The sequence below is a fragment of the Sinohyriopsis cumingii genome, chromosome 14, assembly GCF_028554795.1.
Source record: "Sinohyriopsis cumingii isolate HCF-2022 chromosome 14, ASM2855479v2, whole genome shotgun sequence".
NCBI classification, from domain to species: domain Eukaryota; kingdom Metazoa; phylum Mollusca; class Bivalvia; order Unionida; family Unionidae; genus Sinohyriopsis; species Sinohyriopsis cumingii.
Genome location: NC_142974.1, coordinates 23013744 through 23074691, shown reverse-complemented (window position 1 = coordinate 23074691; position 60948 = coordinate 23013744). Strand labels below are relative to the sequence as shown.

Below are 60948 nucleotides of genomic sequence, written 5' to 3'. Positions count from 1 at the left end.
GAGAATTCTTAATTTCCCCAACTTCTACGTGTTTTTTTTGCAACTGATGTGCTTCCTCACATCCTCTCTGCCACCATGCCCGATACTAAAATTTGTGGCACACTGTGTGGAAAAAGCATGATGTATATCAATGTTTAATAGTAGAATGCACTGCCAATTTTTTTTTTTTTACTTTTTGAGCAATACATTTCCCTTTCCTTGGTGGTCAAGCCATTTTCAAGATCATACATGCGATGCTGAATGGTAATTCAAGTCTACCAGGACAACTGTACCAATTGACTGTAGTTCTACTAATATCGTGGCCAGCAGTACCGGACCATTTTGGCAACTGCCAATATCACGACTAGCGCTTAACAGGAAATCGGTTATTTTATTAAAGATTAAAAATAATTGAGAATTGGAGAATTTGTATGGGTTGGCAGCTATGAAAGTTGTCTGTTTGTATGACGATTCAACAGGTCTTGGTAATTTAACAGAAACTTCTTGTCAAAATTACATACTACCAGTACATTTGTATTATTACAATCAAATTATTACCAGGTCAATAATGAATCAACAAAAACAATGTGGAAAATGTTAGAACTATGTATTATTTTTCAACATTACTTTTATCAGTACATATTTTGTAATTGTGAGTGTCACTAGTACAGTTCATATCTGATGATGACAGCTGAAGAAGACTTTTAATTGATATACTTTGCAAAACTGTTACACCCAGATTCCTACAAAAGTCTGTAGGTAATGAAGTATAAATCCATGAATTCCAGTCCTGGACAGCAACAATATAAAATTACTGTCATCACCTAAAACACCTTTTACGCATTCCAAATGTGATTTTCTCTGAAAGCTTTGCTGTACAAGGCAAAGAAATGAGAAAATATTTGCAATGTCAAAACATTATTCACGAACATCTTGAAGTTGTCACTTGAATTCAATTTTAAGGTTTTTGATCCAAATTCTGTTGGGCAGCAAATTTTTGCAACTGGTCATCTGCCTTAAAAAATCTTGTGAAAAAGGGCAAAGCTGCAGGCACTTGTAGGAATCATCTTGCATCAAACACAATCACTGGAAACAACAGTTAAAGAAAATAGTTTTTGATTATGACATAATTTAATATTGATGCCAAATATGTGTACAAAATTCTGTATAACCAAAGAAAAAGAAAATCCGTCCTGAGAATTCCTTGTCAGATCTGACAAAACAATTTAAGAATTGAATTTAATGAGGATTCATACTCACTGCAGATGTTCATATCACCGCTTACATGAGCTAATCCTAGAGCAATCTTATCTTTCAAAAGCAGAAAAGATAAAATAGTGTTAATTCTTTTTTTCTAAGATTTAGCACAAGCAGTTTAAAAAAAATAAACCCTTCAAAATCATTAAATTGATCAAACCTGACATCTCTAACATATCCATGACTCATTCCATCTATTGAAACTATAAACTGAGATAGCATCTAAACAGACTATGTTTCCAACTGCATTTCTGCACTATTTAAAGAGTAACATTCTGTGCATAGCAAGAAAAATACTTTAATTATCCTCCTAAGCAAGAATTATGGACGTACTCAGACTTGATGGAAAAGATAATTTTAAATTCAAGCTGAAGAAATTATATAAAAAAACACACAAAATGACATGTTCTGATCTAAGAACTTGCTTTTTCTGCACATTTTGAAAAAATGCTGACACAACTGATGCAAAATAACAAGAATCTTTTAAAAACCTAAATTTGTGTAAAGATGCACACTATAGGGCCAAGCACATCTTAGCCAGTAGTCCATGTCTAAGCATTTTTGAATTTGAACAAGTAAAAATTCTGAATGTCACAAGTTTGGGACAATTACTTTATCCTATTTTTTCATGGAAATTTTGCTGTTGCTTGCCTTGTAGTAAACAAGGAAATGCGATGTTAACTGGGAGTTGTTCTTCTCCTAGATCAAATACAATGTACATATTTCATATATTTCATAAACAGTGTATGCAATTGTTCATCCACCAGACATAGATCCTTATTTTTCTAACAGCTAACAAGTTTTGAAAATGTGCTATAAAAGTGCAAATAACCTATACATCATAGCTCATTATAAAACATGGAACCTTTCATAAATTTGGGAGATTTTGGATTTTTAATGAAGCTTTACCAATTGTAGTCATACTGCTATGATGCCTGCAGTGTGGCAGTGTATAGTGAAATCTAGCACAAAGGCTTCATGCCACATACATGTAGCATCATGTCCCACCCAGTCACATTATCCTGACACCAGGTTGACTAGTCCTAACACTAACCTCTTAATGTTGAGCACCAAGCGAGGCAAATGTTAGTACTATTTTTGTAAGTCTTGGGATTGAATCAATGGTGTTCAAACCTGTGACATCCCAAATCCAAGGAAGATTCTCTAACCACCAGGCATCATATGTGAAAAAAGTGCAAGCACTCAATGCCACAATCCTCTCTGCCATATTTTGAGACGTTTTAAAAAAAGTCACTCAAATAAAAAAAAAAATACTTTAAGCAATGACAGCTTTTTCTCATAGTGAATTCACATCATTTGTACAAACTGGAAGCTCTCAATGCCAAGGTGGTTTGTGTCAAATTTGTTAAAATTATGTTGAGTGGAGTTAGAGAAGATGTTTCAATGTTTTTATTTTCTTTCTGATTACAGCCATATTGGAAAGCAATTAAACATCCAATTAATATATCAGAAAGGCAATGACATCAGTCTTCTTCCTCCACCATTAATACTGGCCGCCATGTATAGCCTATCTTGTGCTGAAAAAATGGTGTTAAACCCCACAACAACATCAGACTGCTCCCTTTAAAGTCCTGTCCACATTGATCAAGTGGTTGGGTTTAAGAAGGAAAAACATGCATAATCACTGCATACTGATTTATGTTCTTTATTCATAGCATTTGTTATACATGCATTTACACATTTTTTTTAATAAAAAGACCATCATATGGCACTAAATGTTCAGCGATTGTAAATATTGTTCTTTTTAAGTAAATGTATATGTCTATTGGTATTATAGCATACGAAATACAACAAAGCATACACTTATCTTGTCCATAAACTGCAACGTTAGTTATGACACATGATAAATTTATTTACAGCCAAAATTCAAAATCTATGTCAAAATGATTGTTTTAAATAGTACAATCTATCCATACAAAATGATTGATTGTAAATGACAGCTGGTCATTAAAAGCAGCAGTAGCTCAAGCCAGGTTTTACTGTATTAAGTTAAAAGTAGATTTGGATTCCATTATTAAATACTTTAAAAATTCATTTGAGCGTTTGTTAATGGCAATTTAAGAAAGAGATAACACTATTTCAATGTTATCTTTTTAAACTAAAAGATTTAGTATGTTGTCATTACAAGTCTTAAAAACAAAGCTTTCGAAAATTCCTTTGTACTTTTAATGGGATTTAACCCTTCATGTAATAAACCTGAAGGGGAGATAATCTCAAGGAACAGCTTACTCAGATGTAAAGTGACTACCCTGTTTTATACTTTAAATATAGTGCTGAAATCATGCGATGGGTATATTATCTTGCCTGAGCTACTGAAAGATATTACAAAATCATTATGGAAACAGCCTGGAAACTAAATAAGCATCACAGTGGATGCATCCCTTGTCAGAATCTCATTATCTATTGTCGAAGACACCTTTACGATGCTGCAAAAAACCATGAATTATCACATATATGAACTTAAGGAGTGACCATTAAGTTTGGGATGGAACAGCTGTGATTTTAACTCCGATCAGGATATTTTATTTATTTTATCAAAAGATAATTTCTTTTTCATTTCAACTAACATGATGAATATAATTAGTTCTTTTTCTGCAAATTGAGGCACAAAAGTATTTTTTTTCATAATTGGGGGGGGGGGGGGAGGCAGAACATTTTTTAAATAAAAAGTAGTCACCACCCCAGTAACAAAATGGTTGCTTCGTAGCCTTATATTTCATGAAAAAGGTCAGCTGCATTAGAATAAAAGATATGTATGATTAATTTGCACCATAAAGTAATAAACAAATGGATGAGAAAAAATACATCTGTGGAGCTTAGCATAAAGCAAACTCATCTAATCATCTAAGTCTTAGAGTTCATGTTTTCTTTACATTGCTTTGTGTAAGAAAAGTATTGTTTCCCCTCAACTGTTTTTTCTGTCTCCATGTTAACCACAAACTAGATTCTATTATCCTCCATTATCAAACACAAGAACACCCTACAGAATATCTGACACCTTGAAAACTCTTAAAATAAATTGTGAAAACTTTTACATCATCAATTTTGAACAGAACATTTCAAAGGATACATCTTTTGGTCCTCTTCTTGTACATAATGCGGTATCCGCATTCCCTGCATCGAATTGGATCTCTTGCTTTGATCTCATTTTCCTGGTGGCACTCTGCCAAAATAAAAAGAGAAAAATATTATGTCATCTGACATTATTAAACATTTGCTAATTATACTGACCCTTGTTTGTTGACAATCACATTTACTTAAACAATATTATTGGAAACATGCATCCAAAAGCATCTGCAGATAGGGGCAGCTGCACCCCCCCATGTCATAAAATGAGTCGGCTGCAAGTACTGTTTATATAAGTCTTTGTTATGCAACATCCGCCTCCACTGTGTACACTCTAAGCACTTAAGCCACCAGAGTATTTGGCTATAACTCTTCTGTTGTGGAATTCTGCAAATCCAATAAACTCCATGCCTCATAAATATAATGGTGTATGTCAAAGTTGGTTGAAATCGAACAATTCCTGGAAACATAATTCCACATAAGCCAAATATAAGAGAATAGTCACACAGCGAGCCATAATTACTGTAACTGATATCATAGAAATTGATATAAAATTGCATGCTAAGTTTGGCTGAAATCATTTAGGAATGTTAATATAGCAAAATAAAAATGGATAAGTGGGCCATTTACTCCTGTAAATGACATAGTAGAAGGCTGGAAATTGATGGTCTTCAAGGTTCCATCAAAACAAAGCCAAATATAAAGTTTGTCTGAAACCCAAAATTCCTAGGATACAGAAACCAAAGTCAATGTTACAATTAATATGTTTAAATCCTGTAAATCATGCCATGGAATTAAGTCAAGGTCATAACAGTACCAAACTGCATAAAATTTGGTTGAAATCCAGCAACTGCTGGCAAAGTCATGCTTTAGAAACCAGCAAAGGGAAGGTCATGGGAATAATTTCAGCCAATGAAGTCTTGAAATAACAGTATTTAAGTCTAGTCTGAGACAATACCCTTCTTTTCAAAAAAGAGGACCAGTTGTATATCATCACATAATATGAGACTCAAGTGGAGTCAGGCTTACTTTTAACTTAAGCTGACCATTTCACTAAGCAAACATTTATATCATTGTAAGAATGCAACAAGTGAAAAACTGACTAAAACATGTCAATTTGACCTATTTTACTAAATACTAATAAAAACTGGAAAAACTGCACATAATCTTGCTGATATAACCATTTCACAACTTCAGAGAAAATGGAAAGATGATGCATTTTACATCAAAGCGACATTATTTATTGAAAACTGGCATTATGTTGTGGTTGAAGTCATTTTAATTGTTCATATTTCCTAAACCCTCGATGGATTTTCTTGATACAGTATATAATCAATAGTTATGAAGCAAAGATAATTCATTCTGCACTCCACTTGCTCAACATTTTGGCCCTTTAGTGGAGTACCCCTGCTATGCAACCATAAAGCCTGCAAAGATTTAGGACAATCATGCAGGTAGACTTTGATCTTTCCCTGCTTTAATTATAAAGTTACTGTCACCTAATTCAAAGCCGTATTACTCAAATGATAACCATCCTTAGCGCTTCTTCAATTCTGACAAATAAAATCACTTAGCCATTATCTTTTGTTCCTGGCATTCACAACCTTTGTTCCATGTTTGATCTTTTGACTAACACAGCCACATGATCAGCAAGCAAAGCTGAAATCTATAGGTAGTACGTGTTTGTTGTCCAAAACAACTACCAAGCACCCACATAGCTAACAAGATTGTCACAGTAAAGCAGCAGACTTTTTTCCTATAATTCTGACCGGTTTTCAGTGAAGTGCAACAAAATATGCTGATATTGCCAGGTCAGAAAATGTGTATTTAACCCTTTACCTCATAGAGCATAGTGACAAAGTGCAGCATGCTATAAATAGAACACATGTTACCTAGCCGACCGCATACGCATAAGCATGCCTGTGAACTGTTAAGCAAAGTAGTGTATGTTACATTTAACAACAATTTTAACCATTTTACATTTTTGGTACACATCTATTATATGTGGGAAAATGTAAGAGTATAAAGTCCGATTGTTATAGCTGTGTAATTATTTTTCTCGGAAGAATTTTTTATGTGCTTTAAATCTTGAGATAACTCGTTCACCATCATATCAGTGACAAACCGTAACTGACACTTTTCACACTCGAAATTTACATGTTTTTGGTCTGCGTTTACATCACTATATCATCTGAATTTGTTAATTTATAAAAACTAATTGCTGCCTACATCAATATCAGAGCCTTAACCTAAGTTATTGAATCTTTCATAGATGTGATTCTAATCCTGAAAACTTAATAAGTACTGAATGAAATCTGCGAATGCCATTTTGGAGAGTGGAAATTACGACCCAGTTACTTTAAATAGCAGATATCGACCAGTGCTAAAACAGTGACCACATGATCTGACGTAATTGTCATTCGCAGAAATGAATGTAGTTTCTAATATGGGGTTTTCCCCCAAATGTGGCACTACAAAAACCAGCTCAAAATGGCTGATGTTTACAGCAGCCGTCCAAAGGCGCTTCCATGCAAATGGAGTAGAGGCGCCCAAAGACGCTTGCATGAGGTAAAGGGTTAAAAAGTTATGCATTTCAAAATGATGCATTGACGGTAAACACGATGGTCCTCTAAAAAGTTTGCAAAGTACACATAGGCATTATTTATCTCTAGTACACTGTACAAATGTCACTTATGCAGCTCAATGGCTTGTTGCTATCTCTCAACTTTATGTAATTCTTGGAATTTTTCTTCTTCATTTAACATGACGGCAATCGCGTTTCCTCTACATTGTGACAAATTGACACATGGTGTTCAATATATGTAATTGTGTCACTTCCTGCTTTTACTCTGAACTATCTGAATATTCCCTTTTTTTGCACATGTAGCTGGGCGCCATTTAAAAACATTATTCTATAATCAACAATACGAATGTCCTAATGCTTTGCAGGGAATAAATATGTGCAGTTGAAAGCATCTGATATACTACTATAAAGATACTCTTGTTCTCTGACTAATTTCGCTAATGCTAATGTGAAACCTGGATCCAATCAAACATGGATGAGCCAATTATCCAGATTTTACCGCAACAATCATGTTTCCCTAGTTTTTCTATTTATCCCTTTGGTCCAAATGGAAGACTTGATATAATTGGCTGGAAATTGCTGAATCCTATGATAACTTTCCCATATTGATACATTTGGTTCAGATCTACATAGTTAAGAAAAGGTGAGATGGGAGTGGTGCAATTTCTTGGGCAATATTGCATTACATATAATAGCAGTAATTGTAGGTGTGATTTTTGTCATTTATATTGATTTTCAAAAATGGATGAGAAATGAAAGCTGTTCTTATTATATGTGAATATTTGAAGGAAGAGAAAAAACAAATGTTTTGATGTGTAAACCTTAAGAGGGTAATGACCTATTCGTTTCTCATTTCTCTCTACTCCAGAAAGAAAAGATTCAGTTTTATCTTCTATTTTACCAGTTTCGAAAACATGTAAATAAGATTATTCCTTCATTTATATTTGAAACATTTCTCCAGCAATAAACAACTAGTTTGCATTACATTATGTATGATGAATATAATCGTGTGTGTGTTATGGAACAGTTGGCACAGAATGACCTTGTCTGAAAAACTTTAATTTTTAATACGGAAATAAAATATATGGGGAAATGAAGAAATGAAGGATATCATTCACATTCAAAAGACAAATGAGTTCAACTTTAAATCAAGAATACTGCATAAATATATGAATTTCTTTTATATTTCATTAATACTGTTTCATTGTTATGATGATAATATGCATTTTTAAAAACATTTTGCAATAAAAAACTGTGCTCTTGCTTCCCCCCGATGCCACGAACAAAATCTTTGGGAGATCACTGATTTGTGATAACTCCAACCCTGACTTTCAGGACAATGGATTACCAAAATCATCCATGTCTTTCATTGAAAATATTTATAATCAATATTTCAAACTAAAAAATGTCACTGACGAAATGTTATGTATCTAAAACAAAACACGACCAGCATTCAAATTCAAAATTAGCAGGCATAAAATTTGATGACCAAAATTTCGCTTTGCTAATTCACAGTCTGATCCAGATTGGAGCAGACAAATGCAGAATATAAGATTGTTTGTTTGAAAAACAGACTACAAATTTTCAACAGTATTTTTGAAATTTTTGGATCTCATCTTTTTGAATGGATACTCATTACTCGGAGATACCATACAAATTATTATTACGTGATTTAGGTTCTTCTTACAAGAATATAAGGGAGAAAAAACAATGAAACTTACCACCACATATATAAACCATCATATGCTGCTTTGGTACAGCCTCCTTGTCTTTTGATTGCTCCATGACTCTGGAAAGGAGGAGATTAACATTCAGATTCGCTAACTGACATAACAGTAATTCCTTTACAAAGTAAAACGAAGTAAATGTAACCATAAAAACACAAGAACAGTGCTAACATAGTCATTTAAGCTATGGTTCTACTACAATCAATCTGACTTGCAGGAGTGAAACAATTCATCAATAGGGTTGCAGTACCAGTACAGACAATCATACCTGGGGTGGAGAACAGACACAAAATGATACTTACTGCATGCAAGTTATCTTAATCTGTTGCAGTCAGTGATAATTATTTTTCATTTGCCTTGTTATTCTTTTAACTGAGAATTCATCTGAGACAGCTGTTGCAAGCACTGGCGCTCATTTTTATAAGTAGAAAATCCAAAAGACAACTGAGAACACCCAATGACTTTCTACAAATTAAGTCACATGTCGTTCACCAATAAGAAAAAAAAATCGCAATTTGCGACATTGGAGAAGCCCAGACGATCCCTGTTATCCCAACACAACAGCATGTTCAGGATAAAGGAGACATTCCAGATGTGTTCCACATGTATATCATATAATAACCAATATGACACAAACAATTTATGAATTCACTCACTTTAGAGAGCAATGAAGTGCAAGAACTTCTGCACCTTACATGAACGTTGCACATATGAAAATGTACTTGGTACTGTATAACTTTATTGCAACAAAAGTACTCAGAGGTATCATTTTGCTTGTCATAATATGTTTTTCGAGTAGTCATGGCAGTACAGGCACTTGATTGGGGTGTGTGTTAAAGTTTACAAGTTAAGTGAATCTGTGATCACAAGTTATTTGTTAAGCTTGTTTCAAGTAAGCAAGAAAGGACATAGTGTCCTTTTTTTAATCCACTAAATGAGAATAAGCTAATAGTTTTCAAGCATCCTGCACCCATTTATAGACTAAGATGTCCTCTCCCTAATAAAGACCTGGCTTCAGCGGAAATCAAGGCAGTAACCATTGCAAAACCATGCTATACAATGTTAGCAGCAGAAGATGTCAGTTTCTGCTTGGGAAAAGTGTGTTTCTATAACACTAAAGACTTGGCATGTTGAACGTGATACATGTAGTCCTACAACGTAAGACACATCACCAAATAATATTGTTCTGGGGGTTCGAGTCCCGACCAAGAATCCAAGATGGAAGGCGATAATGTATGCTGTATTCCATAGAGTATGGTTGTCTAAAACACAATAAATAATCCTCCAGTTTTGGAAATCCAAATAACAGTTTATAAGAAATGTCTTTGTTCATGAATTTTGTATGACCACACATATTTCCTGGTGAGTGTACACATTAGTTTCCACAGAATCAAGTGCCTGTGCCAACGTGTTTACTAGCCGCTAGAAGATATATTCTCAACAAATTCCCCGGCGTATATATAGTCTCTTTCTAAATTCTGTAGTAATTTTCCCCCATCAAAAAACGTAAACACATTACATTTTATTCACTGTTGTTTCTCTTCCATGTAATAGCTTATTTTTTATAAAATGTTGAACTTTACTAACTTTTTCTTTTACAAGATCGGTTTAGTTTGCTAAATATCTCTTGCCATTTATTGGCATGTTTACGTTGAATTTTGAAAAACTAGCATTAAACATGACCTAATTACTCGACTGAACTGCTAACAGAAACAGACCAAAGTAATATATTTCATTTCTATATGAAGATGGATAAACATTACATATCTTCAAAGCTATGCGCAGAATAGACCGACATATCTTGAGTCAGGAAAACAGGGTGGTGGTATCCCACGTTTCCAAAATTAATATTATTCTGAACAGAATATTCTGGTGACAATTGCATCTTTTCAAATGGTAAGCACTGCTGTATAATATTTTTTGTCAATCGCTCGAATTCGGTATGCGTTTTGCTTTAATATGGCCCTTATGGGAAACGAAAACCTTAGGTGCGCAGAAATGCCCGTTAGCAGTGTACTAGTGATGAATAAAAAATACCACAAACCTTGATATCGTAGCTAGATAAGGGTCAGAAACTGGCAGTCTTCTTTAGAAGTTGGATTTAATTACAAAGCTGTGTTTATGTTTCTGTTTTTATCAAAAACTAACTTTTAAAATATTCAGAACTACAAGCCACGCTTATTTCAGCAAGAAGCCATAATTGAAATATAGTCAAAATGAACAGAAGCTCCTCGAATGCTTCATCTCGTGAGATGTCACGAACCGCAATCTGATTGGATAGTTCTGTCAGGGCGAAATATTTAAACCAGAGAACGCGTGTTATTGTTTTTTTTGACAGAACGTTGACATTTTTTTTCTCGGAAGAACAAAATCTCTCTGTACTATAAGAGGAAAATGTTGCGAAATATGTCATGCTCTAGCTAAATAATTTATTCTAAGTCAGGATTTCTCAGGTAAATGCAAATTATAACTAATTTTAACATTTTTTTAATATGAACACCCACCCATCATTCCAACGCCATTTACCCGTTCGTCTTGTGCACTGCTAAGCAAGAGAAACATTTAATGTTGAGTTTAACAAGAGCTAACTATATGTAATGAAGTAATCTTGCTTAACATGTTGGTTCATGACTTAACATTCTATATAGACAAGTTACAAATTTCCATGCAGCTACTAGAGTATTGTTGACAAACAGTAACGCATAATTTAAAAAAGATAAGAAAAAAATACGCATATACAGAATAATAGACATAATTCATTTTGTTTTTTTATGGGGAGAGGAGGCAACACATGACAGATTTAAACATACTATACATAAATATAGATACATTAAGTAAACAGACAGTATAAATTTTCATAATTCTGTGGATGTATGACATGTATTTATACAAACATATATTGCAGAAAATACAGCCTTCTCATTACCTTTTGAAGTAGTTTAATAAATCAGTATCCAGATGGATACTAATGGATGGTTGTAAGGGACTTTAAAAGAGCTGGAAATTATCAAAAATAGCTAAACTAATATATATAGCTAAACTATGTATGCATGCATAAGAAGAGCACAGATTGTTCAGCCAGTTGTATGAAGCATGCACAAGAGTTAGGACTTGTGTAGAAGATAATTTGAACTTAATGCCATTCTAGTGTTAGACAAATTTTTGAAAATCATGAGAAAAGGAGTCTTATTTAGAAATGAGTTTCATAAAAATGACTGCAACATTAACCTAGTGGTTAGAGCATCTGCCTCGGATGTGGGAGGTTGTGGGTTCAAACCCCGGCCGAGTCTTACCAAAGACTTATCAAAATGGTACTAACAGCAATCTCGCTTGGCACTCAGCATTACGAGGTTAGTGTTAGGACTGGTCGGCCTGGTGTCGGGATAATGTGACTGGGTGGGACATAATCCTACATGTCTGCGGCATGATACCCCAGTGCTAGACATCACTATAAACTGCCACACTGCATGCATCACAGCAATATGACTGGATAATTTTTAAAGCTACGTTTAAAATCCAAATCACACATAAAACTGATGCACCTGAAGTGAAAGGTGATTTTTGTATATGCCATTTTCAGACAGGACATATAATAGGTAGAATTGTTCATTTTACGTGTAAAAGGTCAAATTTGGAAATGTATATATAAAAGAAATGGTAATTGTTAATTTACCACACACCCAAAGAAAAATCACAAAAGTTAAGATTCTTGAATATTTAAATAATTCAATAGTGTAGGTTACTTTAGATTCCTTGCTTGACCTATTATATTAATGTCAAGGCAAATTTGTATTTTAACTTTTGATGTTATGTTAGGGATTGTATTACAATCATTTGGACTGCTTTGGTGGCCTAGTGTTTAGAGCACCTGCCTCATGTGTGGGAGGTCGCAGGTTTGAACCTCGATGAGTCGTACCAAAGACATATAAAAATGTTACTTACTAACAGCTGCCTTGCTAGTCGCTCAGCATTAAGAGGTTAGTGTTAGGACTAGTCTGCCTGGTGTCAGGATAAGTGGACTAGGTGGAACATCATGTTACATGTCTGCGACATAAAACCCCAGCTCTAGACATCACTATAAACAGGCACACTGTTGACATTGTAGCGATATGACTGAAAAATTGTTACATTAAAAATCCAAATCACACAGTCATATTGGGGAAAAACACTGCTGCATTTCTCAGTTAGTGTGTTGTGAGAAAAAAACAAAGATTTCCAAAATAAATACTTTATAATATGAAATAAGTACTCAATGATTATGAATTCTAATACCAGTATGGGAAGCTCACAGCTTGAGAAGCTGATGATGATTACAGGCATTCTGATCATGGATTTATTAATTTCTAGAATAAATATTTAGTTTTCTAGTATATTATACTTTCAGTCACACTAAAGCACAGTTATTCTTGAGTTACACTAAAGCACAATTTCCTGGTCACCTACAATAGCTACAAACTGAATAGCGGACATGGTTACTTTGTGGATAAAGCTGTTGCAGTCGACTGTGTTGTAGTCTGACTCAACAGGTAAAGCTGTACCAATGTTACTTTTTGCAGATTATGCCAATACCATGTATAGCCGATTGTTACAATTGCTGATACTGATTGTGAGACCGATTATTTCAAGAAACCTCCTGTTCTACAGTTTGTGAAAGCACTAGAATTTGATTGACAAGTAAACCATGCCCTATTTTTTGTTATAACTATTAATGTCTAAAAATGGGCATGGATTTAAATGTTCAAATGTGGTCTCAGGCTACCATACATGTGATAACTATTTCCCACATTTTATATCTCACCTTATTTCTTAATGTTAATTCGTATATGCAGATAAAACTCTTTACTAAATAACATATTTATTCCGAATTATTTGGGGAAGGGTACATATGTTCTCTGTTATGTTTCTTCATTCTTTCTTTTGATTTAATGATATTAATCAATGCTTATATATATGGTACAATAATGCCAGGTCATGTTGACTTGTGTAAAAGTTTCTTTGGTGGAAATGGAGATCATAATTTGCTTCTTCAGAAAATATCTACTGTAACAGCAGCCAGTGATCAATCCTCAGATTTAGGAGTAAAGCATGTAAAGCATGGCAAAAATAAATTTCTGAACTCCTGGTTTACGGAGATGCACTTTGTGAAGCTAGCGGGGGGGGGGGGGCATATTTAATTCCTGAATGCGTGAAATTGACAGTTGCATTATGCATTATACGTCACTTATCTTCCATTGCAAAGTACGATCATAGGGTTTTAATATTAAAATGTCATTATCTAAATAAAGTTTCTTACAACACTATTTTGGAAAATAATATACATAATATAGATTTACTTAATACCTGATGTTTCTATTAAAAAATAAGAGACTGTATGAAAGTAGTTATTTTGCATTTGATAGTGCATTTATTTCAGGTGACAACAGTTAGACCTATGCACTAATGGTGATGTGCAATGCAAAGACCATGGAAGTAGCACAACACAGTCATGTAATGATTTATTTTGCAATATTATGGCTGTATTGCTTGTTGTCAATAAAGTAATAACTATCCCATCTTTTTAAATTTTCATTGACTAGTCTTGGAAAAATATTCACTACTTATTCTGGTGATATTTTTTGAAAATTGGCAACAAAATATTGAGATTGGCGATTTTATTTGGCAACAACTTCTTAAAAGCCAGGACCAACCCTATAATGTGTTTGCTGGAAGTTCAACAGCCATACGAGGCTGCTGTGATTGGGATGAGTGCATGCATGGTATTGATAATTTTGTTGTGTGCAGACAATCAGCGGTAGTTTACAGCAAGCATTTTAAAAAGTATTTACTTTGAAGAATAAACTCTTTCAATTAACCCCCAAATCAAATGTGTATTCCTTAATTTCCACTTTTTAATTCTGATTTAAAATTCAAGCCATGTCAAAATGAATGTTATGATACCGATTATACCAACTGTTCCAATACTCTGCCCAGTTATGAGTATGGCCGATGATTCGGTAAATCTTTTTCAACAGTTGACTCAGCTTATTATGCCAGAGAAGGGAATATTTAGTGCAGAAATGTATAAATCCATGACCTGAGTTCTGGTGATATATATTTGAATATCTTAAATATTCAATAAACAAGTAAGAGTACTTGCAATCCCTGTTTATTTCTAAATAACCCCTCATTTTGAGCCCCATATCTTTCTAGAATGAACACTGATAGGCTGATACCATTCTGTACATTCAGTTTCAAGGTTTGATCCATAAATTTAAAGATTCTTATACAGGATGAGTAAGTTAATTACATGCACAATATTATAGAATGGGATTTGTTTGGTGTGATAAAATGTTATGTTAAAAAATACGTTTAATATTTTGGGCCTAGTACACAATCCTGTGGTACACCTTAATGTTATTTAAGTATTTAGTGTTGAAGCTACTAAACACATTGTTCACTATTACTCAGATGACCGATAAGTAAACCAATAGCCCTATCATCCAATCAATGGATTATCAGTGATTATAAAATAAGGTGGTGAGTCAGGCAGTCAAAAGTCATTGGATTGGTCCCATTTTGACCAATTGCTGCTATTGCCCATGAGATTGCAGTAATCAATATATTTTACCAACTTAACATAATTAGTCAAAATTTCACCAAAGATGTAAAATTAGTCACAGCTGCACACAATACTTGTAACTTAGTCAGAAGTGTCAAAAGTTTGTACACATATTTGATCTTTTTGAGATATAAAAAAAAATAGGACCCTTTCCCTCTTTTGTGATAGTGTCTTTTTCATCAGTTTCTAACAGTTGGCCAACCTTGACCAGAAACATGTTCATGTTTATCCAGGATTCCCAGTTTATTTTGTTACAGTTCATATTATCATTAATCCTACATGATTGATCTTGTCAATTGCAATGTATGGCCCATAGGTGTTTTATCTGCTTATTTACATCATAGTTGTGGCTTTAAAAAAAAAAACATTTTTTGGTCCACACCCTGGAAGTTACTTGTGCCTAATTTAAACTGTCAGGAGCTACTATACCTTTCCTTGTGTGATTTTGTTAAGACATTACCTAAAAGCCTGTATAGTATATAGTATGCAGCAACAATTATTACTGGTTTAATTTTTTAAACTTTGCCATATTCCTTTAGCAACTTTCACGTACTCTACAGAGTGCAGTTACTTCAAAAGAGCAGAGAAAGCGTAAAACATATCAAGGGTCTTAAACACTTGGCCTGCGGGCCGCACGTGGCCCACAAGATGATTGGATTCACAAAGTTTTATGAGAGATAACAAAGGTGGTATGACGCTTGCGCCATCAAAAATGGGGCAATTTGATTATAAGATATGTTGCACTGAGAAATGTATGAAATGAAATATAATGATAATTTGTTTGCATAATATGTATTGATTGACTATCTTGGCTTTTGCATTAAGAAAAATGGTCTCCTTGCAATATTTGGATATCCCAGGTTCACAGGGAATGGATTTGTGTACTCCTGAATGTATCTTTACCAATAATTCTGTTATTAAGATTTGTTTGGATACATAGTGCATTTGGTAAACCACGGCCATTGGTCTAATTTCTAACATACTTAGTAATACTGATCAAAAAATAATCATTAAAGATGCTACATATTTCCTGATTGGATTTCATTTTTACTTTTCTCCAAATAATAATATGTTCATTACTTGTACCATTATTTGTCAAAAATTGCAATTTTTTAAACAGAAATCACGATTTTGTTCCAACTGAACACATTTTTGTAGTTGTTTAATTTTGTGCCATCTTTTCTTTGACTTCGGATAATCATGTTTCCTGATAATTTAGTTCATTGAAGAGAATTGCTTTATGCACAAATGATTTTGATTTCCAGTTATGTCAAGAAATATATATGTGAGTATAGTCCTTTAGTATTGCATTAAAGTTATGTGTATTTTTCAGGATTCATCATCTTTAATAGATGGAGATGGAAGAAGGTGGGAGTGACTTTGTTGAAGTCATGGAATTGCCTCCTGAGGTTTCCAACACGAGATTCACTGGACCATCAGGCCACACTGTAATCACCAGCACACCACATTGTTCAGAGCAATTCAAACAGACCGTTTATGAAAGGATGTGTTTAACCAATGACAGTGGTTTTGGAGATACAAGCAGTTTATCCCATAGCCCATTTCCCATTACAACGAATTTTCAAATTCGTCGCAGACTACAGGAGAGTTGCACAAGTGACTGGGATTCAAGTCAGATTGATAGCCCATTCTTTGGTTCTCCTGATGTAAACACTTTAAGCCTGCATGTAGATATGGACATAGAGTCTGAGAATGGAAGACGTCAAGAAAAATGTATCAAGGAAAGACTTGAAGAAAGTCCAGACAGTATCATCATGAAAGAATTTACTGAAAATTTTAATATTGTCATGAAGAGTGTATCACCAATAGAAACAAACATTGAATTTGACAGAGTGATAGGACGAAAAATGGGACTTGAAAGACTTGACATTATGACAGAATTACACATTAGAAACGTGCAACCTGTGTCTGATGTTCTCTTGCATCTGCATCCTGAAGATTTATGTCGGTGGGTATCAGTATAATTAATATTTATTAGATAATTTGTTAGTAGTATTGTTGTCCACATTTGTTTCCTCTATTTTTATAGTAAAATAACAGTTACTTTGTGCCTCTGTATATCCATGTCTGTGCTACAATCCTCTTTTACATAACAAGTATTAAGATCATACTCGTGTCATCTACATTATATATGTAGGTGTGTTTCAAGAATATATTAGGTTGTTAAGACCTGTTTTGTGGGGTTATACAAAACTTTAGTGAGAAATTTTGTGACACTATCATTCTGTCCATAACTCACCTGCTGCACATGGTAGAAGTGACACCAAGCATTGTACATACGGATCTGTTGCCTAAGTAATACACATCTGTGACATGGTAAGAGTTAGACATTGAAGAGCAAGATGAAAAGAGGTAAATGGGTTAATGTGGGTTATTTCATTTTGATAATTGTTGGTAGCAAACATTTGGTACTGTGCATTTTAAACGTTTTGAGAGAATGGTATTGGTGTTGTGCTCGCTGTGTTCAGGTTCAGATGTCAAATATATATAAATTTCAGATTACAGTAACATGTTGATTGTTTATTTACACTGTAACACAGGGACACAAAATATACCTAAAAGGGTTTGAAATTAGGAGTAGTCTGCTAGCCTGTCAAGTTGGATTTCATAATTTGTATAGTTCATTGGTTTGTGTATAGTTTAAGTTTTTGCCAGTTAGTTTTTATCAGAAGGAATAGTGAAGACTTAATGGGACTGGTAGATTTTTCTGTCTGCTAGTCATCTAGAAGTATGTGCTGAATGTTATGCCCTTTTTAACAATATGCTGTTCTGCCAATCCTGTGAGACAAATACTGTCACATTTGCTCAGCCCCAGTTCGCAAGTTGTGTATAAACTACGGTATAATTATTATAAGCCATGGTTTGGTGTCTAAACATTGCCACAGGATTGAGTTAATCTCTTACACAAGGTTACCGTGACTAGAGAGAAGACCCAGCATCTTGGATCTGCCCAGGCAATAGATCAAGCGACTTCCCACCTGTGTTACAGCTTAGTCCTAAGATCAGAGGAACCGTGAGGGGAACAGGGCATGTTCTAAATCCGTCCCCACATGGACAGACAGTGAGAAGGACATTTGTCCACTAAGTTTGATTGGATTGGGTCAAAGCAACACCGAATCGGAATTGAGATAGAGGGTGTGATGATAACTTTGATCCAAATAACTAGCAAGCAAAATTTCAGTCTCGCCTAGGAAGATTGACAAGCATTATAGGGTTATTCCAAGGAAGCGCTTCGTACAAGAAGCTTTTTGGGGGAGAGAACTTCGGGTTCAGTTAAGTCCTGAGTCTTTAAGAGGGAAGCCAGAAGTGAGACTATCAGAGCAATTTAGAAAATTATATTGTAAATAATGAAATGATACTGGGCCCACAACTCTGTTGTAGTGTATATGCTGTTATTATAACAAAAAGTTACATGTATCATGAGTGTCCGTGCTTGGGTTATTCATGGGTAATTAGTGATCTGTGTCACTATTGTATATAACTCCTTTTCTTTGGAGGAGGTGAAACTGTTTGTGACATATTTGTGTTTTCCTTAATATTGATTGTAACATTACCCCTGTGTATAAAAGATCCAAATATGGACCCTGGCAGATAATCATGTGCAAAACTTTCAAGTTACGGATTCTTTGAAATTTATTATTCTGTCTCGGAAATATGTCAAGTGCTACTGTGAAATTTGCTTATGGATTAATGTTTTGATGGATAAATGATTCCTTCTGGATGGTAAGTGCAATATTTGTATATTATAGGTATATTTTTAATTTAACTGGGGCACATAGGAGATACTTAATAAAATTAGAATTAATCATGTTTGACATAAGACATTTTCTGGCTGTTAGTAATTTTTCTGTATTTGTTAAGAGAGTTGGGAGGCTATGAAATGTATAGGTCTATAGTCTATGTGCATGGATCAGTGTTTTCTGTCATAGTTCATTTCACACAGCATTGAGAATTTTATCCTATCTGTATAGAAGTCATTTTTCAGGTCAGCATCATTAAATGTAGCTAACATTATATATAATTAGTTTCATGCAAAGTATTCAAAACTAGTTACGTAGCTTTAGCTACATTTAATGATGCTGACCTGAACATGTATTGAACTAGGCCTGCATATAGGATAAAATTGACCATGCTGTGTGGAACGAACCAGCATAATGCCAAAAACCTAGACATCGTTTGCGTGTGTCTTTGTCTCTCTCGAAATGTTTTTGTATAGTGTGTTATCAAAGATGAATTTACCTTAAGTTACTATGCTTTTGTTATATATTTGCTGTTGTTTGATTTTATAACAACTATGTCAGTCACAGCAGAAGACAACAAGGGTTTCTTTATTTAAAAGTTGAACTGAGCATGTTGACACTTTATCTGAGATGACTAGACTGAGATAAGAAAAGTAAGGTTAGCAAAACAGCTATATTTCTGTCACATTGGTGAGGAAAAACAAACACAGCTTTTAGTATGTGCCCATTACATGTAGCATGTATAATAGGTAAACAGTCCTAATTGGAGCTGACGTAAAACTATCCCTTGGAAAGTTTAAATATTGGCAATTTAAGGCAAAGAGGGCAGAATTGCTAGCGAGATCTTTGAAGGCTGCAGGTGGTGAGCCCTTTGTGCTAATTTGCTATGGTAGGATCAGGAAGCGGAACAACCCATTATAGGTAAATCAAAGAAATGCTGTATGCGTGTACAAGGCCTAAAGTTATTACATACTATTGCCTTGAATTAGAATGTTTAAGCCATATGTATTATATTTTTTACATGGGCTATTAGAGGCTGTAGCTAAGTCCTGAAGACACGTCTGCGGTGAAGCCAATGTCAGTGGAGATCATCTTCATCCAAAGAGACACCACATTTGATGCTTCTACTATAGCACAGCAATAATGTTCTTAGGGCTGCACACATGGAATCTGCACATTATTTGGGGATCTCATTCCTACAAGCAAATTATTGAACTTAAAGGTAAAACAGTATAGGTCTCGTGCATTAGTTACTGTCCCCATAAAACCAACCAATCATTGAACATAGCCTGTTCACACCATGGCTCATCCAAAATTTCAGGAGAAGGTTATTTAGCATAATAAAGTAGCTTGCCCTTCCATAAGTTCCACTTTTTGACTAACAAGACATAGATAATGAACGGTCAAACGCAAGGCGAGGAAATTTGTTGACTCACAAAAGGGGATGGGAGAGGAGGACATCCATTTGGGTACCTAATCACTCCTGCAGTGCATACATCTTCCTTTAGCATTAGTAGGGGCTCAGCTGGTACTTCACAGAACTCCCTCCTCTCAAAAACGTGCCATATTCTTCCTTCAGTCCAATGACGAAACATTAGGGAAGCAGTACACACCCTTCTATTCTGAGCCTTCACCACTATTATGGGAGTAATAGCTGCACACTTGAGACATCTGGTGATTCTGTTAATGAAGTTCTTTGATGCCTGGCTGCTACATTACTGCAACAGTCATTATTATTGGTCCATATAGATTCAGTTAGGACTTATTCCCAACCTAGAGAAATCAGATATGGTTCTCTCAGGATTTCATTTACATAGTAAGGAATCTCTATCTGGATCAGGTTTGTGTTCATCTAGAATGGATAAAGAAAATCCTGAAACTCTTAAAGACCCTACAGACCAAGATGTAATTGATTCTCTGTAACCCTCTGTCTTCTGCAAACACTGAATTCTGAAGCAGATCATGTCCCCCTTCAGTTTGTCTTGGTGGTCTGAAAACAACACAAGGATTCACTGGCAGATACAATTTCTTTAGGTTCAACTTTTCAATACTACCTGGTGTTACAGAAAAAAACAGGTTTCTGATTGGAGGTCCTTTGCATACATTTACATGTATATTTGTCACATGAAGAAAGGCTCCTACAGCTCAACAACTTAGAAATAAGAGACATTTTCTTCTCCCTAAATAGGGTGCGTATATCATGTAAAAGGGTATTTACATCATGGTTTCCTCAGACAACTTATCAGTAGTTGTGTACCTCAGATGTTAAGGAGGTGCACATGCTCCTTCTCTGCATGGAAGCCTGGAAGATTCTATACTGTGTAAAATCAAAAGGGACTACACTCAGCACATTTCTGTAAAGAAAAACATCCTTGTGGACAATCTGCAATGTCTAGAACTGATAAGGTAGTCCTAATAGAATAGCTTCTGCATCAAGCAACGGCACAGTCTTTGTTCACTGCATGTGAGAAACCTCTAGTTGATTTGTTTGTGTTAAAGCTCAACAAAGAGATTCCATTTTATGTTTCTCCAGTCTCCATCCAAAGAGCATAAGCAGTGGATGTCTTCAATCTGAAGTGTGACCAGTTAGCATCTTACAAATCCGTATTCTTCAGTTTGATTCCACATTCAAGGACTTCACTAGGTCAGGACATCTACAACTCACATTATCCTGTTTGTACTCTTTTTGCCTCAAAGGTATTCATCCAACAACATCCTTGACCTATTGATTGACCAACCCAGGTTGTACCCTCAGTAGAAGAATGTACTGTCGGAGATAGTCCATTTCGCAAAAATCCTCAGTTTTTCCTTCAGCTTGGCTTATCTCTATCCATTTTTTTTCTTTCTTTCTAGACCCACAGATCTAAGATCTACTGTGCAAAGTGGAAAATTTTGTGTAATTGTTGCACTAGGATATGTGTTTATCCTAGCTGCCACTCTACTGCTGCCATGGCATATTTTTTACTCTTTCTTTCTATGGAGAGACCTTGTTCAGTCTTCACAATAAAATGTTAAAGAGCTACCCTTTCAAGCTCTGTTCTAGCGTTGACACCAAGATGGAATCCTTCGTGTGTCTTTTTGGCTCCATCTGCCACCCTCTTTACTGACAAATTCAGCTTAATAGTGGCAGATGTGCTATTGTGCATGGGCCAATGACGTAATTCTGATGAGTCAGTGCATATTAGGAGTATGGTATATGTAGCATAGATGAGGCTCATCCATTATGGAAAAGTAAAGTTAACAATAGTGACAGGCTAGTGTTGGATAAAATCATGTTAAAATTGTTTTACTTAACCAAAAAAGTACATTTTTGCATGCATATGTCTAGAGGTATCATGGATGGACAGGTGGATGCCACCTTTAATTGTCCCAGCAATAGACATGTCAAACATTTGAAGTTTTTGTGCTTTGGGAAGGTAGATGGAATATAATAAAGTAAGAAAGATTATAAATACAAGCAGGTTGTGGAAAACTGTTGGAAACCAGTATCATGTATTCTTTGAAATGAAAAGGGAATCTTTTATAGGCTTCTTTTGCTGAATTTGATTAGCTAGAACCTGATGATGTACCAGGTACACTATTTTGTCACAAATGTCAACTGGTATCACACTAAAATTTATCATAAAAGATGTGGGTTTAAGGGATACATTTAAATTTCATAATACAAGTTGGATCCACACATGTTGGTTGAGAATGAAAGGTAGTATAAATGCTTCAGTATGCACATCTTGCCAGATCATTACAAATAAAAGATTGTAAGTGAGTTTATGCTTTAAGTCATCAAATTTATACATATATATAGAACAAGTAACATTTATGCAGGATCAAACAATTTCTAAGTTACTTGCACTGCATGACAGGCAGCTAATTTAAAATGTTTTGAGCTCTTTCATTATCATATATTGGCGATGATTCAGTAGTCAATGTCCTCTCATATCGGCTAGTAGATCATGAATATTCCCTTATTAAACAGAAAATATTTCATCCTATTTACATGTAATTACAGGATGTGCCAGGTTAACCGAACTTGGAAAGCAATCTGTGAAGCAGATGTGTCTGCCAGTGAAAGACGGTTAAAATTCCTGAGAAAAAGAAAACCTCCAAGTCCAACTGGATCAGAGAAGGTACATTATCACAAAAGTGCAGATTGTTGCCAGGAATAATCTTACATAAGTGTATCCAATGATAAAAAGATTTTGACAGATATTTACTGCTGGTATCTCCATTTGATTATCCCCTACTTTTGATTAACATAAAAAGGGATATTTAACTGATCAGACTGGAAATTGATGATTTGATTTAGAAATTATTTGACTTCAGGAAAAATAATTCCAATTCAGTTAAATTATTTTACAATTACAGTTGCACAAAAATTTGATGTTTTTTGTATATTTTTGTCGTCAAAATGTTTTTTGATTAACTGAATATAGGCAGATGCTGGCAACAAAGTTATCAGGGTAAATCTCCAGACCCCAGCACCTAATGATACCAATGACAATTATACAAAGTTGAATGTTTCAAGAATTTCATTAGCTAACCATCAGTTAACGAATCATACCCATTAAAAAAGGCATACTAATGTTACTTTCTTCCAGTTGTTCATCATAAATTGGAAGATTGGGCTTAATGTTTCCTGAAGTCATAATCACCAGTTGACTTAGGATTGTTTGTAATCAAGTTCCTTTAATTAAAATAATGGCAAGAAATATAAATGAGAGTTATCAAGTATGCTAGATATGACATAGAGGTTTGTCTTGTACAGATGGTGGAAATAATAGATTTTAATTTAGTATGATTGCTCTGGTTAACTAAGCATATGGATTTTAAATAGTCAGTTTATGTCATCTTTCAGGAAAATTGCAAAAACAAGAGGCTGTTTGAACAGCGTGGTATAACCGATACAGGTAGGAAACTGGGAGAGGTCCAGCCCATTGGAGTTTTGACTTTTGACCCAGCACCGCCCAGTCCGAAGAAGGATAAATTAAGAGACAGGTTTCAAGAGGTGTGAATTAGTGTGAAGTGTGTATAAAACAAGGTTACCTAGATCCGGGTGTCAACATACTGAAAGTGGGCCAGATATGACCCGCCAGACTCATTTGTCCAACACACAGACCATGTCTCTTTATTCATGTTACATATGGCCTGAATGATGTACATTTATATCGAATTGGGCCCAACATAGGAGATGAGTTTGACATAACTGCCCTGGATGTTATCTGCCTAATAGAGCAGTTGGCCAGGGCATAATGAGGTTCATGCAGCAGTGAAAATTTCTTGGAAGTTTTCAGGTTGCCTTGAAAAGTCATTTAACTTTGTTGAAAAAATTCTTATTTGATTGGAAGGAATTCAAAAGGTGAATTAGTTAAAGGATCTTACATGAGAAGTTATTTCAATTTAAACATTTCAGTGTCTTGCAATGAATTTCTTTAATTCATTTGAAATAAGCACAAATGTAAGTTTCTATTTATTGCACAATAAAAGATACAGATTTTGTTTGATGAATCCACAGGAAAGTGTATTGAAATGACTTGATCATTACTGCCTTTCCTTTGTATAATGTTATTGCATAATTTTGTGATAACAAATCATGGATCATTCAGATTAATACTTTTTCATGAATATTCAAGTAGAAAATAATTATTTGCTTATTCGTTTGTTTCTCTAGTGATTAGTGACACCTAAAATCAAACTCAAAAGTCAACCATTCAACCATGCTCACCATGGATTGAAAGAGCACTTTATCACGGCATTTTGTAAAACAAGCAAATCATAAAAAATTTATACTATCAATAATGATTTATTTTAAAAGGGAACCGTTTCAGATGTTCTGAATCACATTAAGTTCAAATGCACACAAGACAACCAGTGCCAATAATCATTACTTCTATTCATTCTTATTCAAGTGCTCTTGAAAAAACACATAATATGGAAAGTTTATAAAGAAACTGCCAAAAAAGCAAAAACCAGTCATTGATACATGTGTCCCAATTTCATTCTGGCATATTCTTTGCTCAGGATTACTGTAAATAAAACGATTGCATGATTTTGAAAACCAATTAATAAAGCCAATAAAATCAACTGTGAGCATGAATGGTCCTCACATCTTCAAACTCCTGTCCATTCATATCAAAGGTAGATTTATGAAATTTTTGGAAATAGTTCACTGCGAAAAGAATCTGCTGAGATTGTCCACACATTATATTGAACAAATAAATGAGAATTACTCCTCTTTATCTTAAGCCCATCTTCAACACTAATTTTGAAAATGACAAGTACTTTACCCTGTTTGAGCTCTAGAGCACGGTTTATAAACAAGCACTTGGAAGAAATTGCGATACTGGTGTTACTTACAATTAACAGCATGTGCGTAAGATCACAGATGTGAATTCCTGGAACCATTTAGGTTGCATGGGACTGTGGTGGTAATCTAACCATTGCACCAATTCACCTTGGTAAATGCATTGGACTTAATGCTAAACTGGTTCATCCCAGTCATTGACTGTTATTTCCAGTGACAGCAATTTATTACTTGCATCCAAAAATGATATTAATGAGCACAATATGTAAATTTTAAATTAAAAAAATTTAAATTGCCAAAGTTCTACTTGTATTTGGGCCAAAGTATTCTTAACATTTTGTTTTTAGATTTGTCTGCACTTTTCTCATTTTCAGTTTTATGGGCAGTGTGAAGTTCTATGTGACCCACTGTTATGCGTTGGGGTGGGATGCTCCCAATATTTTATTGAATTACTGTGGAATTCCCACCCTGGCTCGTTTTGTAGGAAGTGAAATTAGTGATAGAGAGAGGTAAAGCTCCGAGCCCCCAGTCAGCAATACCGACAATTAAATTATTAAGAACACAAAGGTGAAAATTCAAAAGAACACCAATTTAATACAAATTAAACGATATTAATTTCTCAACCAATCTTCTTCCTCTCGACCATGTAACAACCTATTTCATCACGTGATTATAGTGTGAGATGGCTTTCCCATGTACTTGGTTTCTACTCATCTGTACTCTACTCTGCTAATTCCTTTTCTCCTTCCGGCGTTTTCCGTACTGTGATTCTTCCTATCTTCTTCCCCTTTGTCTCCTTTTCTCATCCTCCTTCTCTCTCTTTCTCCAGCAACTAGGCTTGTTCTCGCCTACTGCCTTGTTCTATCCTGTCTCTCTGAGACTCGGGACTTGACTGCCTGGTAGTTCTGTCCCCAAAATCTTCCTACGAAAAACACAAGGACATTAGCATTTGTGTTAGCCATCTCGCCTCACACTACATCAACAATCAATCAATCATCAGATTAAGGCTATCTACTTCTTTGGTCACGCATTTGTGCGCGTCGAAAAACCCACACGTTCTTATAGGAACAATGTTGCAACATAGCTGCCAACCCTCACGAATTTGGTGTGAATTTCACGACTTTTTCAGCAATTCACGGATTCATGCCGTAAGACAAAAATTGACGAATTTTCCGATCCTCAATTATTTTAAATCTTTAATGAAATAACTGATTTCCCGTTAAGCGCTAGTCATGATATTCGCAGTTGCCAAAACGGTCCGGTACTGCTGGTCACGATATTAGAGATCTACAGCCGATTAGTACAGTTGGCCCGGTCGCAAGCATTTTAGCCTATTTTAATCTATATGTATAAAAGTAGTTTTACAAATGCTTTTGAGAGAAACTGGGGCCTAACCAGAAATTTGCTCCGCGCATGCGTCAAAACGCTGATTCAAGTTACCGTTCAGCATCGCATGTAAGATTTTGAAAATGTCTTCACCACCAAGGAAAAAGAAATGTATTACTCAAAAAGTGAAGTTTAATTTGGCATATATCAAAAATTGGCCGTGCATTCTGCCATTAAACATTGATATTCATTCATGCGTTTTGTACTCAGTGTGCTATCGCAGAGACGATGTGAGGAAGAATGTCGGTTGCAAAAAAACACTTAGAAGTTGGGAAAATTAAGAATTCACAGATTTCAGCTCTGGAATATTTTAAACCATTGGCGGAAGACCCGCAGGCTACCAACGCTGAACCATTATTTGTGAGTTTTCTTGTGTCGAACACAATCTACCTTTATCAGCTGGAGACCATGCTAAACATTTGTTCTGACATATGTTCCCGGACTCGAAAGTCGCTTCCAGATTTTCCTGTGGAAGAACCAAAAATGCTGCAGCTCCTGTGCATTCCTCACAGCAACAGTGACACCGAAAGAGTATTTTCTTTAGTGAGGAAAAATAAGACAGACTTTAGGGCCTCCTTAGCATCAGAAAATTTCTCAGCAATTTTAGTCCCCAAGATCAACCAGCAGGCAAGAAGTCGGAACTGTTTAGAAAACAAATTTACGATCAAGCAGTTGAGGAAGTTCAAGTCTGCCACAGTATCATGTCTTGATAAATAAATATTTCTGCATATATGTAGTGTTTTATTTTTATTTTACGAACTTGATATAGTGTAGTATTGACGGTCGGAGTAGTCAGAGTGGATGGAGTTATTGTCATGATATTTTTCACGAATTCATGTCCAAATTCACGACTTTTTTTCCTATTTTCACTAATTGTGAGCCTGGAAGGTTGGCAGCTATGTTGCAATAAGAACGGTATCCTACTTATCATAAAGAAATCACTAAAATGCGTCACATACATACATATATATATATATATATATATATATATATATTCTTAATCTCATTATTCTCAACAATATCACAACAATCTGACGCATTTCTGTACATTACACTCCCACAAGTGTACACAAATATTCAAATATCCATATTATTTAAATTTACACACTGCAACCATTTCCAAAGTTACAATTTAAATCAACAATTGCAAAATCTAGAATATCACATAAATAAATACACTAGTTTACCACAAAGTAACTAAATAGCGAATTACAATATTAATTCAGACAAGCGAGCAATCTACATAATCATAGCTCATTTCTCAAGTACGCATGTAAATTAAACAATACGAAGGTAATTAATCGTACTAACGATTCTAGTAAGTAAATATACATACTGCACATAATTACAATTACAATGCCGTAACATTCTGCAACAATCGAGCAAATAACTTACTGACCTTTACGAAGCTTTCTATCCTTGAATGTACGAGTGGCTTCTGGAGTTATTGCTACAACTTGCCAGCACGATGCTTCACAATGACTAATTCGATCCCAGCCCAAATGACTTCAATTCTTGTTCGAATTGATGGCCCCACCCTTTCTCAGTTCTGATTGGATATCAATTCTACCCCAGTCTGTCCAGCTTAACAAACGAGCCTCAGGCCATCTGTCAACGCGGGGAGATTTACAACAGCAATAGGGGTTCTGTTCTTGCACAAAGAGTCCAATGTCTACATGTCAGTTTTAACACCTAACAGAGTGGCTCTTGTACAAACACGAATCGCCACAACAGTGCAGGGTCAACATACTCATGGCGCTAACCCATTCCTTTGTTCCTGACTTACGTAATCGCGGGCATGCAAACGTGACAGGCAGTAATTGTGAATCAAATGGACCACTTAGGAATGTTCTCATGTTCTGATGCATATACTCAGTATTTAATTGCATTTTATATATTTTAGTTTGACTATAGCAAGACTTTGAATTACTTTTATGAAAACTGAATGACATATCTTCAAAGGGAAACATGCAGCTTTTATAAATATGTTAAAATGCAGTGGTATTGTCACAATGTTTAAATTTTTGAAGTCTGAATAGAAAAAGTTATAGAAACATGCCATTAAGTAAAATGTAATTGTTACAAAATGTTTCAAAATCTGGTCTCTACTAAACTAGTTTTAATGTTGTGTACTTCCAGGTAGCCAGTGGTCTCAAGAATGATGAGAAGCTCCAACACTGTCCAAGGTGTGGACATCCAGCCAAGATTCTTCCTGTTCAGGATCGTGGACAATGTCAGAGTGAGGTTTGCTCCTTTGACTACTGCACAAAATGTTTGGCAGACTTTCATGGTTCAAAGCAATGCAAATCATTGACTGGGAAAAAAAATCGAACAGATGCAACTATAGGTAGTAAAAAAAGCAAGAAGAACTTGAAGAGGTTGTAATTAAAATATGCTAATATTTCTGAAAATCTGTGCCAAATGAAGGAAAATTTTCCAGTTTTCATCTTTCGAGAGCAGTTGATGGTATAGTCTTGCTAAATGCCATAGAGGCATCAGAGTCTGGCTCAGCGAAAGTCTATGCCACCATGTGCATTTTGGTTATCTTGTAACTCAAGGTGATACAAGTTACAATAGTGCAACAAAAGTCAGTATGCAATTTGTCCCCAGGGACTTGACCAGAATCCAACCAAGCCCAGAATAGGGATTGTCAAAAGAAAATGGTTTCTACTCAGATTGTTCAAATTCTTCTCATTGCATTAATATCACTTGTATCTAAATGCAGAGAGACTGGTATTTCCCCTAATGTTCATATTCCATTCTGAAACAATGAAGGCCCACGGGTGGCAGGGACATTATTAACATGGACCCTGTTTGAGTAAAATTGTGCAGGGGAAATGGGAGTTTTAACCAGTGAACAAGACTTGCTCATGATCAAGAGAAAAAAGAGTAATGTTCAAAAAAATTTCCTGGTGTTGAACTACAGATGTATTGAGTGCCAAGTTCTTCATACACCCAACATAATTTTGTCTGGTGTTTATTTGGTGAACCTTTTTTCTTATAAAATTTTGTAAATGTAGTGTTTCAGCTAGTATGTGCCCTTGCATGAATTTTTTTCAGTACAACAGGTAAAAAAGAATGTTTAATACACACAAAGTGACTCCAAACAATGAACAGGGTGTGCTTTTTACCTTTTATCTTTTAGAAATGTGCTAAACAGTCATTTAATGACCAACTTGCTATCGTTTTTTGACACTGAACAAAATCCATCAATCTTTTCCAATTGCAGTAGTTGCTCTGCTTAGACTGTACTTCTCCCCCTCGTCTTAAACCATATATGGCAAAACTGGGAATCATCCATAAATAACTGTGTACCCATTTAAGTTCTTTGTTGAGCAGTTAAAAAAAACAATGTGCTGCCTAGTCATTATAGTCTCTATGAAAACAAGAATTAAATTCATATAACTTAATCAGGTAGCTTCCACTCTTGTTTCATTTACATTTGTGATGGAAAGAAAAACTTGTAGCTTCGGTAACTCTCATTAGCACAAACTTCCATTCACATGCTGTGTAGTAGATGTGGAACAATGTATGACTCAAAATGCAGAGACCCAGGCTTGCCAGTGTATGTTAAGATGTCAGTTCTGGATCAGTTTGCATTTGGTCTCTATGGTGCATGTTATAGTTAGATACCAAGGTTTGTGTCTGGGTGATGTACTAATTCTTGTGACTGCAAAAATGAAGTAGAAAAATTATGCTTTAGCTTCACTTTATGCTGTTTTGTGCTGTATAAAATCTTATCTTCCTGATAAAATCAGGTTAGATTTATTTCAGTTTCATTTTCTGCTCATTATCATTATAATAAATACATTGACAAAGATTTTGGAAATAAATATAATACTGATGGAATAAAAATATGCATGCTATTAGAAATGTTATACCAACTTTTTATTATTCTACTTGAAGAATTGTAGATATACATAAAATATATTTGCTTGAATTGAGCAAATAATGGATTTTTTTTTCATCAAGAAGGTGAAAGCGTGAGTTTTTCACCCAGTAGATGAAATTTACTTTATTCACTGAGAACAGCAAAGTTTGGTGGGTTTTATGCTGAGATATGTTGGCTAGCAATGTGTGTAACAGATTTAAGGAGCTAATTTATTACAATATCCTGTGTGATAATGTCTGCTGTTTACCATACCATTTCTGTTGTCTAGTGTATATTCACACAGAAAATATCAGCAGTAACATAATTCTATTTCCTAATTTAAGGCAAAAATGGTACATAAAATATTGAATAAACAAAAATAAGCATGTGATGAGATTTGAAACAGGTACTACTACATGACAGGTGGTCATGCTTACCAATAGAACAAGGAAGTGACAATTGTGTAAAGCAAGAAAGCTCTGTTTGCGTTTCCTCTTGAGATATTACAAGACTTTTAGCTAGTCCATGTATCAAATCAAAAACAGTATTTGGGAAATGTATTATTTAATAATGATTTTCCCTGGAAGAATCTTGTGTTCAACATATACATTGTTGATCTTCTCTTTGAATTTAACGAGTAGAAGTGTAAGATGTGTTCCAATTCTGTCTTTGTCACACGTGTAACAACGTAAATAAGCTATTTCTTATCAATGTGACTATTTGTTACTGTTTTCTTCTCAAGAAAATTTCCTATTTTTTAATAAAACAATATTTCAGTATGATCATAGACTTGTTTATACCTTCACATATGTTAACAAGTATATTTCATGTTGTACACCAGTAAAACTGGCCTTGTTATATGCCCACCACATGGGCGAGCATTTCCTTTTATGACGTCTTTCCAGACATCTATTTCACAATTTGTGGTGATCAGACTTTCTTATAAGGCTGCTTTGGCACAAGGAAGAAGCCAGTTGATTTGGGGATCCAAATGACTTTTCACAGCATACATGTAAGACTTATTTTTTCTTCACTGTTATTACAAAGTGTTTGCTTTGAAAATATGTAAAAATTGCATTGATAGCTTCTACTTTAGCTTTGAAAGCCATCACCAATGATGCTTGTGATTTAAATAAAGATATTTTAAGCAAGGGTTATACCAGTTCTTTAAAGTGAAGAATTATCAATCAGGGATCAATATTACGACTTGATTAATATAACATTCTGAATGACCTGATAAATGCGTCTTGATATATAAATTTGGCTGTTTAGCAGCTACAGGTCCTCAATATCCATTTCATCAAGAGAGAATATCAGTCTTGAAATTTAAGAGAAAGTAGAATGACTGCTGTGACATCTTTATCACATGCTAACTTTAACTTGTGTCCTAGGAGAAGTGGAGACAATACAGATCTGTCGATTCACATCTATTATGAATGCAGTGACATCTGGAACATGTGCTTAATAAATGAGACTTTTTCTGACACATCCCTTCTATTAGTGGCACAAATGCTGGTAAACGATGGTCTTTTAGTGGAAGAAACCAAAATACCTGAGGAAATAAGTGGTTTTCATCAGAGATCAGATAACTTGGGATAGCAGTGTTGTAAAAAAATGTTTCTTACAAATGAACTAACTAGGTTCCAGTCATATTTTACTGAGCATGGACCCTCGAATCTTGTCTACAAAGACTGGGCTGCTCTGATTATATAGGGAACAAATTAAGAAGAACAACGCTAATAATCTCAAAGCACAACTGCATCTCTAGATAAGCAGCATATTTGCTTTATTTAATTCAAATGTTTAAATGCATTCAAATTATGCAAAACAATTTACTTTCATGCATTCAGACTAAAGTTGTCAATGTATTCAATATATCCCCTAGGGGTTCAAGATTGAAAGGCCAAAATCTCCTTGGTATCAGAACTGGGAGTCAGCTTAAACAGTTGGAGGTCTCCAAAGGACAAATCTAGCTAAAGTGAAACACTGGTATTGCAGCTGTGATAAATGCAGTCCATGTTTACGTTAGTGCATTTAATCAAAATAACTGCTAAGAAGAAATGTTCAATCTGTTAAGTGGATGTTTAAACTAATTTTTCTTGAATACTGTGAGGTCAACTACTCACAGAACCATAAACATATTATGTATTCAACATATCACTATATCACCCATATATTAACACAAACACTTGGCAGCATCAATTCAGGAAAAAAACATTGTAAAAGTTTGACTACCAAATATCATCTATAAAAAAGAGATTATTTTGGATCATTTGACTTGAGGATGTAACGGGATGACAGTGTGACTTTTGGTCAACAATTTAAGTTGAATGGGTGTGAAAGACATCCAGACTTGAGTCAGGCAGGGATGCCTCCTTTCACTAATGATCTTGATGGTGATAGATGGATAATGAAGGCCAAGACCAACTGCCTGGAAAAGAAGCATGAAAGACTCAACTTTACATACACACCACAAAAACAAAAGTAATAAAATCAACACTAAGTAGCACAACAAAAGTTGATGGAGTAGTAGATGCAGGAGGTTGTAGGTTTGATAACCGGCCGAGTCTTACTAAAGACTTATAAAAATGGTACTAACAGCTGCCTCACTTGGCGCTCAGCATTAAGAGGTTAGTAATAGGACTGGTCAGCCTTTGTGTGAGGATAATGTGACTGGGTGGGACATGATGCTACATGTCTGTGGCATGATACTCCACTGCTAGACATCACTATAAACTGCAACACTGCAGACATCATAGCGATATGGCTGAAATATTGTTAAAGCTACGTTAAAAATCCAAATCACACACACACACCAACTGTTCGTCACAAACATGAAGTCTGTCTTGATGGCTTGAAGTCCTGGATGGTGATTAAGACAACCTTAAGCAAACCACAATCCATTGTGAACAGCTGCCCCTTGAACATCTGATGGCCAGTGGATTCGTAATACCAACTTGGGATAACACCGACCAGCTAAGAGTTTACCAAAACATCTCCAAAAGGAAATGGGGGATAGATCTGGCATGCAATGAGAAAGTCGCCAAACAACATTATTAGGCTGGCCTTTGAATGGAACCTCCAAGTGAAATTTTTGCAGACCAGAGAAGACATAGCACAGGTCTGTTGAGGAACTGATCAAGGCTGTCAGAATAATTTTGGCTAAGCTTAAGAGAACAGTACAGAATCACGTCCACTATTTAGAAGTAGTCCAGGCCCTATGCTTCCACTGGAATGAGAGGCACAAAAAGATTCACAAAGGCAAAGTTAATGTCTTCTTGATAATGATTCAGTCTTGTATGATAAATTTGTGTGTTGTGGTGTTCACAAAGTACACCATCAAATTTTAAGAAAACAATTAGTTCCAAAATAAGACATAAAATAATATATTAAATCTTTGGAAAAACAAATGTGTCAAATTGCAAATAGAAATGGTTGAATGACAAATATGTCACATGGGCAACCATTTAATCCAATAGCATTTATGTGGCAAGTTTGGTTTGAATCAGTTCAGCAAACAAACTTGAGTTTTCATTGTATAGATTTGATCTTTTTGTTCTTCTTGCCCCAGGCTGGCAAGTTAATACTCTTTCTGTATTCTTAGTACCGTAGTAGTTTCTGTAGATGAAGGTCCATCATCACTAGCCTTGGGTTGTTGATCCAGTTATTACCACCTAGATCCTTGTCATATGTACAATACGTATATAAAAAAAATGTATTTAATGAGTGTCCATTTTGAATGCAAAGGGAGTCACCATAACGAGTGAAATTAAAAAGTTGAGAATTAATTTCATAGCCTCAAATTCTACATGCCCTGGTGTTTGTCAAAACTTATCATTTCCATTTAAGCATTAAGGGATTGCAGTCTACTTGCAAGTAATAGTTACCTTTGAAATAGCAGAGCCGTTAACTTGCAAGAAGTACGTACCTTTGCTATTGAAGACTTTGATGATGGAAGTGCGAAATTAACATGGGCTATTTTATGTTTTACAGAAATGCATATTAACAGTTTTGGGAATAAATTTACGTAGCTCAAAGTTACAATCAAATATATAACAATTTGTCTTTAGTACGTCATCATAACATAGTAAATGAGGTTAAATATCGGGAACTATTTTGTTGGGTTCGTAACACGTGTCGGCCAAGCTGATAGGCTGTTTAAGAAATACGAAGCATATAAAACTGATCTTATCCACTTGGTCTTAAAAAAGAAACCTTCCGTCTGCAAACAAATGATTCTATCGGGTGAGGAAAGCTTGATCTATGTTGGCTGCAAAGATGAACATATACTGGGTTTCAATGCAGATAAAAGGTTGACCATTCTGCGTTTTAACGCAAATGGGGACGTAATGTTGATTGGTTGATGATGTAGTCACACATTTCGTACTATTGTTGATTGTTTCAGGAGATGTGCAGCAGCCTCCGTTAATTGCATTAGTTCTTTTGGACTATTAAATATGTTGACTCTAATTGTTTCGACTTGATGTTTCATACCAGCACATACGCTGTCAAGTTCTGCTCAGTCGAGACTTATGGTATGAATATGAGAACCAATTTCAAAGTTAGATTTTCTCCTTTTGTATGCACACGTGCTGTGCATGTTTGTTTTTTGCAATGCCAAAGTTTTTTATTCTCCCTTTTGTATGTACAGTAGTCGACTTGATAAGAGATTTTGGTATATACAGCGGTCTACTTGTATACAGATCATACTCTATCAAGTCTAATTGCTAATAGATTATGGTTTATGAAGACTATTTGTTAAACGATCATAGTCTATGCAGTCTGTATGCTAACATATTATGATATGTACAACCGACCGCTCCAGTGGCCTAGTGGTGACAACATCCGCCTCGAATGCGGGAGGTCCCCCGGCCGAGTCATACAAAAGACTTTGTGTTACGACTGGTCGGCCTGGTCAGGATAATATGACTGGGTGGTATATTATGCTACATCTCTGCGGCATGATGCCCCAGTGCTAGACATCACTATAAATTGTCACACTGCAGACATCGTAGCGATATGACTGAAAAAGTGTAAACGGTAAGTTAAAAATCCAAATTACACACACACACACACACTGTCTGGCTTGCATCCATTAATTATGTTTTATGATTTTTCATTCCAGAATATTTTTGCAAACTTCACATTTGAATGGGGCATATCAATACAAAAATGCCAGGCGACGCGAGCCAGTCTTGTCCAATTTTGTCACCCTTTCGTCTTTTGCCACTGTTTTTAGAATATTAAAGGTCACCGGCCAAACTCCAACCTTCTCCTGTTTATACCAGATTTGCATTACATGATTAAAAATAGTTATACTCGCACACACAATTTTTTTTTTTTTTTTTTTTTTTTTTTTTTTTACAAATGTAAAGAAGAAATAATAATTTAATTACTCGAAATAGAAGTATACAATGCTGTTCTCCTTAGTTACGATTTCCCACATATAGATGATGCAACCGGAAATGACGTACATTTACCCCTACAAGACTAAGTACATGCGTCTTGTCGAAAAATAAAACACTATAAACTATGGATATGGAATATTTTAGATGAAAACTAATATACTGTTCAGCCTTATATCGGTATGCTTGCACGACGAGCAGCAGAGAGGGCGAACAGATCATATGATTCCGACAAACAAATAAAACAAACAAAAAAATAAAATCTCGTAGAAAGGTCCAGATTTTTACAAATAAACGTTTCTTTGAGATGATTTTATTTTTTGTTGAAACCAACCCCATCAATAAAACCTTAGTTCGAAAAGGTAGCTGAAAAAATAAAGTACTCTACGTATTTATTTATTTTTTTTGTTTAATTACCGGACGACCAACATTGGTGGGCGCCCTCTCTGCTGCTATTAATTAAAAGATTGTTATGTTAAAAATAATGGTACATCCAGAATCTCATACTGCAAGAATAGCACGAGAACGATTAGAAGCAATTAAAAAATTTCTTCCCGTGCGAGATTCATTTAGAAAAAATCTACACACGCAGCAAGAAGCACGAGTTGAGTACGAAGAGGACACTAAAAAACTGTTTAAGCCCATCACTGCAGCTACTGAGAAAGTTACAACAGTCATCAAAGAGGATCTTCTTCCGGTATCAAAACAAACAGCAGAACAAACTGAAAAAATAGCAAGAAGAACTATACAAACAAAGAAGATTTTACGAGATCTTCCACCTGGCATAGCCATGGAAATAGCTGCGGCTCAACCTCCACCTATCGGCGAAGAAGTACTTGAAGAAATTGGAAAACTTTATACTGAAGTCACCAGCGAGGAGGAAGAACGTACACCTGGACCTTGGCCAATAAATGAAAATATAAAATTAATTACAAATTTTAAGGAAGGGTTTGTCGAAGATATTATAAATACTAAAAGAGAAAAATTACCCGAAAAAATATTAGATTATATATCTAACAAATCTGCTGTTTTAAACCCCCCTTATGAAAAAACAAAAGATGATAATTTTATTAAATGGATATATCGCATACATGCAAATAAAGGACAAGCTAGAGAGGATGATTTGAAATATAAAGCTCTTTATAAAGAAGTAAAAAGACTTTATAGAGAGAGAGAAACAAGGAGAACTCTCCCAGTATCAGCTTTCTCCACCTATGCGACAAATAGAACAACAACAATCTTCTTCGCCGCAGCAGAGGTTGATATAAAAATTTAAAACAATTGAGCAAGCAAGAAAACAAAGGGAAAGGGAAGATCTAGAATTGGGTGAAATTAGACGAATGAAAGGATTATACTCACTATCTAAGAAATCAGACGAAGGAGCTACTGACAGTGGTCTGGGAGATAATTTTGTTTGTCCTGATAATATTATAAATGATGTGTCACGGTTAGAGGTTCTCATAGGAGGAAAACGTGCCGGAAATAATTCCCCAGAAATAATTAATGAAGCATCTGATATTTGTCGGCGATTATTTCAAGGTGGTATCATGGATATCGGCGTTTACCGAGAACTCATCGATGAACTTGCTGATGACTAGTTGTTATATAAATGGTAAATAAAAATAAGATGATCATACATGATAATCATCGTAAACCCATGCAGGTCAGAGCGGTAAACTCACGATTACCAATCTACAGAGCTACTTACGGAGATGGACTTGGTGATGTTGTACGGGGATTATTCACAAGGATAGCTCCAAAAGCAATACCTGTTGCAAAACAATTATCGATGAAAGCTATTGATATTGTTCGTGATAAAGCGCCTGGAGCAATTGTCAATGTTGCTGGTAAGGCGTTCTCGGCGATCAAAGAAAGACTAGCACGATTATTGCGACGAAAACAACAACCACCGGTGAAACTGGCAAGTACTGAGGTGATGCCCGCAGACGTAAGTAAAATAATAAATCAGGCTGCAAATCAAAAACTAGCGGCGATATCTGAAGAAGCAGAAAAAAATATAACAGCAAATTTAATAGCAGGAAGCGGTCTTCGTCGACGATGATCATCATTTGAAAAATGGCAACTATAATAAAAATGTTCAAGCGCGAATCAGACCCAGCATTTGATACGGAGGCACCTGTCCTTAAGGACGAATCTATACGTGACTATCAGTTTTATTCTTATGACGCAAGACAACCAAATCAGCGGGGGAGAATCGAATTACAGGTTCATGATACAAGTAGATATTTCTTGCCCGCTGAGGCGTTTATTGAAGTAGAAGGTAGACTTGTAACGAATGTTGTAGCTAATACGCCATATGGTATCAATTTGCGTGTTGGTTTTGTCAACAACGGGATTATGGCGTTGTTTGATAGCGCCACATACATGATTGATGGAAAAAATATTGAATCAATTCAGAAGGATGTTGATGTTGCCACAACAATAATTGGTCTGGCGAGATATTCTGACGACTTTACAAGATCGGCTGGTCCAACAATGATGTTTGCTAAGGATATTACCAACAACGCTGATCATGTTCAATATAATAAAATACGAACACCAGTAGGTACTGCAGTTGATCCACAACCAGTTGATTTTGAACACGCAGACAGACCAGGTGCTGCTTTTGATATTATAGGAAGCGTTAATGCGACTTACAACCTAGGATTTGCAACACGCCGAGCAGCGTTTTCGGGAGATAGCAGAAATTTTTCGTGTGCAATTCCATTATCTCACATCTTTGGATTTTGCAGAAATGTTAGAAAGGTCATCTTTGGAGCTAAACACACAATTGTGCTCGTAAGAAAAGGTGATGATAATGATGCAATCTGGCGAGGTGCTGGTGTTGCTGATGGTAAAGTAAATATAACAAAACTTTCATCGTGGATGCCAGTAATGACTCCATCAATCACTGAGGAACAAAAATTACTTTCTTTTATGGATCAAGGCGGTAAATCATTGCTATCATGGTTAACAGTAACCACAGATGCTATTCAAAGTAATGTTAATGGTTTATTTACATGGCATATAGCATCACAACAGGGTGTTTCTTCACCACGACATATTTTTATTGCGCTGCAAAATAATGACCGGACAAATAATCAAGAACATTCACGTATGATATTTGACAATCTTGGAGTTAATGAAGTTTTCTTACGGATAAATGGACATCAAGAACCAGCTGGAGATATATTGTTAAATTTTGATCAAAATCATGTAGCGCGTGCATATCATCGTTTAATGTCATTCATGGGACGTGATCAAAATATAGATACTGGTTTGCAAATATCACAATTAGATTTTACAGGTCTATATCCGATTTATTATTTTTCATTGGAACATCTTGATTTATCCAAACAATCTGTCGTTGATATACACTTTCGAGCTCGTGTTACTAACCCACCAGGTGCTGGTGCCTTCTACAGAGCAATCGCGGTCATACTTAGCGATAAAGCCATGTTACTTGAAGGCGGTAGTGGTCGAATGAGAGTCGTTGATGTACCGGTGGAAAATATTTAATCGTGTTATTTAGAAAAATATATTTTATATAAAAATGTCGTATGGTCATGTTAATGTTACTCTGACTCCTGGTCAGGTAAAAAAGCTTCAATCAAAAACCGCCAACAAATGTGGAACTAAAATGGCACTAAAACGAGATCAGATTAGTGGTGGTCCAAACAAATTATCATTGACAAATAATCAGATTAAACATTTCAATAAAGCCCTAGAATCAAAAACTGGAGTTCAATTTCATCTTTCCCCGAGCGCCATCAAAGACATGGTTAAAACGGGTGGTATATTTCCACTTCTTGCGGCTATTCCAGCGTTAATAGCTGCTGCTGCTCCAGCCGTAGCAAAAGCAGCCGCGTTAGGTACTGTTGGAACAGCTGCTGGAATGGCTCTAAAGAAAGCAACTGGAAGTGGATACAAAAAAAAGGGACGCGGTCTAAGATTACCCGGATCTCGCTGGGGAAGAGGTCTGAGGCTTCCACGTTAGATACTCCAGCATCAAATTTTGATTTACTTGATGCCGCTAAAAAATTAAAAATAAAAGCCTTTAGAGGTGTTTTCATGCGAGATCAATTACCGAAACAACCGAATAAACTCGAAACGGGTATTATTAATCTAGACGAACGTTCTGGACCCGGTACTGACTGGGTATCATACGCGGTTGATCCACGTGGAATCGTTTATTTTGATTCGTACGGGTTAGCTCCACCGTTGAATTTATCAAGTATGTCGCACCACTTCACGCTAGAACCAGAGGTTCCAAAGTTTGGTATTCAACGCTACCCACACAAACAATGACAGATCCGCCAATATGTGGCCGTGAAGTAATTAATGTACTCGACGCTATATTAAAATCATCCAAACCGCCACATAAAGTTGTGCATGATTATACAAGCAACCGATTCGTTTCGCGTAAAGCGTTTTAAACAACAGGTCTTATTATAATGGTTGATATTTACGGAAGATCTTCTTCACGTGTTAAGAGAACATCCGGCGACGTAGATCTGTCGAAGTATGCGACTAAAGATGACCTCGTTGATATTATGAACCTGGCCGGAGTTGACCCGGATGAGGTTGTTATTTTTCAAGATCGATATGGTAAACTAAAAACGAGCAATATCAGATGGAATGATATAGTTCGACGAGTACTCGGTGCAGTTACAGATAATATTCCTGTGTTTACTGACGGCGGCAGAATCAGGGATTCAAGTATATCGTTTGCAACCATCAGAGATGAAATTACAAGAAGCGTTGCTAATCGTGTTAGAAACACCGGCGACACAATGACGGGTGAACTCAGTATGAACGGAAATAAAATAGTAGTTTTAAGAGATCCAACATCCGACGAAGACGCAGCAACAAAAAAATACGTCGACAACATGGATGGAAAACTATCCACGCTGCGGGCCGAGTATGATGTTCACGTAGGCGCTTTTGGAAGATTTCGAAGAAATTTTCAAAAAACCGACGAATCTATAGATAAATTCTTCGGCACTCCGCACGCCATTGACATGAAACTCGTTGATATCAAAACTAACCTAGACACGATTAAACAAACACAGCAAAACATCGTAGCGGGGATTCCTGAGATCGTTAACAAAACCAGTTTAATTTAAATTCCAGCTGGAATAACTCCCGGACATATCACAAACATCGTGTGCACGGTATCATCGGGATTTGCAACGTGGTCGCAGCAAAATAAAACCATTAGCTATACTGCAACAGTCACTGGCGTGTACAGGTTATCCGTGTTCAGTGCTGCGCGATTTGAGATATTTACAACGTATCCATGGCGTCATTCAACTGATAAGTTTTCCGGGGTTGTATCTATTATATTAAATAGCGGAACCGAAGAAATATTTATCCTGGAAGCAGCTGATAAGAAATTAACCGCAACATCTTACTGGTGGTGTTTGGAATTTGTAGCTGAAACACCTCAATTGGTTACTGCTTAAAAATATATGGATGGTGCACAATACAGGTACAATCAAGCGCGTGAATGGCAGGCGGCGTTGAAAGATCAAGTCGAACAATATACAGTAAAAGTAAAAAAATATCGACGACGATTAGTTATCGTTGATGTGATTGTTTATTCAGTATCCGCTGCTGTTGCTGGAATGGGTGTTATATTATCAGCGGTGACAATGATGGCACCAGTAGCCGTGATTATTTGTATTTCAGCGGCAACAACGATTGCAGGTGTGCTTAATATCATCGCAAAAAAAATATGTACTTGCACGAACGAAAAATTATCCGATTACATAATAAAATTACACACAGCGACGGTAGCATACTCGAAATTATCCTCGTTGTTATCAGCGAGTCTCAGTGATGGAATTATATCTGATTTCGAGTTTTCAATGATGACTAAAATATACGACGAAGGTATCGGTATTAAAGATACAAATATTAATAATGACAGAATTACTGCAGCAGATCGTGACTAACACAACTCCGCCAAAGATAACGATGATCTGGGTAAGTTCATCTAATCCTGAATTTAGTATTAATTTTCCTACTGCAATTCCAGTAAAAGAAATAGCGTTAGCTCAATTACGGGTATATTACAGCTGGCCAAATATCAGATCAAAATCATTTCATGGTACACCAGCAAATAATTCGCTCGTATTTGCTAACAAGAACAAACCAGATGGTTCTCCTGACTGGATAGATGTTGGAATACCCACTGGTAGTTATGAGATTGAAGATATCAATGAGGAATTTCAACTTAGAATAAAATCAATAACCGGAAAAGAAGCAAAAATATCAATTAACGTTCATGAACCGACGCTATCCTCGACGGTTGAGATACATTCTCCCGATTACGTCGTTGATATTTATCAATCCACGATAAGATCCGTACTAGGTTGGCCTAAAATATCACCACCGGTAACACCGATACCACCTGAACCAACTCGGGCTGATTTTATTACAGATGAAAGGAAATTTATAACAACTCCTGAATATAGAGGTAAATATCCATGGAGCCGGAGGGACGGTGGTATTTCCTTTTTTATAAGGGCTCCTGATGGTGAAAACCTTCCTAAAATAATAGATAATATACGTACTGTTGATGGAGGTGTTAGAGTATCTCCACTCGTTGATGAAGAATTTATTAAATCATATTCTGATCCTGTTAATTTTGAATTTAAACAATCAATCAACAAACTACGAAATTTCTTTTCTGATAGCTACAGCGATGACGCAAAACAAAAAATCATTGAGACGATAAAACATCTAAATCAGGTCATATCAGATCTTAGATACGTTAATAAAACTATCATTGTGAACATGGTTAGATGCGGTGATGAAAATATTGATAATTATAAAGCTAAACCATGGTTTCTCAATCATTACAAAATGACTGAACAACAATTACCAACATTTGTAATACCGGGGATTGATGCTGGAGAACTAGTAAAATTATTAAAGGATCTTATCAACGAAAACTTCCCTAAAATACTTGATGCGTGGAAAAAACTAATACCATCCAACTGTTTTAAGATATAATGATGATCCACATGGCGGCGGCAGACACGTATCTCCGGAAATCGTTAATATAACCAGCACGATCGTGGTTAATCTAGTTTGTGACGTAGTCGATGGCAGCTATCAAATAGATCTCGGAAGATCAAATCAGGCTCAACAAGGATATATTTTATATACATTTACACCACAAGTTTGCCCCGGAAGTTTAATCGTGCAAGAACCAACTAATCCTGTTTATCTGCGGTGTCACAAAAATATGTTAACACGAATAAATTTTAAGCTCACAGACCACCTTAATCGCTTAATTGACATACGTGGAGAAGAGCTTGTGATAAATCTATATGTGAAATCTTAATTGATCGAGTAAATATTATATAATGTACCAGCACATGAGGGTTTTTATACACGACAAAGAAGTACTTGAAAACGCCATCAGAACAGCGTTTTCACAAAACATGGAGCAATTTAACGTTAATTTAGTTATTGATGAATACGGAAGTGAGGATTTCTTATTAACACAAGAACAGTTAGATGAGCTCCGTCAAAACATATTATCGAGATCATTTGTAGCAGAGATCAGATTCTAAATTATGCACACTCCTGTATTAAAGCCGATCAACTTAAAAAAATAATATTCCAGAATGAATAAAATAAGGAGCGGATTAAGAAATATTTTATTTTATTTTATTTTATCAGAAATATTTTATTTTATTTTATTTTTATTTTATCATAAATATTTTATTTTATTTTATTTTATTTTATTTTATTAGAAATATTTTGTTTTATCAGAAATATTTTATTTTATCAGAAATATTTTTTTTTCTTCTGAATTTCAGTGAAAAATCAACAAATTTCGTGTTTTTGATGGGTATTTTACCCATTTTGGGTGATTTTGTCCATTAGATCGTAGGGGTAAGTTGCTTGATTCTCTAATTGATTTCAATTGAATAAAATATCAAAACCAGTTAAAACCAGTAAATCAGTAAAAAAATTACATATTTTTTGAGATAATTTTACTGATATTTGAGCTAATTTTACTGATATTTGAGCTAATTTACTGATTTTTTCTAATTTTTGTTGGTTTTGGTATTTTATTCAATTGAAATCAATTAGAGAATCAAGCAACTTACCCCTACGATCTGATGGATAATTCAGAAAATAAAATAAATAATAAATCTGAGTACCAACTAACCCATCAAAATTGCAAATTTGATCATTTTACATAAATCTGAGTACCAACTAACCCATCAATTTCAGAAAAAAATAAAATATTTCAGAATAAATATAATATTTCAGAATAAATATAATCTCAGAATAAATATAATATTTCAGAATAAATATAATATTTCAGAATATAATCTCAGAATAAATATAATCTCAGAATAAATATAATATTTCAGAATAAATATAATATTTCAGAATATAATCTCAGAATAAATATAATATTTCAGAATAAATATAATCTCAGAATAAATATAATATTTCAGAATAAATATAATCTCAGAATAAATAAAATATTTCAGAATTAATATAATCCCAGAATAAATAAATAACAATTCAGACAGGGGTGCTTTGGTCGTTACCCGATGACATAATTTTTCTTAAGTATCTTATGCGGGTACTGATTGTCTTTTTCGTTTGATACTCGCTGGATAATCCCGATCTGACCTTTTCTACTGCGACAGAAAGAGGAACAAATTTATTTACTTGATCATCGTTCACCATAGCCAGTGACTGAAACATAGCTGCCTGAATCCGCTTTATGAACTTATTTTCATTCTTAAGCTCTTCTAACGTTTCACAATCAGATATTATTTTTTCAGGATTTAGTTCATCAGATATATTAATTCCGTTTTCTTCTAGTTTTTTGATAGCAGAAATAATGTCATTGATATTTTCATGGTTCATTATATAATATATAAATCTTTAAAATAAAAAAATTATCCCTACAGAACCCCTATCGAGTCTTTAGCGAGTTCGTCGGGATGTTTCAAGGACAGTACAGCCAAGAACTCGCAGATTGCCATCGCATTCTGCCAAGTTCACCAGGCACACAGAACATTTAATGAATGAAGAGCCCCTATCGAGTCTTTAGCGAGCTCAGATTATGCAATGAATGACGGCTCAAACATATATTATGAATGAACCTCTATTCGAGTCTTTTAGCAGGTTCATTATGCAATGAATGACGACACAAACATATATTATGAAATGGAACCTCTATTCGAGTCTTTTAGCAGGTTCATTAAGTATGTAATGAGATGTAATGAAATGAAATATATATAATGAGATATAATGAGATGTAATGAATGCATGAATGAAATGAGATGTAATGAATGAAATGATGCCATTTTCTCCGCTCAACAGAACACCCACCCACCAAATAATCACCCGTGGGAAATAAAAAAACATGTATCTACCACGTTTGACATGATAGGATGGTGTTCTGACAGCGGAGAGGGGATGGCGGTGCCCCAATTAATTATAAAAATCGCTAATATGCGTAACCACCCGACCAATTGTCAGTCATGGGATTCGATCCTGGACCGCGAGCGTCACAGTCCAATACGATACTGAATGAGCTATCAAATCTTGTTAGAAACATATGTTTCGGAAGTTAATATATAACTAAGGAACTAATTTCAAATATATTTACACTAAAATAGCGGTTTCTGAATAATAATAATTTCTACATTTAAATAACTACTCCTGCATTCAAATAACGGTTTCTGAATTATAACAGCGGTTTCTGAATATATCTGTATTATGCAGACTGCAAATACCTGCGAAATCAATAACGGATTGCGAAATACACCTGCACACCATAACAACGGTTTATAAGCTGATTGTATACAGCTACCTGCGGATCAATAACAGCGGTTGTAAAATTGCCCTGATTTCTCGTAATGTTGTATGATGGGAAATATTTAAAAACCATAAATATGCTTCTACGAGTAATTAATTACGATGTAATTAGTTAAACTGACCAATTACGATCATAAAAAATCAAAAATCTACGAAGAAAACTATATATTACAAAGTAATCTCCCCCTTATATAATCAAAAATTCAGTAGTGCATGGAGGACATACTGTGACATAAATTAAAAAAATTAATTCAATGTGGTGATGATAGTTAATAATGTGGTGATGATAATTATTGATACTGAAAGATGATTTTCTGCTTATATTTCTTTGAGAAAGTAGATTTGGTTATATTTTCTGCGACGTATTTTACCACACGCGAGTTAATATTAAAATATTTCGCAGCCGCGTTCATAGACTGAAATATAATTTCTTTGCCAGTTTCTGTGCTTGTAGCCTTGATCACCCTCCTAGAAACTGTCTTACATCTTCCAGTATTACCACGTGCAGAGTTCACGCTTTGCGTGACAACACGAAGGTTGGATAAGGAGTTGTTCTGAGGATCCCCGTCAATATGATCAATAACAAAACCATCTTCGATCAATCCGTTGAAACACTCGTATGTGAAACGATGACAGAGATAATTTTTCCTTCCAGCAGTAAACATTAGATAACCAGTATTAATGACAAAACCAACCGGTCTTTTAAGCATACAATTTCTGATGACACCATTACGATCTGATTCGTAATTTGTTACGACAGGATGTGGGATAAATATATTTTGCTCCATTATAATAATATTATTTGTTTAAATCATTGTTTGTCTGAAATCTTGATATATAATCCTCCACGGATTTTATACCGTTTTCACCATTATTATTTTTTTTGTCATAATATCTTTTAAGCCCTCTGAACCGTTTTCCCCCGCACTTTCCACATAATTTTGTTTTGCCTCGCACTCCAACACCACACCGCAGACACGGTATTGGTCCTAGACTTCCTCGTCGTATGCCCTGTAAGTGCATACAACAAAATTCGCCTCTACAGGATTTATTGCATCGATTTACTGAACCTATCATCAACCATCTGCATTGAGACATTGTACATATAATATTTTTTATTTAAATATTTGTTTTAATTATATGAACGAGTTTGAGAAATTATCCCAAGCTAGGCCTGTTAAGTATAAATTCAACCTCGACAGATTATCTTCTGACTTGCCAGTGCGAGATCTGGTTGATCCGAAAAATAAAAGTCTGATCTCGAAAATTCACGACGCCAAGAAGGAATTTTACACAGATGGTGCATCTCACACATGGTCAACGTTCAAGATTATTCGCAATAGGACCCCACAATGAATGACAAGCGAGCGGCAACTATCATTAACTACATCACTGAATACGAGGGCAATCAAAAATATTTCTTCAAAGTAAAATTTATTGTATTAACAGAAACAGGTAGTTGGATTATCCGTGACAAATATGATCCTGTCCTTGGTAATAATAAAACTGTCATATTAAGTAAAAATTCCAGACCGGGTCTATTGACGGGTGTTGACAAACCGTATTATGAGCGAGCGTATCCTGTAACAGCGGTTATTTATGGAATTTATGAGATAAATAAAAAACCCAACGTTGATAAACTGGCACCCATGAAATTTTCAAGGTTAAATTGTGTAGCCGAACGAGTAATAGAACACTTCACAAACGCGATGCGTGGAAATGGATTAACTGATTTAAGACGTAAAAAAATAAACTCGTGGGCTGATTCAATTAAGGATACCGGTGCTACAATAAAAGATGTTGCTGAACTACGAAAAATATTAAAATTTCCAATAACTGTAGCGACAATAACGGGGGAGGTACTGTACGAATCGAAATATAAATCGAAAGGAGCTTCAATAAATATTATTGATCACAACGCGCATGCATGGACCAGCGCAGTAACAATATTTCCACGTGATCAAACTGTTAGATTTTACCCCCCAGACAGTATGTTTGATTTTATCAACGAAATAAGTAAAAACGATCCTGTATCGCTATGGTTATTTAAAAGTAATGAGGAAGGTGAATTTGATCAGTTTGTTAGACCAAATGGTGAAATATATCGAACAGAATCTCTCCATGACGAGATGAAAAATCTCGCGGATAAGTTTTTCGCGGAAAATACTGACAAATTACTAACTAATTGTTTTACCGTTCCATCTGTTGCGGCTCATTTCGCCAGAGAACGAAATTCATGGAAACCAACACGATTTGATTTACTCGAGGACGTACGCGCAAGTTGCGTCGAATATGGACACGGTGGACTGTGGAATACCAAATATAATTACAACGATGTTATTTCGGTTGATATGGTTGCATGTTATCCAGGAAGTTTTCTAGGATACGGAGATTGTTCTGTATACTTTAAAAGATTCGGTCACCCTACAAACCAGATGACGCGAGTGGCAATTAATGGACCATTACCTGATTTTGATCTGACTGGATTTGCTTGTATTGAATCATTCGAGTTTAACGAAAATCTTCACAAGATTTGTTATGTTTGGTTTGGCAGATATTTTTGTGAAAAACGTTGGGCACTTATAGTTTTGTTACGATATATGCTAGATTGTGCGATACTGACATCGTTGGTGGTCAGTGAGGCGATTATATCATATCATGCACAGACCGAAGTTTGGTTGCCCATGCCAGATTATATCAATCTCGATGAAGTTATTAGCGAGTTTAAGGAAAAATGTCCTGATGTTTCCGAAGATGATATTATCAAAGAAGCTCCTAAAATTCTCGAGATTAAACTTAAAACCGCAAAAGATCTCGGTAGAAAAATTATAGGTAAATTTACTCAAGGTTTGCATATGATCATAAAAGACATCACGCACGATTAATTTTAGATGATGCCGAGTACGATTTTAGAATCGCTGATACAACAGCGAGAAATATATTTGCAAATCGAGAAAATGTTTATTTATCCGACGGAACAAAATTGGGCACGATCGTTAGTTACATAAATGACGTCTCCCCACAGTATACTCATCTAAGATCTTCCATGTTGGCTTATGTTTCTATAAATTTATTATCGATGATTAATAGATTTCCTGAGACCGCAGTCAGAGTCGCAACAGATTCGTTTTATATTTCGAGTAAATATTTAGAATCTGTTATGGAATTCACAAGTAATGATAAACGATGGAGTTCGTGGAGAATAAAAAAGGAAATATTGCACACTTATACAGAATCAGCAGATGTTCCAATGAGAGATTTTTATCGTAAGGGTAATAAAATATCAGAAATGTCCAAAGCGCCATCGTTGAGTGATCCAATAACTAGATATAAGACAGTATATCTCAATGGACCTGGTGGATGCGGCAAAACGACTCGAGCGATTAATGTTTTTAGAAATTCAGATATGATCGTGCTGACACCCACACATAGACTTGCACGCGAGATGAAACAACGGCAAGTACAATCTTGCACGTATCATAGTTTCTTTCGGTGGCGCGGGGATACATGGACTCCTGAACGAATGGGAGAAAAATATATACCTAAAAAAATTATTTGGGATGAGATATGTACGGTGTCATTAGATACATTAAAAACGTTTCTTGATTGGTTGTTGACGAAAAATACCGCTATAATAATGTGTGGCGATCATGGTCAACCGCCGCCTTTTGTTGGACCATCTCCACATGATTGGTTAAAAAATTTCGTTGATTATTACGAAGAAATAGATGATGATCATAGAGCGTTCGATGCAAATTTGAAGGAGTTTAAAAAATTAATCAGATTACAATCAAACAAAATTCAGTGTGAAATAATACGCGGAGTAATCTCAGAGACCTCAGTGGGTGATTTTTTGAATTTATGGAGACCCAACGATTTGATCGTAGCAAGTAGAAAAATAATCAGAGACGATTTACAACAGCAGTTATTTCAACTACATAAAGAAAAATATTCAGAATTACCCGTACCGTTGTGTTATAGACCATCAGATACACGAAAACAAAATATTAATGTTGATATTCCAGGACAGACTGAAAAACAGAATCTCGTATTAAATGATATTGTCGCCGTTGATATCAGTGTAGTCGAAGATGCACTACACGCTGACAAATCTCCATGGGTGTTGGGATACGCTATGACGATCCACTCGTCTCAGGGATTAACTATTTCTGACACACGAGTCTGGATTGTAGACGATCGTATCGAGTGGTCAAATTTAGTTTATTTAGCGGTATCAAGGGTGAGAAAAATATCTCAATTACGCAGAATTATAATTCCTGAAATCATTGATAAATTTAACATCATCGATGATGATATAATAAGAAAAAAATTAATCGGATATAAACAATCTGATAAAAAAAATAAACGCGACTTTGATCTTGATGTTGAATTTATTATTGAGTTAAAACAGCAGCAGAATAATCATTGCACAAGTTGCAATTGTATAATGTTATGGCGGTATTCGAGTAATGATTCAAGACAATTTACCGTAGATAGAAAAGATAATAGTCGCGGTCATACACGAGAAAATACCATGCTGACCTGTCTGGAGTGTAATCGACGTAGAGGTTTCAGCGCCTTGGGTGCTGCCACCAGTGCTAGTTAAGTGATCGCGGTGGTAGTTGTGTATCCGTGGGGATTATTTGTAGTTGTTCACGTGTAAATCCACGTTGAGGAGCAGCCGAATCTAATCTGTAGATTACAGGTCTACCCGAGGATCTTGTCACAGTGGATATTTTGTGTGTGGTAACACTCCAAATAGGATCAGTCGCTCTTTTTTTACCACCTTCAAGTTCACCAGGCTCATATATATATATATCTAAATGTAACATCACCCAATATTTTTTGTTTTTCAACATCTTTTCGATGTGTTGGTATATTTTTTTTTTGTGACCGCGCTAATGGGTTTCATGTTGGTTTTTTCGTGTAATCTCATTATTTAATGCAGCTATCACGTTTGGTAATCTTGCAACCCATTCGCGAGATCTTTTATCCTGAATGAATTCCCTCGCGTATTGATATCCAAATAACCGCTCAGCGAGTGTTCGATTAAATCGCTCAACAATTGCCTGATCACGATGAATTGCAGTATGCCCTCGTCGTATTTTGGTATTATGTTGTTTCATCAATGATGATACTGGACCAAGAAATTCCTTACCAGGATCAACCTGTAGTAGCTGTGGCCATCGCAGACCACCTCGTGGTCCACCACCTCGTTGATAAATTCGTTCAAACGCATCGGCTACTTCAGATGATGTTTTCGTCGATAACGGTTCTGCTTCTTTATATCTACTTGCAACATCAACTACGGTTAACGCGTATTTGTATGTTTTTCCACGCACAGTATCATGCGGTAAAAACAGAATATCAGCTTGATGAACTTCATTAGGAACACTGACATCGAAATACGCGTACTGAATTTGTTTAGGACGTGGTAGATAAATTTGCCATATTGCTTGTTTAGATAACCACGCTTTAGCAGTAGAATGTTTAACCGCTGCTGCATCAGCGAGTTTACCAACTGCTGCTTTGCCTCTCCAGTATCCTCTTGGTGAATAATAAATCGATTCCATTTATATATTACCAGCCCCAAGCGCTAATTTACTTTTCATCGCGGATCTTACTAACCAATTAGCTAATTTTTCTTTGATATTTTTATTTTTTATAGAATCTAGCGCGTGAATTAATTTCACATCCGCAATATGTCTATCTTGTAGATTTTTACTTTTATAAGCTACATCATGAGCGTGACAAGCTCGATCAATAGCGTTTATTGGTTCCTCGCCTGGTTTTGGTTGATCTTGATTATCGAGCCTGATATCAAGTCTGGTACCGGGACCGCAATAATTATATCCTGGTAGATATTTTTCTCCGCTGTATTTAGCCCATGGAGTACCTGGAAACTTTGACATCAAATTAGCAATATCACCACCGCGCTTATTAGGTAAAAACGAAAATTTCTTCCTACCGCATACAGAACATTTTCCACCATACGCTATTTTTTTATTTTTTGTTGTAACCGTAGCTAAATCAACAGTTGGAGTTTTAACTCTACAGCGTAAACAATATAAATTCATGATATAATATATATGGATATAATTGATTTCTCAGCGACAAGAAAACGAGAGCCAGTTAAACACCACCCTGCGCTACCGAATTCCATCAGAATGATTATCATAGGACCATCTGGATCGGGTAAGACGCAGTTATTACTTAATTTGATAATGAGATGGTTGAAATGGGATAAATTGTATTTAGTAGCACCATCCGCTGATGATCAACGATGTTATGATGTACTTAAAGATTTCAGTGAAAACGCGCGATTACTGGATGAAGGTAATGATGTTATGGAGTTTATAACCGATATTGATGAAGCACCGTCCGTGGATGTTTTAGACGGATTTATCAATAATTTAGTTGTATACGACGATGTGATGCTAGATAAACAATCAAATCCAGCTAGAATATTTTCCCGAGGTAGACATAAAAATACAGATGTGATCTATGTTACTCAACGATATACACAAATTCCGAAGGTGATTAGAGACAACTGCAATATTTTAGTTGTATTTAATGGTGTAGACACACACACGCTGCGAAATATTCATCAAACTTGGTGTGGTGGTGACATGGATATAATTAAATTCAGAAATTTCTTCTCACGAGCGCAAGCTACTCCGCATGGATTTATAACAATAAATTTACACGATCCAAGATCAAGATATCGTGTGGGTCTTGATAAAATCTTTTAATTAATATAGCAGCAGAGAGGGTGCCTACCAATGTTGGTCGTCCAGTAATTAAACAAAAAAATAAATAAATACGTAGAGTACTTTATTTTTTCAGCTACCTTTTCGAACTAAGGTTTTATTGATGGGGTTGGTTTCAACAAAAAATAAAATCATCTCAAGGAAACGTTTATTTGTAAATATCTGGACCTTTCTACGAGATTTTATATTTTTGTTTGTTTTATTTGTTTGTCGGAATCATATGGTCTGTTCGCCCTCTCTGCTGCTCGACGCACTAGATTGTGTCGCTTTCAAAACTGTTCCATGTTTTAAATATAATTTGAAAATTCCAGTTAATACAGGTAAAAAGAATCTATGCTGGCTTCCGTGTCGGCAGACTTTATAACAAAAAGAAAAGAAAAGATGAAAGAAATCGGCACACTTAAAGAATCCAAAATGAACCAAACTTGACTTCCTTTTGTCGGCCGACTTCAGAAGAAAAAATCGGCACACTAAAAAGATACCTAAGTCAAGTTTCCGGAGTTGGTTTGCATTGTAATAAAATAACATAGGTATCTGAGATCATGTCGGTAAGTTTAAACAATGAGATTCTTGCTCCATGCCATTTGTGTTTATCACCCGGACTTCTATTTGTTTGCCATATGTAATCATAATTGATGTCTGCAGGGCAAATATTATACACAATAATAACTTGCTTTAATAATACTTTTGTAACCCATGCTAGCAAAAAGGTTATCATTTGCACTCACATTGTATGTATTTGAAAATTATGATTCTTTTTTATTTTATTTGCGAGATACCGACTTATAGTTAACCTCGATACAATACAATCTGGGCCAGTTTGCAATAAGCAACTTATCATGCGTAAATGGCAGGTGCCTTCAAGCAATCAGGTGATACTTTCGTCTCATTTGCGATTTTGTTTTTTGACATACGCGATACACACTACACTAAGAATGCATACGCAAGCATCCGCTACGTATACGGAGTTCGTGGATATATATTTAAAAAATAATAATTTTCGCATGATGAAAAAAGAAGGAATGTATGATAACATTGCAAGGTTAATTTCTTTCATTTTATTTTGAAACAAGTGTTTGTTTATCAATTTATTTTGTACCGTGGGGGGGGGGGGGGCACAAATTAAAAACAAAATTATTTTTTTATCTAATTTTGTACGGAATAATGGAGCAAATATGATTGACGATATTGATCAGTAATGAGAAGCTTTCAATTTACGCGCGCAAACACTAAGACAACTTGAAAAATAAAAACAAACAATAAAATTAACTGGTAAGAGCTTCATATTGCAGCAACTAAATACTGACAAAATGCTCATCATTATTCTCTCTCTCTCTCTCTCTCTCTCTCTCTCTCATGTGTAATCTAGTATGTATTGTATGCAGCTGTGTTGCAACTTGAAGCCTAAAATTAAGTATATTTGTTATAATATCTCATGTACACTACCCTTAGCAAAATGTATACGTATTATGTAAAATATTATTTGTGTTTTCTCTCATAAATATGTACGTTATGAAGTATGATTATTTTCTTTCAAAGAATATCAAAATAGTTTGTTTAAATTTATTTTTTTTTCCCCCTAAAACCTGTCTTACATAGCATCTACGTTTTTGTTGAAGAAAAAACGTACAAACTATTGTTAAGTTTGGCCGAATTATATTTCGAGTTGGGCCGAATTGTCTTTGGGCCAAATTCACTATAATCTGGCATAAATGATACAACTTTCCCATCCCTCCCCTATTCGATCCCACAGATTAAATACACTTTTTAGGTTGAATAGAAGGGATAAATGTACATCATATCCGGTGTTGTCACGCGGAAAAATACCTATTTTTTACGGAGATTGCCGAATAATTTTTTCATTTTATAAAGCGGAGTTTTAAGTCTAATTAAACATTCTTATGGTGTGCACATTTAACCAATACGTTTTGTTTATAACTATAAAAATATCACACGTTTGTACAATATAGGTGGCCGGTGACCTTTAAGATAATTCTCAACCTTAAAGGAGACCAGAAGCCAATGGAAATATAGAATAATAATAAAAGTACTATAGCAGAAAACCTTATTCTGAAGTATCATCTGCGACCGTAATGCCAATATTTAAATATTGGCCTATCTTGTAGGAGCTGAATTTCCGTGACCTCGTATGCAAAATTTCCGCGCCTATTCGGTTACTTTCGGGATGTGACGTCATAGTAGCGACTCCAGCAGCCCAAGTGGGAGTAGCCAGAGTATTAGACTGCCGTTTTGCGTTGCTTACGGGTGTAATAGAACATTAAAAAAAGCCTGTGGACAACATTTTTTTTTTCTTTTCCGAAAGATAAAGGCATAATGAAAGAATGGATACATTATTACACACGACTCGATTTCAAAGCAACACCATACAGCACTCTGTGCTCGTTACATTTCTAAAAGGAATTTTACGAGAGGGATCATGAAAAAATGGAAGCTCAAGGATACGCAAATGCTAGGCCTAGACTAAAAGTTGGCGCTGTTCCAGACGTACCTTTGGATATTATAAATCCTGGGAAAAGTGTTAAACGTGCGAGTTACGAAAATAGGCAGAAGGCCGAGTAAGTGACCACAAAATGCAACAATCAGTTCACATATCTTTTATCTACACCAGCAGTGCTAAAATCAAATCTGATAGCCCGACACCCTGGGCCCCTCGGGTTTTAGTTTCGGCCCATCCTGTATTCAAAGTGAGGTACCCGTCGGGCTTGTCGAAACAAAAATTGTTTGCCTGAGGAAACTTTTATCGCGCTGGTGAAATGAGTAAAAGTATTTTCAAGAGGTTGACATACATGCCTTAACACGGCACAATCTAAATCAAATCACCACTGTCCTATGTGAAATTTAGATCTGATTTTAATCAATGGAAGTTTTGCTAAAAAACAAGATTTTAAACCTGTCGTGTTTCGAGAAAACAAAATTTTCAGCAATCTTAAAAAAATTAAAAATTAAAAACAAAAAAATTTCAGTGTATGCCTGTTACGTGTAGTATGCATAAACGGTAACCTGTAATGATTGGAACTGATATAAAACTATTCTTTGGGCAGTTTAAATAGCAGCGATTAAAAGAAAAGAGGTCAGAGTTTCACATTAACTGGCTGACAATATAAACTGGGGGGGGGGGGGAGGAGACTATTGACCCAACCCCTTGCCCCAATGTGCGAGCGCCCATGGGACTTGCCTTTTCTCCCTGTGATACGCCTTATTATTCCTACAGGACAAGCCCGGTTGGCATATTCTGGTTAGCTCTCGCTTAATTGCAAAATAGCTAAAATTTTGATTTAAGTAAGCAAACAATAAATCCGGTGTGACTAATGAACGTAATCCTTATCCTTGCTTTGATTTTGTGAAAACGACTGCCCTTCAGACATACTTCAAAAAGAAACCATGTTCGACAGTGTGCGTATGTAAGCACCAGCAATTGATTGCCAAATAAACGATGCCATGGACTTCATTTTAACTGTTCAAATCTGCAGTCACAAGTTACCGTATACGTGGCAACTGTTTTTCCCACGTTTTATGCCCCACCTTATTTCCTTAGGTTTAAGTCTTAATCCATGCAACACTGTTTGCTGAATAAAATATTTATTCTGAATTAGTTCTTTAAGGGCACATGTGCTGCGTGGTATATTTTGTTTTATTCCTTGTTTTAATTTAATTATAGTGATTAAACTTTACATATACGGTAGAGGAATGTCATGTGTTAATTGGCCGAGTTTCTTTGGCGGAAATGGAGATGCGATTTTGTTGGCAGAAGAAATTTCACAGTGATCATTCGTTTAAGCTAATTGGTGACAATTTTATTCTTTTTTTTTTTTTTCTCTTTTTATTTTTTTGTACTATAGTACTGTTGTAGTTGTTTAAAAACATCTGAAATTTACTTGAATAATGTTTAATCTTCACGCTCTATTTACTGAAGAAAAACAAAACTGTTGTGTGATGTTAATTATTTCGTCCAGTGCCTGATTTAGACTTTTTTGCGTGTGATTTGAATTTTTAACTTAGCTTTAACAATGTTTCAGTCATATCGCTACGGTGTCTGCACTGCGGCAGTTTAGACTGGATTGCATACGTTATATCTATTTATAAATGGTTTGGGGTTGGGCTTTTTTCTTCTAACAAATGAAAAATTGACAGACATAATGTAATAATCGGGACTTCGCTGAGAAAAATTAATGAGATAATACGAGATCGGGAGGTAGATGAGGAAATACCCCACAAATCGGGAGGTATTTCTCCCGGCTTGAGAGTTGACAGGTATGAACTGTCCGGGCTTGTGGAATTTCAGTCAGGGTTTGAGTTTATTTAAGTCACCAGCCCGGTGCATGTGTCTAAAAAAAATTCGCTAAGTACTGACCAGTACAGTACATAAACTATTATATCAGACAGCAGATTCAACTTTTGAATGTGCAGCCCAAATGTGGTCTCCTCCTCTCTGCCTCTCTCGCCATGTTTATGTTTGTATTCGAGGACTGGCTAGTATTGTGTCACGGGACCACGTGATCTGTCGTCTTATCAAAACTCGGAAAAACTCGGCAATTTACGGAATCATGGTATCTTCCACGCAATATAGTCACTACCCGCTTACGATATTTAATTTATGAACACGACAGCCGAATTAAAATCTCTAGAGAATTACATAGGTAAAAGGAAAATGTTGATTTATGGTCTCCTTTAAATATGAAGTCAAGCAGGCACTTATTTTCTAATAAGGATTTATGCAATCAGATTACTTGTTTCTTGATTTACGGCGAGGGTGAATATTATCATGTATATTATTATAGGACTGCCGACCGCTTGTAGGAGAAACACACCATTGCCTTGGTATACATCGCTCCTCTTACTGCCATCCATATAACTTCTAATAGTAGTAGTAGCGCATAAACGTTATTTGTTACAATAAATGTATAACAGATTAAAAAATAAAATCAGCAAACACGAAGAAAAAAATCGCCCTCGCCGGTTGGTAAAGAAGCTGGACTATCCATATCTTCGGTTTGTGTTGTTATTTAATTCGATCGCCAGTGGAGACTGTAACGGTAGTGTCTGTTTAATGTATTTAATATTCTGAATAAGCAGCTTATTACATGACCCTGTGCGCTTAGATTATCGCCATATTATGCAAGTATTTTCTTGAAACGGACAGCTTTTAAATTACCGACAGAGTTTTTCAGGCAGATAAGATAACTTATCTATAATGTAAATCGTCGTGTATCCATGGGTTTATCATTGTTTTACCCATATTGCTGAAAATCTTAAAACAGCCAATAAAAAAAAAACAACAACAAATGGTCAAGTCAATTAAAACTGTAATGATAGAAAAGGTGTTTTCGAGCATATAGCTAATTTGTGACAGTAAGGAAGTGGTTTCGTACTTTGCGCAGGCCAAGATTCGCAATAATGCAATATAACTGCGAGAAATAATACAGGTTTTCTGAAATGTTATTTCGATAAGATACCGAAATTTGGGATCAGTTATTCCCTTTAATTTCCAGATCTTTTATACCCAAGTTATGTTACCTTCGTTATCTCTGTATAAAATTAAAACAAACATATTTACATATACATGGAATTTCTCTCCCATGATCTTTCGTACATTTGTTTATAAATATAAACATATTTTCTTTTCTCACTTGTGCGGGGCGGCAATCAGTGGGTCGAGGGTTCGTGTCCGGGGAAATAGATACAGTCCCGCTTTGGAAAATACTGGTATTTACATGTAAATGTAGACAGCGATTCCTCTGAGATGTTTGCTGTTGTCTTTCGTTTAATGTATAGGCCAGATAATTCGTTAAACATTACTAGAATCACAGCCTGTTTAATATGATATCACCAGACAATACACATATTCATCTTCCCGTGGCATCGAATGTCCTTTGCTCTTTTTGTCAATGATAAACTATCACTCTTTCTTCCTTATTCAGTATAATTTTCCATTATATATACCAAAGTTGAAGGAACATCAGGAAGGAAACAATTAATTTTATAACATACCATAAAATATAATTTGTATCAAATCAGTTGTCCACTAAGTGTGTTTTGTGTGATTGATGTTCACGGACGCAAACTCAAAATGGGCAAAAAGTCCATATAAACCAAAAATCGGCTGCAGGCAAATTGTTGCGCTCGAATGTGTAACAATTTTTGGGATTTTCAGATTTCGTCGATGAAATCGTTGATATGGCTAATTTATGAATTTATAAACATACAGCTCCCGGTCTTTTGTGTTGGTGTCATCTATCTTGAAATCTGGTGTGGGGAAGGGTCACAAAACTAAAATCTCCAGTGAGAGTAGTTAAGGGGGTCACCCTACGTACAATGGGAATTAGCATTACAGGGACCCCTGGGTCACTCTACGTACAAGGGAAATTTAACATGGCGAAAAATCGTGGGTCACTCTACGTACAAGGGGAATTGAACATGGGAATAGAGTTTGGGCTTGTTTAGGGACAAGGGGAATGGAACATGGGATTTTTTTTTTTTTTTTAAATTTTTTTTTTAAAAAAAGGGGTAGGCAATGGAAAGGCTATCTCTTTTCGAGAAATATGGCTGGCCCTGAAAAGGGCCTTTCGGTTTATGTTAATGTATTCATTAACATAAATGGCACCGCATTGGTCTTCTTCTTGTCCTTAGGCTGCGTCTTACTGTTGGCCCGTAAATTAACACTCTTTTCAGGCATCCTTGTCTTTCAACGTAGATCCTACGTATCCACAGGCTGGTGTTTGTCCTGTGGACAATGGTCCACTTCGATCGGACATACATGAGCATGTCCGTCCTGAACATCATGGTTGACACAAGCGTTGAAGAGTGCACATCGGTCCACATGTTGAGGCGCCGAGAACAGGTGAATCAATGCAGTGAACTGCGCTTATTTATAGGTACAGGAAGGATTGAAACGGATTGAGTTCATTCACCAATCCTAACACGCGTTACAAAATTCAGTCAGCCCGCATCCAATCCGAAGAGAGCAGTCTGTGACGTCACGTAGTCTATATAGATTCGCTAGCGCTTGTGTACAGTCAATCTATGCGACAGTGATTCAACATGACGGAAATTCAGAAAACGATCCATTGGGGTGCACCAACAGGGGAGACCGCCCAAGGGAACTCGGACTTACTTTCAGAAGAGGTGAATTGGGATTTTGTGGATTTTCTCTCCTCGCAAGAATTTGTTCCGGAACCTGCGTTACCTTCTTCATTACCGCAAGTGGAGAATTTTAGACAGAGACAGAAAGAAGAATTGGAGAAATTTATACAACGACAAAAAGGAAGCGGAACAAGCTTTTCTCCTACAGCAACAGCAGCAAGAAGAAGAGGTAAGAAAAAAACAACAGCAAGAAGAAGTAGCAGCAAAGAAACAAGAGGGTGAAAATCAAACGGTCACGGTACTGTTGGACATTTTAGCGGAGTTAAGAAGTCTGAAACAAATGTATCAGACTTCTTTATTACGACCGAAGAGAATACGACCTTCCCGAGCTAAACACGTCAACCCTGTGACTAAGCCTACCGTACCACCCTTAGTGATTTCAACCCAATCATCATCATCAACATTACGCAGTCCAGAAGTAGGCATTGGCCGTGGCAAAGGCTTAAGGCAGTTAAAGTTGATTGCTTAAACTCACCCCTACACCATAAAGAAAAAAAGGCCCTTTTCAGGGCCACCCACATTTCTCGAAAAGAAATACAATTTCAATTTGCCAATAACTCAAAAAATAAACCCCACCCATTTTACCCTTATAGTACATTTCTGTGTATGAGTGCGTGAGTGTAGCTTCTTATTTTAAAATCAAAACTCAAAGACACTTACCTTTTATCATTCATTTATTCTTTTCTCCATCTTTTTTACAATCCAATTCACAATTTATAACAGAACACTTTAATTAAAAGTTCATTGACTTCTTCTTTCTCCTTGTTTAGTCTCTCTGTTTTTTGAATTTCTTCACCGTCTTTTCCTCTTCTTTCTCCTCATTTTCTTCCCTTCTTCTTTTCTTCTCCTGTTTCTTTGCTTCATTTAAATAGAATTGTCTTCTTTCTTCCTCTTCTTCTTCCTCTGAAGAATCCCTCTCTTCCTCTGAAGAATCCCTCTCTTCCTCTGAAGAATCCCTCTCTTCTTCTGAAGAATTCCTCTTTTTTTCTGATTCCTCTTGTTTCTTTTTTGGGCAATCTGGAGACCAATGTCCTTTTTCTTTACAATAATAACAGGTATCTTTACTTTTGTCCTTTTTAGCCCCTGTTTTTTTTCTTTTTTGACGGTCTGGACACTCTGAAGACCAATGCCCTTTCTTCTGACAGATATAGCAAGTATCTTGACTTTTATCTCGAAAGGAAGGAGAGTAGTCCGTCGGCT

The 60948-nt window shown here is 35.6% G+C and overlaps 2 protein-coding genes across 2 annotated transcripts; one reads left to right on the top strand and one right to left on the bottom strand.

Annotated features, from left to right (window-relative positions):
• Positions 1–571: 571 nt before the first annotated feature.
• LOC149783417 (DNA-directed RNA polymerases I, II, and III subunit RPABC4-like) lies at positions 572–10857 on the bottom strand. Its single transcript, XM_089931642.1, has 4 exons — positions 10679–10857; positions 8629–8696; positions 4328–4420; positions 572–1065 (listed from the first exon to the last, which is right to left on the bottom strand). Exons 2-4 carry the CDS (start codon positions 8690–8692, stop codon positions 1043–1045), a joined length of 180 nt encoding a protein of 59 aa, XP_089787768.1. The 5' UTR covers positions 8693–8696; positions 10679–10857; the 3' UTR covers positions 572–1042.
• Positions 10858–10938: 81 nt separating this feature from the next.
• Positions 10939–31330, top strand: LOC149783416 (F-box only protein 43-like). Its single transcript, XM_089931641.1, has 5 exons — positions 10939–11087; positions 16566–17201; positions 23000–23117; positions 23846–23995; positions 28817–31330. Exons 2-5 carry the CDS (start codon positions 16585–16587, stop codon positions 29060–29062), a joined length of 1131 nt encoding a protein of 376 aa, XP_089787767.1. The 5' UTR covers positions 10939–11087; positions 16566–16584; the 3' UTR covers positions 29063–31330.
• The last annotated feature ends 29618 nt before the right edge of the window (positions 31331–60948 follow it).

Coding starts and splice junctions, on each gene's coding strand:
- LOC149783417 (XM_089931642.1), bottom strand. CDS start 8,692: ATGGAGCAATCAAAAGACAAGGAGGCTGTACCAAAGCAGCATATGATG. Junction 4,421..8,628: donor GATGGTTTATATATGTGGTG/GTAAGTTTCATT, acceptor TTATTTTGGCAG/AGTGCCACCAGGAAAATGAG. Junction 1,066..4,327: donor CAAGAAGAGGACCAAAAGAT/GTATCCTTTGAA, acceptor TGTTGTTTCCAG/TGATTGTGTTTGATGCAAGA.
- LOC149783416 (XM_089931641.1), top strand. CDS start 16,585: ATGGAGATGGAAGAAGGTGGGAGTGACTTTGTTGAAGTCATGGAATTG. Junction 17,202..22,999: donor CATCCTGAAGATTTATGTCG/GTGGGTATCAGT, acceptor ATGTAATTACAG/GATGTGCCAGGTTAACCGAA. Junction 23,118..23,845: donor GTCCAACTGGATCAGAGAAG/GTACATTATCAC, acceptor GTCATCTTTCAG/GAAAATTGCAAAAACAAGAG.